This window comes from Marmota flaviventris, chromosome 10 (genome assembly GCF_047511675.1).
Source record: "Marmota flaviventris isolate mMarFla1 chromosome 10, mMarFla1.hap1, whole genome shotgun sequence".
In the NCBI taxonomy this organism is placed as follows: domain Eukaryota; kingdom Metazoa; phylum Chordata; class Mammalia; order Rodentia; family Sciuridae; genus Marmota; species Marmota flaviventris.
In genome coordinates this window covers 56,650,747-56,722,835 of record NC_092507.1, presented here as the reverse complement: position 1 = coordinate 56,722,835, position 72,089 = coordinate 56,650,747, and positions in this window count along the sequence as shown.

The following is a 72,089-nucleotide window of genomic DNA, read 5'->3' as shown; positions in this document are numbered from 1 at the left end:
AACTACCTGAGTGAGCTTCTAGGTAGTTGGCTAAATGAGCTTTCCCACAGTGTCCAGGGAACTCAGCCCAGCTGTCACTTCCATTTCAACTTTGTGTTACTCTGAGCAGGAAGCCACTCACGTTTGTGTCAGACACCTGAACTACAAAATAGTCAGCTAATAAATAGGTGGTGGTTCAAGCCTCCAATTTTATATTAAATTGTTATACAGCTACATAAAAATAATGCAGAGTTTCTTTTTATAATACATGATTCTTTATCTATTAAATTCTCAAGTCTGTTTTTAAAAGAAAAGAAAGAAAAATGAGAAAATGAGAGAGGGAGAAATGAAGGTAAGAAATGAAAAGAACAAAAAAACAAAGAAGAGAGGAGAACATTTAACTTCCAGAATAGTGGCTCTCAACCTTAGCTATAAACTATCATCTTATGGACAACTTTAAAAACCTCTAGAGCCTGGGTCTTACCTCTGGTAATTCTGACTTAATTACTCTAGGTATGGCTTGGGCATGAGGCTATTTAAAGTCTCCCCAGGAAGGTGCCAAAAAGATTGAGAAATGTTGCTCTGGTGACTCTTTCATGAGTTGTCGTCCAGGGAACTGTAGCTCTTTCAGTACTTCTGTAGATGAAGGACCCAGAGGAGATTAGCTGGTTCCTCAAGGTCAATTTCTTGATTCCTAGCTTTTCCTATTCTACAGTTAGCTCTTTCCAGGATGTTACTACACCTCACTGCAGGATACAGTAATTCTCTCCATTCACATGATCCTTAGTTTAGATTTAAATAATAATTCCTAGGTATTTTAATAACTTCTCATCTTCTTTCATATTGTAGCCTTCTTGAACCATGATGATAACATAGGATTTTTCTCTGCTGGGTTCCTAACTATAATCTATAGAAGTAGCATCAGTAATTTTCTGGCTAGAAAGGGTGAATGTCATTTTCTGACTACTGTCCTTACCTATCACCAATAGTGAAAAACTTTACTCAGGTTTTTTTTTTTAATAAATTAATTTACTTGCTAATCCTTGAGGAAGCACCATATAATAGAAAGCAGACCACACTGGGATTGTAGACTCTAATTCCAGCTATACCTCTTATTAACTGTAGGATATTTGCAAAATAATTAAACACTATTAATGATAGTTCATCATTATGAAGATGAAGGAGTCTATATTTAGCTTACAGAATTGATATTAGATTCACAATATGATTACATGAAGATTTGTTTATTACAACAGCTTAGATGCAGAATCATCCCTAGGTCTTTGCAAAGAATTGGTTCCTGAATCCTCATGGATATCCAAATGCAAGGATGCTTGAATCTCTTATATACAATGTAGTAATATTTGCATATCACCTACATATATCCTTCCGGAGCTTTCAATCACCTTATATTACTTCTAATATCTAATGCAATGTAAATATTTTCTAAATAGATGTTATTCATACTGTTTAGAAAAAGGTGACAAGAAAAGGTCTGTACATGTTCAATACAGATGTGACTTTTTTCTGAATATTTTCAACCTGTGGTAGATTGAATCTGCAAGTGCAAGACCTGCAAATGTGAAGGGCTGACTTATAAGTGTGTGTGTGTGTGTGTGTGTGTGTGTGTGTACACACAACACACACATATATTCAGTTTCAACAAATTCCCTGGAATATTTGTTATCTTTCTGGCACTTCAATGGTAATTTTTTTTTCAAAAAATAAGTGAAATATTTCAGCAAATGCTTTTCTTGGTAGGGACAAGAAGAATAGATGAGTAGATGCTCTTTGGCTTGCCAATAAAACCAGGATGTGTAGTTTAGGTTGTGAAGAATTAACTTGGGATACCATGAACTTGTAAAAAGCAAAGCCTCTTAAATATTACCCTTGAGACCTAGAGAATATAATGCTAATATCATGCAACAGGGAATCCTTCATTCTTATCAGGAAAACTAGCAAGGGAAGGTACCAGCGGTTGGAAACCAGTGTTCCTAGGGCATCCACATCCAGTAGTTGCTGAGGCACAGGTAAAAAAGCCTGGTCTGTTTGGCCCAGTTATTAGGTGACCGTGCCAAACAGATGCTCTGGTCTAAAGTGGATATGGGCCTGGGTAAGGTATTAAGTCAGACCACAGTCTTGCTTTTAGACCAAAGCATCTCAGGGACAGCTAGGCTGCTCAGCTTCATTCCTTCATTCAATCCTGCTCCTTGCATCAGGGTTAGCCTTGAGAATCTCCCCATCTGAACATACTATACAATAAACTACATCTCAGAGCCTTCTTCCTAGAGAATCCAACCTTTATCATTTGAGGAAAAGGGGTAGGATTTGGAGGAAGGGAACACAACATAAAGTCAAAACTCTAAAACCTAGTTCTTGGATTTGGTGTCTAAATTTGTGAAATTTCTAATGGATCTATTGCTTTTTAGTATGCATTGGGAATTTTTGCAGTTCATCCCCATAAAATTTTTATAAATGTTACTATTATTATCCCCAATCTGGAGATAAGAAAACAGATTTATAAAAGCAACTTTTATTCACACTCATGAGTGAATCCTGGTGTGTCAGAGTCTGAAGGTTGAGCTATCATACAATACATGTTTCTGTTCTGTTTTTTTGTTAGAGGGAAATAGAAGCAGCATTCTTCCCAAGGTGAGAGACTAGGGGCTTGGAAAATCTTCCCTAATTCAAGTAAGTAAAGCCCTGCCTGGAAACCTGTTATCTCTTTTACAAAAGAAATTGTTGTTTAGCCACAGGGGACTTTGGTAATCACTGATGCTCAGAGCTCCTGAGATTAGGTAGGACTCTCTTCACTGCAGGCTCTGGGAAGGGAGGGCTCCGTTAGTCATGAAGAGGTGATATTTGACAAGGATCCAGGATCTGTGAATTATTTGACAAGCCATATGCTGCTAATTTTGATTCCAAAATAAAATATGTCAAAGGTGCACTCCAGGCAAATGCACATGTCTTATTACCCTGTGGGACACTGGTCTTGCTCGCCATATGGAAGCTTCAGAATTACAGAACCATGCCAGTTTGAGGAATGAGAATGACTTTGACTTCCAGTGGGCAGGTAGATATGAGTGGCCCAGATCAAAAGCAAGATGGTAGTCTGCCTTAGTACCTTACCCAGGCCCATAGCCAAGTCTTGGCTTTCTAAATTTTACCACTCCAGTCATGAAAAAAGACCATGGAAGACAGACCCAAAGAAACCTACAACCCAGACCAGCTGGCCAACCCCCTACCTTTCCCGCACACCTTAGCCTAACAGTGTAAACTGGGCTCGATTCATTTTTTTCTATATTGGCTACATAGTTGGAAGGAACTGTTTCATCATATTTCCATGTGAATCAAGGGGAGGTAACAGAAAGAAACAATTCATGGAGATGAGATTCTGCCACCTCCAAAAAGAGATCCCCACAGCACAGAAAATGTTTAACCCCTCTGTTTGGCACAGCGACCTGAGAATGAAGAAATGAAAAGAAAAAAATGGAATTTCTCTCATTGGCATCCCTGCTTAGGAGAGAAGAAAGAGTGGTGCTCCAATAGGATCTGGAATATGGTACCCCACAGGTGACAGAGACATAAGACATACATCTGGGAAGTGATTAGAAACAGACAACCTTACATTTAGCAAAAAAAGGAGGTCTGAGTTGACTTCAGGGCTGTCTGTGTTTCTACCTTCATAGAGCTGTATTCCTCTTCCTTCTCTCTACCTCCTTCCTTCTCCCTCTTCCTTTATTCTCACCCCCTTACTCTCTTCTTTCCTCACTTTCTTCTCTTCCTTTTCTTCTTTCTTGCCTTAACCCAGTTCTTTCCTTCCAAAAGTATAACTTAATATATCTGAGGAGGAATATTTTGTAGAAGATAACACTGGAGTTAGAGTAAGAAGAAAACTTGGTGCGCGTATTGAACGTGAGGGCCAGGATAAATAACATTCTGGCTTGCCTCAGTTTCCTTATCTGAAAAATGCAGGATAATTTTGGCAGCTACCTCCATAGGTTTCTTGGAGCATTGAATAAGAGAATACACGTAATTTTGTATAGTTCCTGGTTGAGAAAAAAAATCATTTCAGGTTAATATCTATTACTTTTATTTTGAATACTGAAAGTGGCAGCAGTGGTCTTATTCTGTCACTGGACTAGGTATTGATGATAGTGGACTGGTTCTAATATGCCAATAATGCAAGAGGGAAACATATAAACCGCCACATGAGGTTTCTTTCTTGGTCTTCTCAGGTCTCAGACAACATCACTGCCTCCCTGGGAAAAATTAGTTATTTTATGATTCAGCAATGATTCTTAACCTTGTAAGTCAGCAAAACCCATAGTGCTTTAAAACCCCCTTCCTTGGGTCTGTGATTGCTTACCCCTCCCTCCTGGGAATCTGATTCCATAGTGGATGGAGACATTGTTATTTTTAACAATCTCCACAAGAGTTTACAATGCAGACTTATAAATGCACTGCCAGGCGTTGACCAAACCAGTGTGGGTAATGACTAAATGTCTTTGGAGGCAAATCTTCTTTGAGAAGTAGTTTTCTTTCTGTTGCTCTATCTGTAAGTTCTTTGGCCAGGAGGTATTGCAATACCATGGGCTTTGATACCAAAAGATGGGGATTTTTTTTTCCAGCTCTTAAACCTACTCATTTGTTTCCTGTGCATCTGTGAAATACCAATAAGAATAGAATGTATATCATAAGATCTTTATAAAGAACAAACAGTTATGCAAAGTGACCCTAGAAAGGTAGGCAGAGTTTTATACATCTAGGGTATTTCAGACTAGGAATGCATTTGGATTTTATATTTTTGGTCATTTTTATTATTTCTATTCTCAGAAAACTATGCATGAAAAATCAGGGACTCTAGCTGAAGGAAGGGTGTTATGGTTTAGGTATGAGGGCTCACCAACAGCTCATGCGTAAGACAATGCAAGAAAGCTTAGAGGTGAAATGGTTGGATTATGAGAGCCTTAATCTAATCAGTGCAGTAATCTCCTGGTAAGAATTAACTGGGTGGTAACTGTAGGCAGGGTGCGGCTGGAGAAAGTGGGTCTATGAGTCCTGCCCTTGGGTTTTATATTTTGCCCCTAGGAAGTGGAACACACTCTCTCTCTCTGCTTCCTGGTGAAGTACCCAGCTGCTTTTCCTGGGCCACACACTTCCACTATGATGTTCTGCCTCATCTCAGGCCCTGAGGAATTCAGTCAGCTGTTTATGAACTGAGACCTCTGAAATTGTGAGCTCCCAAATAAACTTTTCCTCCTTAAAATTGTTCTTGTCAGGTCTTTTGGTCACAGCAGTTAAAAAAAAAAATTTAAAAAACCTGATTAAAACATAGAATTAAACATGTTTTCACCAAAGGAGTAAAGTGGCATTTACAGTAATGAAATAATTCCCTCCAACTCTTTGACAAGATACAGAAGTGAATATTGTACTTTAAAAATTCCCAGGTACATGTCTTTAAAATCTGTTGACTGTAGGAATAACTTAAATATGAAAGTAGGGCATAGCAGCTCTCACCTAGCCTACAATATATTACCCCCTCCAATACCCCTACACATACTGCCAACCACCTTTGTTTGGCACATTCCCATGGTAACTGCCATGCTATTTAACTCACGGATTGTATGGTTAATTTAGTGATATAACATTTTCCATGTGGGTTAAACTAGGCAAAAAACGTTCAATAGCTTAGTCATGAAGGATAAAATTTCATGGAATTTTCAATAGTTTCCCTCAACCATGTTGCTTCATAATTTTAAAATAGATTTATTGCTGAAAATCAAGAGTTTAGCTCAGAATGGTACTTGAAATGTACTTGTCTCCTAAGGGATTTTTTTTTTTTCCAAAACAGCAGTCTAGCTGTAGGCACATTTTCACCTCTTACAGAGGAGTGATGGGATACAGCCAGAGGCCTGGAAGAAGTGTCAGGATTGCAAATGTGGAGCTGAATCCAATGCTAATGAAATATGGATGTGGAAGAATTTGAAAGCATTTACCAAATGATGCTAATAAGACTAGGTATTTCAAATTCACCTGGGATAGCTTTGAAAAAGTAGAGATTTCCAAAGGCTCATCTCTGCCCATTACAAAGATTCTGATTCCTTTGGCCAGGGGAGAGGTTTGAAAATCTATATCATTTTTAAAGCTTCCTGGGTTATTCTAGTCTTCTTTGCTTTCATAATCACCTCCTTTTAGCAGTGCATACCATGATATGGTCTCCAAACTATTTGCATAGGATCAATCAGAGAAATTCCTGAAACTTCAGATTCTGTGGTCCTATTTCTGTCCTAATAGAGCACAAAGAAGGATTATATCATCTAAGACATGAATTTTTGAGAAATATTCCCTGAGTCAGTCTTATAAAATGGAGAAATTTTGCTATATAGCTGAATTAATCAAATACTATTTTTAGAAGAAAGCAGTAGAAACCCTGAAAAATTAGATGACTTGGCCAAAGACACACGGTTATTCAGTGACAGTATGTATTCCTTCTTGAATATTATGGGAAGGTGAATCACCTGTACTCAGAAACGTTTGATGAGCTTGTATATAACTGATTGCAGTTAGCTGTGGGAATTAGGAAGGAACCAACTAGATGGAAATCTGCTGGACAAGGAATATTTTTTTTAATTTTTTAAATTGATTTTTAAAAAATAAACGACAAGGGAATGCATTACAATTCTTATTATATCGAGAGAGCACAATTTTTCATATCTCTGGTTGTAGACATAGTATATTCACACCAATTCGTGTCTTCAAACCTGTACTTTGGATAATAGTGGTCACCACATTCCACCATTATTAATTACCCCATGCCCCCTCCCTTGCCCTCCAACCCCTCTACCCTACCTAGAGTTCGTCTATTCCTCCCATGCTCCCCCTCCCTACCCCACCATGAATCAGCCTCCTTATATTAAAGAAAACATTTGGCATTTGGTTTTTTGGGATTGGGTAACTTCACATAGCATTATCTTCTCTAACTCTATCTATTTACCAGAAAATTCCATGATTTTATTCTCTTTTATTGCTGGGTAACATTCCATTGTGTATATATTCCCACATTTTTTTTTATCCATTCATCTATTGAAGAGCAATATGTTGATCCCATGGTTTAACTATTGTGAATTGTGCTGCTATAAACATTGATGTGGCTGTGTCCCTGTAGTAAGCTGTACCTTGCTCTTGGACAGGCAGAATTAATATTATCAAAATGATCATACTTCCAAAAACACTATACAGATTTAATGTAATTCTGGTCAAAATTCCAAAGATATTCCTCATAGAAATAGAAAAAGCAATCATGAAATTTATCTGGAAGAATAAGAGACCCAGAATAGCTAAAGCAATCCTAACCCAGAAGAGTGAAGCAGGTGGCATCACTATAAGAGACCTTAAACTATTCTACAGAGCAATAGTAACAAAACAGCATAGTATTGGCACCAAAACAGACTGGTAGACCAATGGTACAGAATAGAGGATACAGAGACTAACCCACAAAACTACAATTATCTTATATTAGACAAAGGTGCCAAGAACATGCACATGAGAAAAGATGTAGGCTCTCTATTCACCTCACAGATTGTTTGTTTTGCTGAAAAGAAGCTTTTTAATTTGAGTCCATCCCATTTATTGATTCTTGATTTTAATTCTTGTGCCACAGGAGTCTTATTAAGAAAGTTGGGGCCTAATCCCACATAATGGAGATAAGGGCCCACTTTTTCTTCTATTAGATGCAGGGTCTCTGGTTGTATTCCTAAGTCCTTGATCTATTTTGAGTTGAGTTTTGTGCATGGTGAGAGATAGGGGTTTAATTTCATTTTGTTGCATATGGAGTTCCAGTTTTCCTAGCACAATTTGTTGAAGAGGCTATCTTTTCTCATATGCATGTTCTTGGCACCTTTGTCTAATATAGGACAATTGTAGTTTTGTGGGTTAATCTCTGTGTCCTCTATTCTGTACCATTGGTCTACCAGTCTGTTTTGGTGCCAATAACATGCTGTTTTTGTTTAGGCACAACATCATGAGATGGACATAAACTCAAGTCAGTGTGAAATTAACTATAGTTGTAAATCTGAAAAGTAATTTTTGTAGTACGAATAAGTATGCCCCAAATTCACATTTTGAAATCCTATCCTACAAGGTGACAAGGTGGCTGTATTAAAACATGGGAGGTGATCAGGTCTTCCAAGAAGAACATTGATGATTGGAATTAGTGCCCTATAGAAGAGGTACAAGAGAATCCATCACCTTCCCACCACATTGAGAGTACAGAAGGTGTCATTTCTATGAGCCAAATCCACCAGAGCCTTAACCTTGAAATCCCAGTCTGCAGAACTGTGATGAATCCATATGGTCCTTAAGCTCATCATTTCATGGTAGTTTGTTATAGCAAAAGTGGAACAAGATAGTTATCCTAAAGGATTACTGATGATAAAGATGATCAGTGAGAGCTGGGTCAGGCCTAGAAGGCTTCTTTGAGGAAGTAAAACTTGAGCTCAGTTTTTGGATAAGCCCCAAAATAAGAATAATAGCATATTCTACGTGTGGGGAGTGCCTGAACAAACTGATATAGACCACAATAGAAATCAGGATGAAAATTTGAGGTAACTTTAACGCTTTCACAATTATTCACCCAAGAGTATTTGTTCATCTTCTTTCTTTCCTCACCTGTAAAATGAAAGCATTGACTGATATCATGTAAGAATATGTGTAACAAAAAGCTAAGTCCCTTCATGAGACATCAATAAGTGATGGACCTACCCTCCTCTTCTTCAAGATGAAGAAGGCAGTCACACATAATGCAAACTGTTCTTATTTTTTCCTCAGGAATAAGATGACCTACTATGATCATTATCACTCTTCCCAAATGTCCTTGAAAAGGTCAGAGGAAACTATTACATTTTTTTTTATAATGTGACTATGTGTCAGGGTTTCTAAATCAGCATCTTCAAAACTTAGATTTGGCTTCTTAAGCAATTCCTTCAAGACTGAAATGTAAATGCTAAGGTGTTGCCAAAACAGTACAGTACTAAAAAATGTTTACAGGATGTACATGTGAAACACACACACACACACACACACACACACACACACACACACAAAGAGACATGTATCACTTAATGACAGAGGTACAGTCTGAAAAACCTGACCTTAGGCTATGTGTCCTTTTGTCACTTTGCCAATAGCACAGAGTGCACTTACACAAACCTGTATGGTCTAGTCCAATCATTCAATATTATCTCTGATACAACCAAAAAATACAAAAACACAGTAAACACAAGGTGCTGAAGCTGTTGCTGGGGTCAGCATGCTCTTGTACAGTAAACTTACTTTTTTTTAATATCGTTATTTTATTTTTATGTGGTGCTGAGGATTGAACCTAGTGCCTCACACATGCTAGATGAGCAGTCTACCACTGAGCCACAACCCCAGCCCCAATATCTGTGTAAAAGGAGTGTACTCTAAAATAACAAAGTACAATATAGTAAATGCATATATAATAATATAATATAATAATATATTAATATAATAATAGTTCTTTATTATCATGAGTAAGTATTATGTATTATACATAACTTTACATACTATATTTTCATACAGTTGAAAGTATCACCACAAACATGTAAGTAATGTATTGCTTAATGTCAACTTTGTTACAAACTTAGGGACCACTCTCATATATGTGATCCTCCATTGACTATAGAATTATTATGCAGCACATATTTGTATGTATTGTACTTGAAGCTTAGGGAAGTCAAATGCCATGATTAAGAATGCATTGCCAGAATATGTTTGAATATGTATATAAATTTTATATGTAATTAAATATAATTGAATATATTTTATTAAATCGAAATATATTATATTAAACATATTTAATTATTAAAATGCATTTATTTGAAGTTACATTAAATGATGTTTTGCTATGGATATAGAAAACTTCTGGATCTTTGACATTTTTTTGTGCCTACAGGATTCTCTCAACTACCTCACATATTTGTTTGGTTTAGATTTTACTACCAATTTCCTCACTAGTAAGAAGAGACTGAGATCTACAAATCAGTAACAAGTCAGATATTGGCATGGCCTCACGGGGCATCTGGTGGGATCAAATCACTTTAGACTCCCGAAGCAGCAGATGTAATGAAAAGTGCAAGGGCTCTGTCATCAGATAGAACTTGGCTTGAAACGAAGTTTGGCTAAAGGTTCTTGCAGTGTAACATCGTTGATGGTACTTATGTTAGTAAGCTTTCCATTACTGTAACAAATTATCTGAGATAATCAACTTACAAAGAGAAAAAGTTTATTTTGGCTCATGGGTTTGAAGTTTCCTTTCCTGGTCACTTGACCCTGTTGCCTTTGGGTTTGTGGTGAGGAGGGACATCATGGCAGGGAGTACATGGTAGAGCAAGCTGCTCACCATATGATGGTCAAGGAAGAATATAGACAGGAAGAGGCAGAGGCCCCAATATCCCTTTCAAGGCATGCCCCCAAATAACTGGAAAGACTCCAATTAGGCTTAATGGTTTCACCACCTTCCTGTAGTGCCATTGACTGGGAATAAGCCTTTGGGGGACACTTATTCACACCATAGCAATATTCACCTCCCTAAGCTCCGATGCAATATGTGTAAGAAAAGGGAGACCATGCGTGTGCTATAAGGTTTGTTACACAAATAAGTCCCATTCAACACAATTCTACAGTGGTGCTCAATAAATCAGACAAAGAGATGTAGAAAAGGGGAAGAGATAGAAGAGACAGAGAAAGAGAAAGAACAAGGCACTATGGGGACCTTCAGGAATGTGAAAGACAGCAGAGATTAAGAAGACTGTAGACACTAGCATTGCATCCAACAGCTCATGGCAGTTAGACAAGGCTAGTCCAGCCTAAGAGACAACAGATCTCAAGATGCTTTTCCCAGAGCCCCAGTACTGTAGTGCTTTATCTAGGCCACCGTCTTCCAACACCATGGTAACATGTATCACGAAACAGATGGGGAAAGAGGTTGTTGATGCTTATCCAGAGGGGTGGGAGTGTCGTCTCCTTAGCTACTCCACGATCCATAGCATCAACAATGATGTCCCAGCTGGAGACTTAAAGGTCCCAAACTAGTTTAGCTTCATGCATCAACAGGGAAATGCATCTTTCTCCCATGCTACATTCTTGTTCATGAAATGCTATCACTGGGCCACAGGAAAATATGTGTTAGCTAAGGTAATTCTAAGAGATAAGGGGAACTGAGGGACAAAGAAAAAGGGGTCAGCAGTGGTGGTTGGTGGTGGGGGTCGGTAATAAGAAATTCATCTACGGCTTTTCACAGCTATTCTGTTTCAGGAGATAATATTAGCCAATGTGTGTGAGGCTGAGGACTTGAATTCAAACATTTGCTGTCTCTTTATATTTCAATTCAGTGAGCATAGTTAAACTAATATTTAAGTATCATCATTTGTCCTCTGAAACTTAAGTTCATTAATATTCGTCAAGGTAAGAATTAAGAAGAATAAAAGTTGCGTAGTTCCTGGAACAGCTGAAGCAAATTCTCTACATTCCTCTCTTCCCTTTCTAATACCTCAGACTGGAAACTTGGGCCTAGAAGGCTGAATTCATTCCCCAGCAATTTGAGTCATTCTTAGCAAAATAGCATCCTGCCTTTCATTCAAAAGGTATGGATAAAACATTAAAGCCTTCTAATTAGAAAATAGTAAATTCTAATAAATTATGAACAATATTTTTATAGAACTTAATTATAAAATTTAGCTTTTACCTTATAAAACATTTTTCTTTTTTTTTTCTTTCTGGAGTCTCTCCGAAAGCAACTTGCCCTCATCAGAGGCCACGGGAGGACATGCCCATGGAACCAAAGAGCAGATCACTGTGGACTTTTGGAGTTGTTTCTTCAAGCAAAGATAGATTTTTCATATCATTCTCTTTCAAGGGTTGCAGGAGAGCATTACCTAGAAAAGTCATAGACATGGTTTTCTTTAAAGGATCTATTTTTAAGCTATAGATACTCAGTGCAGGGATCTCAGCATCCTGGTCTCCAGCATGAAGCCTCAGGTGCACCCACAGAGCAGCGCCTGCTGCTCCTTCCTCCACTACCCCCAGACTCCTCACATCCCACAAGGCATCTCGAGGGGGGGACATACATGGTAGGATGGAAGAAGGTAGATTTCCATTCAGAACAGCCCCCTCAGATGATGAATTTGTACCCTGAAGAGTGAGCATTGCTCTCCTCTGTTGCTCAGAGCTGAGTAACGCATAGGAGCTGGCAGGCTGCAAGAACGCTCTGGATGGTGTGGGCTGCATCGTAGACAAACCCGCTCAAGTCCTGATGATTGAGCATGGAAATTTATGTATTACCTTTCAGCATGCCCACTTATCTGCCTAAGAGAATTTCCTTTTGAAAGCATACAAATAGAGTTAATAGAGTCGGGGACAGAGTCTGTTCTTTAAGCATTGAGCTCTCTTTTATCCTGATGATACAGTTTCCTCTTCTTGAAAAAGCTACATTTAAGTGGTGGAATTTCAGGTAAATCCTTGGAATGAAGTTACTGCTAAAGCCATTCAGGTAACCTGACTATAATAATTACAGAAATTTCCTTCTTGTTATGAGAGGGGAAAATGAAAGGACAAACTAATTGAAAAGCATCTTACTTCTGATCTTAAGTTTAAGTCTTGCTTTCTCAGCTTGCTTGCTGACTTGAGGTCAGTCACTTAACCTCTCTGGGCCTGATTCCCAGTCCATAAAATAAAGACCTTAAAGGGTTGATTGGTAAGGTCTTTTCCTGATGAGAGATTTCACAACACTATACTTGCTTACATCCCCTCACCCCTACTATTTCTCCAGCATCTTACAGGAGCAATAACAGTGCCTTACTCTGTCATTCTGCTTCACTGCATTATGTTATTTCTTTCTTACAATATATTTATTAACTAGATAGGATTAGAATGAATACATAGCAGATGAAAAATGTGGAGTTTTAGACATACTAAGCAATTTGTTCCATGTCATATGACCAGAAAGAGACAAGCTTAGCTCTGAACCTGTCCATTTATCTTCAAGACCTGTGCCCTTAGTTTCTATGCTATACCATCTGGATTTTCAATAGTCAGTTCATGATGTCTTTCTCTGGACCCTCTTTGTAATGGACTGGCTCAACTGTGTAGATGTGGTTCTGTGGGCTAAAAAAAAGAAATGATACCAAGAACAGATACAACTCACCTGTTGTGAACAAGCCTTCAAAGGATCTATCAGGAGTATAATGAGTCCCCAGACTGAAAATGTGGCAAAAGCATGAAATTTTTATCATCCATCTATCTGTCTGTCTGTCCATCCACCTCTCTATATCCCCTTAGCACAGAGGTATCTGCAATATCTGCAGGACTAAGTTATGATCATTGATTTTTGATTTAGAGAATATTCTATTTTCAGTATATTGGCTAGGCAGGTAGTCTGTAAATTAATTCATTTAGCAAATGAATTAATGTTTGAATTCCCAGAATAGACTCAAATCCAACCATCTGAGAAAAAAACAGCTTGACTTTTGTGAAAAGAGCCACATTTTTTTTTTTAAGTCAAAGGCTCTTCCATGTAAAAACAACTCCAGAAATATTTAAGGTTCCAAAGTTTTAAAAAATATTTTTGAAAACAAAACAGATTTTTCTTCACAAGTCAGAGGAGATATACAGATTAAATTTGGGTTAATCGTGATAATTTTCAGTGGAGGAATAAAGACTTCCCTGGATGAAATCAAGGTCTTAATATTCATATGGTAGATGATTTACAATGTCTCCAATTCTGCTATATTATATATTGTCCTCTGATCTTATCAGTTTTTTCCCAATGCAATGGGCAGCTTATCACTTTTTTAGCCAGAAATATAAAGTGAGGCCTCCAAAGTAAGTTAGTGAATTATTTCACAGATACAACTATTTTGACACCATTGAATTCCTTTTAAATATCTTTTTTGTTGTTGTGTCTTTTGTTTTCTACTGCCCTGTACATTATACAATGTTTATAGACTAGCTATCTTATTAGCAATTGAATTTCTCAATATTAAAATACGTATTCTAGAAAATACTTCTAAACCCACTAAATGAGTAAGAATGACCTCTGTTTTTCATAACGTGAGGATACTGTGACAATCTAGAAGCTGTCTAAGGACAGAGATTTTTGCTAATTTGTTTTTTTGATGCTTTTTTTTTTTTTTTTTGGTACCAGGGACTGAACTCAGGGGCACTCGACCACTGAGCCACATCTGCAGCCCTATTTTGTATTTTATTTTGAGACGAGGTCTCTCGGAGTTGCTTAGTGCCTTGCTTTTGCTGAAGCTGGCTTTGAACTCTTTGATCCTCCTGTCTCAGCTTCCCAAGCAGCAGGGATTACAGGCATGTACCACCACACTTGGCCTTGATGTTTCATAGGTACCTAGAAGGGTGCCTGGCACATAGTAGGCTCTCAAAAAGTTGTCAGTAGAAAGTTGAATAAATAATTATTATCAGAAAGTAGGCTTTTATGCAGAATTATGAAAGCAGAGATGTACTATATTTAGAAGTCATTCATGCCCAATAAGTGGAGACTGACTTATTTGGAAGTGTCTTGCTGTATAAAAATAAAGACCTTCCCAACATCTTGAGATTCTGCTGTCATCAAATCCAAATGACCATGTCACCCAGGTACTAATTATTAAATCCTAGAATAGCAGACAATTTGTTCCAATCTTATATTCTCTCTGCCAATACAGAGTAACTGGCAGTTTCTCTCCATAGAATACTATATTGGGGTCATTTAAATAACAGAACTTATAACTTATTTCTACCAGCTTAAGAAAGGCAGGGGATTTTATTGTGCAGTTCCAGAAGCCACTTAGAGCAAGGAAAGACAGCACGTATAACCAGGCATCAGCAGGGTCTGGAATCAGAGGCTGTCTCTAGAAACAGGTGGAAGTTCAGTTTCTCTGCATTTGCTTTCTCTCTCAGTCAAATGGGTCCAGTGCCTGTCACAGGACCAAGCACATAATGGATGTGCTGCAAATATTTTTGAATGGGCAAATGAATGGGTCATCTCTGCTTTTCAAAGTGTATTTGGGAGAAATGGCTGCATCAAATGGCTTGTCAGTACCACCCGCTCACTAGCATAACTTTGCTTCAGCTTTACAATTCTTAGCAAAAGAATCTGGTAGACTGTAGGCTGACAATGGATTAACTTCTGGGGAAGAGGTCTAGCTCTTGTCTAATTGGTTGTTTTTAGGTAACTTAGGTTACATCGTCCTATCCCTTTAACAGGGGCAGGGACAGACTCACAGAAAAGGGGGTGTTTCCTGAGCAGATGTTCTAAGAGGCATCTGTTACAATGATGGTCTAATGTTTACTAAACTAACTTTAAAAATCCTTATCCACAGGCCATTCTGCAATGTGACTTTACTAGTTTTCCCATCAAGGATGAGAGTCCATTTTCTGCACCTTGAATCCAGGCTGGATCTGTGACTTTCTCTGAATAACAGAGGGTGAGGGAAGAGATGCTGTAAATGTTCTGCTGCCCCACTGTGTGAAGCATCCCAGGTTTGCCTGTTGGATACAGGTGAGAGTAACCACCACTAGATGTGAGAGCAAGGCTGTGTTGAATTTCTTGGCTCTGATGATATTTTAAACCTCTAGGTTTTGGGGTGGTTTATTATGCAGAAATAAATAACTGATGCAAATTTCCATAGATGTTAGTAACTTTTATTGTTCTTCAACTATCCAAGAAGAGATTAAAAGTTAAATCTTAAATTGGTACCATAGATTATCAATTGAATACTTACTGAAGTGAACCTGATTAAAAAAAAAAATTGGAAAGAATTGAAATTTTTCCTGGCACTTCAATAGAAAGAGACTTAGTTTTGTCTTTTGGTTCCTATGCTTATTGACCATCCTGATACAGGAGTTTCCTGGACTTTAGGTCTAATTATCAGATGCATGGGGGCAATAACATGTGCATTTCAGAAAGAACTATGAATATCATCTCTTCAACATGCACAACCATTTTTGTTTGGGAGTCCTCTGAAAATTAAATGAGGTAATTCACACAACATCTACTTAAAAGGTACAGTATAGTGTAGGTTTCCACTGTAACAGGTAGGTACTATGAAGTCAGAGGGGAAGTTTGGGGGGCACAATGCGAAGAGCTTTCACAATAGGAAAGTACACTCCTATGTGTCATTCTGTCCCTACATGTCACCCCAGAAGATAAATCTGCTTTACCACCCTGTCACAGGTGTGCTCTATCTACAGAAGTGGCATCTGGCTCTTGTAGAGACAAATAACCCCAGACACCATTTAGTGTAGCATTCTTTTGAGCTCTGTCTTGGAAAACTTTACCCTTAATCAACTCTTTGAAAATGTGGTTTAGTGATCAAATTTGGGAAATGCTATCAAGTATATCATGTCTGAGAGATTAGGAATTTTATTTTCTTAAATAATGACCTTGAGAAACCATGCAATAAATACACAGAAAAACAATAATGGCAAACTTTGTCTAAACAGGCATTTTCCTTTTGTTTGTTTTAAACACGAAGTGATTTTCACCATGTAATACCTTCTAACACATAGCACAACTTGGGAGGCACTGTGAAAAGACCAGAGAATGGATGATACCCAATCTTGTTATAGAGGAGGACACTGAGCTCTCAGGGGTGCAGGGACTTAGATTCCAAACTTGAAAAGTTGATTCTACCCTATGTCTCAGGTCATGAACTCACCAGCCCCTTATTTGCCTTCTCTGGTAAATTCTTTCTCAGAAACTCCTTTGTGGAGGGGTGTCCTGCACCCTATTCCCCTATGTGTAACCATCCTCTTAGAACACATAAGGGCTGTGGAATCCCTTCACCATCCTGATCCACAGTGGAGAACCATCACAATCGGACGAACAATTCCATTGCCAAGTGCAAAGCAATGGCTCAGTTGGCTCCATCTATCTCTGTTAAAAACCTAAGCATGCTGCCATGGCTTATTTATTACAAACAGGGCACAAAGGAAAACCGCAGGCCTTCCTCACAGTCTGGATATTTGCATAAATCCTGAATCTCCCAGCAGAGATGTTTTCTTTGGCCCAGCTGGGTTTTGCTGAACTGTCAGACATGACAAGTGTGTTTAACCCACTAGGGAAAAAGTAGAGATACACCTTAGGGAAGAGGGGCGTTTAGGGTATATTTGAGATATTTGAGAAACAGGACTGCCTTATGGTTAAGATCATGGGCTCTGCAGTTAAACGCACCTGGTTTTGAGTGCTAGTTCTAACACCTGCTTGGGCAAGTTATCTATCATTTCTCACCTCTGTTTCCTCATCTGTGAAATGGAGATTATTAAAAGGTGTAACTTACGTAGTCAGTGCAATTATTGAGTAAAGCTTTATAAATATGACTCAGGAAATGATAGCTATTGTTATTAGTAGTAACATTATTTTTGCAAGGCATTTCTAATTTCCTCATTCATTCATTCAATAAATATCTGAGTCCTTTCTACATGCCTGGTGCCGTGTTAGGTCCTGAAGTTGAGCTCTAACATCTACAGACACAGGATTTGGAGACAAAAGCAATGCATACCTTTCTGTTCAAAGAGCTCATTTTGTAATAAAGATAGAAAATCAAGTTGGCAGTGACCTTCATTGATTGCAGGTGCTCTGATAAAGAGGGGCTAAAGAGAGATACTCACAGGGCTGCACACAGGGTGTGGGAGGGCTTCATGGAGGTGTAACTCTGCAACTGAGCAATGGAGAAGCAAATGATTTCAGTGTATAGTGGAAGTTGCCTCACTGAAAGCATTTCATACCTGGTAGCTTTGTAGAAAAAGACTAGGAATTAGGCAAGTGAGAATGGATGGAAGCCATACCAGGTAGATAGCAAGTTTGGGGAAGGCATGAAGTCAAAGAAAGCAAGACTAAAGGTGCAAGAGGCTCTTTATAGTCAAGGAAAAGCAGGGGTGAGACTGGCCAGATCAGGATCTCAGTTAGACAGACTTTCCTCCCATGCAGAAAGACTTGGCTTTAATAGAAAAGGTGATGGGGATTATTAAAGGATTTTAAGCAAGGGCAGGAATGTATATAGTTTCACATTTTAGAAAATTGTTTTGGCAGGAGTGTGGAGCTTAGATGGTGAAGTGGAGAGCAGGGAAATGAGACTGGGTCATGCCTAGCTGGGGTAAATGCTCCTCCAAGAAGCCTGTTCCATATCTAGACCATACTAAATCAGCAGTGTGACACATCCTCCAACACCTAATATCACAGTCATTTATGAACATTACTCTGATCTCCCACTGTACTCCAAGCATGGGGGAGGATTAACTGTCACCAAGGCATTCTCTCTCCTTCACAATGCCTTACCTGGGACAATTTTCCCTAAAATGTTTGAGTGACTTAAAGGATACACAGTCACACAGACATCTTTCACCTTAGAAAATCTCTTCAACCAGAGGTCTAGTCCCTTCAGAGTCAACCAAAGTCTCTAAGGATCATCCTATAAATAAATAAGACTGGAATAACGCTTCCAGATAAAAATACAGAATACCTAAATTTTAATTTCTGACAAACAATAAATGATTTTAGTTAGATATCATGCAAGTTTTGAGAGTTTCTCTACTAACTCATGTTATTTTTACATCAGTAAATAAATGCACACCACACATACCTGTATACACATGAATTTTATGGCTGTTACAGAAGCTTGGAGGACCAGGCATAGAAAAAATAGCCCAAAATCAGTTAAAAAAAAAGCAGTAGGAAAGTGACCACCAAACCTCCTTGGAACTTGAACCTGAGTTCTGATCTTCTCTCCTTAGGGAGGCTGTTTTTGAACACCAATAATCCCTGCCCCACTCAGGTCTCTAACACAAGCTCCATGGATAGTGCAATTGCAACCTGTGTTCCTGATTCAGGTGGCTCCCCCTGCTCCTGGCAGAGGTGAAGTCAGTCAGGCAGGGCTGCTGTCTACTCACTACCTGTATCTTCTCACCTTTCCTAGAGTCTCAACCCTACCTTCTAATATGGATTCCTGTCATATGAGGTGTCAATATATATCATCATAGTAAATCTCACTGCAGCCTGATAATTATAATTTATCCTATTTGTATATGAGGAAACTAAGGCTCTCAGAAATTAAGTTGCCCCAAATCACAGAGCAAGTACTAGGGATTGAATCCAGAGGCACTTTATCACTGAACCACATGCATTCTTTATTTTGATACAGGGTCTCCTTAAGTTATTTAGGACCTTGCTAAATTGCTGAGGCTGGCTTCGAACTTCCAATCCTCCTGCCTCAGTCTCCCAAGTTGCTGGGTTTACAGATGCACACCACCATGCCTGCTTTAGATCCCAAGTCTTTCTAATTTCAAAGTCCAAACCCCTTTTTATTGTGCCTAACTCATCTTTGGCTGGGTAAACGTCCCCAAATTATGCAAACAACTCACCCTGACAAAGCTGCCACCAGCATGACCTTGTATATTGCCCATAACTAGGACTCCAATCTCTATGTACTGCCCACCAAGTAGAACCATACTGGGCTTGAGGCTGGCTCCTTTCCCCAGTTTCTAATTGAAGCAAAATCTGATTTGATATCCTTGCTTTGCAGTAGTCAACCCTGTAGCTGAACAGGTATCCTTTACCTCCAGTGCTTCTGTTTCCAATTTTTATGGTGACAGTTACCTTCCACTAAGCTCTTAGCATATCTCATAGGTGGGCTTGCTAGAATGGTGTATTTAGAAATAAAAGTGTGTGAGTGTGTGTTTTCATATATTTACTGTTGGGAATTGAACCCAATACCTTATGCATGCTAGGGAAGTCCTCCACTGCTGAACTAAATTGCTAGCCCTAAAAAGGTATATTCGTAACTCTGAACTGGGCTGGAGTCCAGGAGCTGGGGCTGGTTCCTGGCATTATGTCCTAAAGCCAACACAAAAAATGACAGAAGTCAGATCCCTGAAAGGCATTGGTCTGAGAAAATGAAGAGTCAATCTGAGGGAAGGCTCTGACATGGTCAGGTAGGACAAAGATGAGGAAATGAGTTAAACGTAGCAGAACTGTGTTGAGTTGCAGGCTGAGCCTGCACGTGAAGCAAGGTAGACAAGACACAGGGAGACATTTCTTGTGGCACTGGTTCTATCTTATAGGAAACATTTCGTCTTGCCCATTGGTGAGAAGAAAACCACGTACAAATTTTAACTCCTTTTGTTTTTGAAATAGATGCCAGAAAATAGAAAGTGGCAAAGGCCATAGAGGAAGGATTCCTTTGAGACTAAGACCAATTTAACTCCAGGAGGAGGCAGAGATGCAGGAGCGTGCACATGGATCTTGTTTCATGCAGTCCAGGGCTCGGTGGCTCTTGATGCTGTGATCTCCAATGGCATCAGCATTTCACTGAGCAGCCATAGCGCCGGCCTGCTGCCATCTCCCCAAAGAACAGGTGGGTTCTTTGAAGGGACAGACACAATGTACTATTAGTACTGTTCCAGTGAAACATAGAAATTATGCCATGAAAACTTAATTGCCACTTTATTCACTAATCAGCATTAACATAGATAATATTTAAAGCTACAACAGATTGTTAGCAGCAGCCAGGAGTGAGGCAGCAGCAACTTCTAGAAAGCAATAAAATTCAGACCTAGTATACTGAGAATGACTGAGTCAACCTCATGCAGTGTGGGTGTGAAAGGGTTATACAGTTGTGTTTGGCCCATTGAGAGGCATGTTGACACCACCAGCTCCTTTGACTTCCCTTCCCCAGTATCCCTGAGGTGTATTTAGTTGAATTAAACTAAGTCAATTCAGTTCCATCCATGATTAATAAACATGAGGTGGTCAGAACTGTTTCAAAGAACACATAGCACGTGTCATCAAGGAGTTTGTAGAATGTTACTAAGTATCAAAAAATACAAGGATGGTTATAGTCAGACCAATCGTATTTTAGGAAAGAGAATGAGCCTAGTTTGATTCCTGGCTCTAAATTTTTTAGTGTTTTGGCCTTGGTAAGTTACCTAATTTCTCTGAGCTTGACTTTTCTCATCTTTGGAACAAGGATAACATTATGGTCCCAGCAAGGATATTGGAGTATTAAGTATAATAGTATTTGACCTCCTACAGTGCTTGGCATGGACTATGCCTTTGTTAACTGGTTTAACCAAAGGAAGACAAAACAAACAAAAATCAGTGACAAAATAAAAGCAAAAATAAAATACTGAGCATGTTTAGAAAACATATAATTGACACTGTATTACAAAGACAGGAGAGGCTTAATGGAAGAGATATATGCAATGTAACCTGGAAGGACAAGGAGTCATTTGATAGGTAAGAGATTTCTGTTTTTTTTTTTTTTTTTTTTTAAAGAGTGGGAGAGAGAGAGGAAATTTTAATATTTATTTTTTAGTATTTGGCGGACACAACATCTTTGTATGTGGGTGCTGAGGATCGAACCTGGGCCGCGCGCTTGCCAGGCCAGCGCGCTACCACTTGAGCCACATCCCCAGCCCCAGGTAAGAGATTTCGAAAATTATCATAGGTGTTCAAAAAGTTGCTGATGAATGGTGGAGGATTATACTTCAGGCAGCAGAAACTAGTGACAGAGACACAAAGAGTGGCGATGTGGAATCTGTTACAGAAATAGCAGGATTAATTTGTCTGGAGAGTAAAGAATTGAAGACAAAAGTAAAGGAAGTTAGAAAAGCCATTGGGCACATGCAGTATTGAGCATGAATACCAAACTGAATTGCTGGTTAATGAGTGTCATAGGCAGCATGGGAAACATTGGAAATTTCCAAGCAAAGAAGAAACACATTTGGAGGAGTCAGTGGTGTGGAGAAGAAATTTATGTGAGGGAAAACAAAAGCCAAGCATGCTAGTGCAGTTTATGTCCAGTTTGAGCAGGCGATAATGAGGACCACAGGTGATAACAGGTAAAAGTAAGCAAATGTGAGAGATACTGCAGAATACAACCCATGAGAATTGGTAAGCAGTTGGATGTGGGGATAAAGGTATGTGCTATTTAAAAGTACTTGGGTGCCTTGAATGGTGAGCAGAAGAAAACAGCAGGTAACCCAATTGCCAGAAAGTGGTGAGGGAATTACGCCATTAGGGAAAGACAGAGCAGATTGTTATGGAGGGATTAGGAACCAAGCCAGAAAGAGTCCCACTGGCCTTTACAATTTAGCACTTTTGTAGCCAGTTCAGACTCCATCCTGGGTGGTTTGTTTGCAGAGAGACTGGCTATGCCTTCCTGGAAATTTGTGGTGTCACCTGCAAATATGGATTTGAAGAACTTGATTTGTATAGACTGTGCTTTCTAAGGACAGAGGGGCCCTCCAGTTGAAAGGCCCATTGTGGCCTTTAAACTGGAATGAGCAATTAGTGAATAGAAAATGGATATGAAAACTTTTATTTTTAATATAGAAAAATAATTCAAGAAATCCCAGGGCTGGGGATGTGGCTCAGTGGTTAAGTGCCCGTGGGTTCAATCCCCGGTACAAACAAATGATGATGATAATAATAATAATAATAAAGAGAAAATATATTAATATTTAATATTTGGAATGAGACTTGGTTCTTAAGTACAATTTGTAGGACAGTAAAAGGTGCTGGCAGAGCAGGACTTTATCACTGGGAAGGTTAGCAGTGGTGTCTATTCAAGGGCTTGCTTCTGGGTTATTGCCATAGGTCTTCATTTATACAAAGTAGATACACAGAGTACATTATATGATATTAAACAAACTAACCCCCCACATAAGGCACTTATGAATTATAACAATCCCCTCTGAGGAAATGCACAAATAATTTAATAGTATCTAGCTAGGAATATGGTACAATTAAGAGTTCTCCTATCCTTGATATACAAAAGTAGAGATTGACAATCAAATCAGATGTGACAAGTTAGTTAATAGTACTAAAATTATTTTTAAAACTATTTTAATTATTTTCATCCACTCTAACTAGTTATTAATGTTTTCCTATCTGTATATTGTGCAGAGTATACTTAGATGGTTTGTGTCTGCTCATTTTTATATATGCGCAAAGGATACAATATGTTTGTTTCTATACTAATTTTATTTAAATAGGTATAGTCCAAAGGTTTGGAGATCACAGCTATCAGTGATCTTCTGACCCTTAAGGCTTTGTAGTTTTATACAATTAATGAGATTGAATTTTTTTGAGAGAAATTTTGTTGGGGGAATAATGGAGGTACATAAAAGACCTGGTGTGCAGTGAAAAAAGGAAAAGGAGTGTATTATTAATAACAGGAGGAAAGAGGACAGAGAGAGGAACGGGGAGCATTGAAATCAATCAAAGCCGTCTTAAGTTTATCCATAATGCCTAAGTGGCATGGAAGAAACCACAAATTTGTCCTATGCTAAGGGGACATGATCTGATAGTACCCAGGGGTGGGAAGGAATTTCTTTCATAGGTGCCATTTCATACAGGACCTAACGCTTTTTTTCTCCTCCCACCACTCAGAAACTGTTGCGATGGGCACATTTTTAGAATATTTAAAAATAAATTCCTGTTAGTGGTAAAACACATAAGCTAGAGAAATGCTGGGCAAGTGTGTGCTTCAAGCTACACAGCCCAAGGCTGCTGTGTATAAAAATACTTTATGTCTTCCATTGGGCTAAATGGGGCTTTAGCAACTGGTAATTTTTGCATGTCATAGTCACTGCTAATTGTTGAATTACAACATCTGTCAAAAATGGGAATATTTTTCTCAGAAGCAGGAAAAATTAGCTCTTCTCCAAGACAGTACAAAGCACATCATTGACAATCCGATGCTAATATTTTCTTATTCTGACCATGATCTACAACTGGGAAACCTATTAGGTGACTTCCTGACCCCCTTTACTTAAAAAGCAGTCAGGGCTTTTGCAGACTCTTTGGATATCCCCAAGAAAATGGCAACTACAACGTTGTCTAGCAAAAGGTCAAAAACTGGTCAATGTATGATTTAACAAGTTGCCTCCCTCCAACCAGGGATGTAAAAACTGTTCTAGTGAATTCTATATACAGCTTGACTCCAGTGAGTCAGAAGCTATTTGTGTCCACAGCTTTGAACAAATCTTATGCCTTCTCTGGGTTCTATCTTCCATAAAACAAAGAGATGGGACCAAACAATGGTTTTCAAACTTTGAAATCTTTAGATCACTAATGCTTCCTCATGGCTCTTAGATGAGGTGCCTCATCTCTAAAGTGCCTGAATAAAATGGGCCAGCCCTTTTCCTCCACCTCAATAATTTTAGTTCTTCTTGTATCTACTTAGTGGTCCATTTAGGAGAGAGAATGATTTGACATCAAAAATATTGGGAAGTTCCTGCAGATATCCACTGTGATGGATCAGACAGGCCCATGTAAAGTGGAGCCAACATCTTACGTCACACATTTTGACTAGACAAGAGGATGGCATCTCCAGACTCATTAGCCTATTACAGTCCTAAACCCAGATCTGCCAAGCCCCTCAGCCTTTTAACTTCCTCCATTCTCCCTGCTACAAATCCCTTCCCTTCTCCTCCTCCCTGACTATGTTGTCTTTTTTCTTCAAGGCCACTGCTAAATTGCACATGTCATAAAGCTAGTCTTGACTCCGTATCTGGTCTCTTTCACATCTGAGGGCTTAATCCACTAAACTTCTGTATTCATCATTTGCCCCCAGGCTACTTTAGATTATTGTCTACAAATCATGTTTCTCTCCCAAGAATGTAAACTTCTCCAAGGGAGTGGCCAGTGTCATTCATTTTCACATCCCCACATAGCCTAGCATAATGTTTGATGATGCATGGCAAACTTTGTGGGATTTTGGTGTTCGAGTGACTTAATCATTTGATTGCAAAATCAGACTTACAGGATGCAAGCAGAGATCAAATCTCTGATACTTTGTGAGATCCAAAATTTAACCATACTCTTTCAGCATTAACATACCCAAATTATCCATTCCATCCAGAAAAGCATTTATTGCTCTTGGGTTCACTATGGACTTTTTTTTTTCTTTGTTGCTATAGTCAGTCAGTCACCAGATATCGTCAATGTGAAATTCCCCTACATGATATTTGTGGAGTTAATTCTCTCCTGTTTATTCACAATACTACTACTCTAGTGAGGCCTTATCATCAAGCTGGAATTACTATATTATCCTCCTAACTTGACTTTCCTTCTCCAGCTGGTTCCCCTCAAATTTATCACTCATGCTGCCTCCAGATTGATCATTTTACACTGGAAATATGAACATGTCATCCCTCTTTATAAAACCATTCATTTATTCTCCATCACCTACAAATACAGATCAAGAACATTAGTAAGGAATTTGTCTCAGTCTGTTGAGTGGCTTAACAAAAATACCATAAATTAGGTGACTTATAAACAACATAAATTTATTTCTCACACTTCTGGAGAATGCAAGTTCTGAGATCAAAGTGCTGGCAGATTTGGTGTCTGGCAATAGCGCACTAGTTCACAGACAATGCCTTCTCACTGGGTCCTCACCTGTTGGAAGGGCCAAGAGGATTCCCTCAGGTCTTCTTTACAAGAGTACTAATGACATTTCCAAGGCTCCACCTTCTGATACCATCACTTTGAGGTTAGACTTTCAACACATCAGTGGTCGGGGTATACAAACATTCATGCCATAGCAGCATGAAGCACCCTACATAACTTGACCCTTGTCTAATTTTCAAGTCTCTCTGTTTGATTGTCCCTGACACACATTTTACATTTAGTAACACTAAACTATTCTACTTTCCACTACAAACTATGCTGTTGGATGACTTTTCCATTTTGCTCATTCTGTTGCCTCTGTCTGGCATCCCCTGACCCTCTTACCCCATCATGCCCGGTCAATGCTTCTTCCTCTTTAAGGGACAGTTTTAGACTTGATTTCTCCAAGTAGCATTTTCTTAACTGCATGATTTGGTGAGATAGATGGAGTCTCAGCTACCATTATATTTTGAACATAAATCTAACTAAGCATTTGTTGAACAAAATCAATACAAACACAAAGATGAAAATAAAATACAAAAGGAAATATGAATGACACAGAACTATATATGTAAAATATACAAGTAAATAAAAATGTAAAGTAGTTGATTGTCATGTTTTCATGGTGATTCATGGGTGGCAGAACACATCCACATCCATCATCTCCTTTGAGCCTCAAAATTATTTTGTGACATAGCGAAGAGCAAGAACCATTTTTTGAGATGGTCCTAAATGATAAGAGATCAAATGACTTTCCAAAAATTACAAAATACATGGCATATAGGAGTTCACAATTGGTGCAGTGAACATCCTGGTGTGTATACACACAAAGTGCTCAGGGATTGTCAGCTGCTGTTATCATCTCCACCCAGGTCTACATGTTCCATAACCACACCATACATGCATGATGGTAGTAATGTGATTCCTGATCAGCTTGCTAGCTGGTACCACAGAGGAATATTCTAGGCCTCCACAGAACAGCATCATGGCCCAGAAATGTCTCAAAACCAAACCCACCATAAGAAGCAAGTGTGGAAGATGATGGTTCTAGGGCCATACACTCCTATCCCACTTCCTGAGGCAACATCTGATCTTCTTATCAATATATTATTGTTAATCATTGAGCTTGTTATTCTATACCTGCCTTCTTTTTTTCCTCTCTTTTCACATTTTAAAAAATAATTGGCTTTGAATTATGCCTGGAAATGAGAAATCCAGAGGGTGTGTTTATAGCATATGGCTTTGCACTAGGTGTGTGTGTGTTCTTGAAAAGTAATGTGAATCAAATTCTGGTAGCACAAATACCATTTTAAATGCCTGAAAGAAGCTCCATGTTTAAAGGACTCCTCTGGGAAATTATCAAGTGAAAATTCATTCCCTTCTTCCCAATCTGTCAGTATATTTGGATTTTCAAATAAATTTCTTAATTGGTGTGTTCTAAATATACATGCTCAAAAATAAATATTTATAGATTTGCCTACCATGTATCAAGCATTTGTTGGTGCTGAGCATATTAGCACCTCATGGGGTTCACATTTTACTGGGAAAGAAACAGTAAACCATAATTATACAGGTAGCCAATCAATTAATTATGAGATACAGGTAGCCAATCAATTAATTATGAGTGTGTGTTACCAAAGAAAGCACCAGGTGCTCCTGCAGTTTGTAATGGGGAGACCTAGCCTACTTATAGCTATCAGAGGAGGCAAGAAGTTGTGGCACAGAAGAGGGGTGGTCTGGTGAAATTGGAGAAGTGGTGAGATTTGAGGTTGGCAGTGTTAACTAGGAGTCAGGTCTTGGCTTGAGATAGATCTATAATGAAATGTTATCCAGACTTTTGAAGTCAAATCTTCCACACAAGAAGAGGCAATCCTTGACACGTAGCTGTGTCTCCCGCTCTTCCCTCTTCCATTTGCAATGCCTGACTAATGCAATTCTGGGAAAAGGTCCAATGCAAATCTTACCCTCCCAGATAGTTCTCTTACCAAATATTTAGCCAAAGACCAGTATTCTTTGAAAGTGGCCCATCAGTTGCTCTTCATCTCCTCCAATATTTAGATTAAAATCCATTCTTTGGAATGCAGGCTAAAAAATCTGATCCAAATTAATAAGTTTATTTCTTGAGAGTCTGCTTCTTTTTAAGGGAAACTTCCTGGATCCTGTAGTATATTTTCGGTTCAAAGTTCATATTTTTCTAACTAAATATCAGACCTTATAAACTACATGAGATTTTTGAATTCATAAGTTTGTCAAATTTTATTAGACAAAGGGAAAGTGAAAGTAGGCTTTCCTAGGTATGACAGATACTGTCTGTGGCTTACTCAGCATCTCCTTCACCTCACCCCACCTTCTGTTTTTGACTGATTGAATCCAATTTGTTTCAGGTATCTGGTTGACATTACTCTATCTCATATAGTTCAGCTTTTCTTAAGCTAGCCCCAATGATTACCCTTGGTAACTATATTGCCCATGGCAGTTGGTTGATCTACAGGAAGAGGTCCAATTCTGGCCAGTGGTATGTAAAAGGGTACTCTGCTAGGAGAGAATTCTATTATGAATACAAACCACAAGAATCCTGAAAAGCAGACTTTTTTTTTTAATTCTCTTTTCCTTCTTCCTTCTTAGAACTGGAGTTGGATGTTGTTGAAGTCATCTTGTGATCATGAGATTAAAAACACTAGGATGAAGGATAATGTTCTAAGAAACATCGAAAGAAAAGGGAGTTTGAGTATCTGTTGTTATTACTGATTAGCTGATCCCATGCCAACAACTATCATTCTGGGATTTTTTTTTTCTTTCAGAAAAATAGAACCCCGTTTTCTGTGATCTGAATGTGTCAAAGTAAAATTTTGAAGTCCTACTCCCCAGTGTGAAAGTGTAAGGAGGAGAAGCCTTTTGAAAGGTGATTAGGTCATGAGGGTAGGAACTTCATAAATGGGATCAGTGCTCTTACAAAAGAGGCCCAAAATAGACTTCACTGTCCTTTCAACCTGTGGAAAAAAGAGCAAGAAGGTACCATCTATGAACTAGGAAATGGGCCTCACCAAACGCTGAAGCTACCAAGGCCTTGATCCTAGACTTCTAGGGTCTTCAGAACTATGAGAAATTAATTTATATCATTGGTAAGGTATATAGTCTGTGATACTTTGTTATAGTAGCCAAATAGATTAAGACATTGCTCTATTAAGCCATTTGGGTTCTTGCTGCTGAGAACATTTTAAAATATTTTCAACCATCTGCTAGGGACTTTACATGTTACTAGATCTTTTCAACATTTGATCCTCACCATAACCGCTTGACATAAATATTATCATCTTTATTTCATAGATGGAAATTTGCATCTCAGAGAAATTGTCCAAGTTCACGTGAATACAAAATGATGATGGGAACATTTGCACCCCATTCTGTGAGTTAAAAATCTAAACCCTTTCCATTACACGATTCTGCATTATGGAAGTACAACTTCAAACTGCATTTAACATGCAGTTAAAAATAACATTTTTCAGGAACCATTAAATTATATGGAACCCAAATTACACTGAAAATAGTACATGATGTCATTAATATGACAGAGAAAAAGATCTTATTTTTACAGAAACATAAATTGATAAAAAGAAACAGCAGTGGTATATGCCTATAATCCCAGTGACTCAGTAGGCTGAGGCAGGAGGATTGCAAAGCCAGATTCAACAACTTAGTGAGACTCTCAGGAATTTAGCAAGACTCTGTCTCAAAATTTAAAAAAAGGCCAGGGGGAGGGTTGTGGGGTTGGAGGGTGGGCAGGGCAGAGTTGCAGATGTATGGGAATGTAGTTCAGTGTTAGAGTGCCCCTGGGTTCAATCCCCAGTACTGCAATTAAATTAACTAATTAAAATAAGACCTTTCACAATGTGCTAGCCAGAGGTCAAGTGTGCCTCTGTGACCACCTGGGGATGACAAGGACTCTAATATGCTTGATTTATTCAACATGTTTTCCTCTCCCTGCCCTATGCTAGTACTTTATATGTGTTATAGCTTGTGACGATTTTAACAGCTTTCTGAGTGGTTATTATAATGACACAAACTTTGTTGATGACAAAACTAAAGTTTAGTAATTTTAAAATAATTTTCCTAAGGTTACACAAATTGGTATGGGGGTATTGTGATTAAAGCATCCTGAATGCATGGTCTCATCCTCTCTCTGTGGTTTCCATGGTCTAAATCAGCCTTCTTCCCCCAAGCTTACTCCAACAATCCTGGCAATACTGCTACTTCCCCAAATGCATCATAGCACTCACCAGTGTTGGTGGTAGCAGGAAGCAAAATAAACATGCATAGGTATTACGTGATTTAGTGGAAAAAAACATAGGATTGGAATCGGAAAGATGAGCCCTCATGCTGTCACTAAGTGACAATGCAACTTTTATTTATAATGAACTTCAATTCCGCCCCCCATCTATAGTCAAGGGATAATAATGCCACAATGCAAATTGTTTTGAAGATCTAAAAAAATAATCAATTAAGCTATTCTTTCTTCTCAGAGTCACTGCACATGCTATAACAACTGGACCATCGCAGTAGCACCAAAATGCTGAATGCCACTGGGCTTTGTGTGTTGAGCTGTTATAACAATATCATAGACTGGGCAACTTACAAAGAGCAGAACATATTTTTCACAGTTCTGGAGCCTGAGGATTCCAAAAAAACAAGGTGCCTGACTGGTCAGGCTCAGTGAGGACCTTTTCCTAGATTACAAATTGTCACATTTTTGCTGGGTCTTCACATTGGGTCTGTTTTATAAAGGCAGTAATCCTACTCACAAGATTTCTGCTTGTATAAACTAATCAACTCTCCACAGTTTCCACCTCTTAGTATCACATTGGTGATTTCATTTTAACATAGGAATTTGAGGGAGACAAAAATATTCTAATCATAATCATCTATTACCATCCCACAAATTTCACCTCATCCTTACATGCAAAATATATTCATCTCATCCCAAAGTTCTTAATTTGATCCAGTGTCAACTCAGAAGTCTAAAGACCAGATGATTATATAAATGCCATCTAAATCAGGTATGGATGAGACACAAAGTTAAATTCATTAGGAAACAAATTCCTCTTCATCTGTGAGCCTGCTATGTTTTGGATGAGTCCCTCTTCCCACAAGTCCCTGTGCTAAGTGCTTAGTCTTCAGGTTTGTACAGTTAGAAGGTGGTCAAAATTTTAAGAGGTGAGATGTAGTGGAAGGTTTTTAGATCATTAGTGGTGTGTCTTCTAAGAAGATTCTGAAAGGTAGTCTCTTACTTTCTTTCACACCCTGGCTTAAAGTTGAGTGCTTTATTCTATCCCTCACCACAGGTTCAAAAGTAATGAGACCTATTAATCATGGAATGAAACCTCCACAACTGAAACAAAATAAACCTTTCCTCTTTTTAAGCTTATTATCTCTTCATATTTTACTACAGTAACAGAAAGCTGACTAATACAGTACCTACAAAATTGTATAACTTATTCAAAATGCAGTGTTAGGATAAGCAAAGGATGGACATTACCATTCCAAAGGACAGAAAAGAAGAAAGGGGTTATAGGTAACTGGTAAGTTAAAAAACAAAATCCAACTCTTATGAGCTAATCATTTCCCATAAGGTACCACCTCCTAATACCACATGTTGTGACTAGTTTTTAATATAGGAATTTGGGGAGAATATAAACATTCAGACCACAGAACCTTTCTCAAATATTTGTAGAACAAGCAACATTGGCAAGATTGAAATTAGTTTATATTTTTTCCTAAGCATAGTTTTATAAACTATACTCTTAAGTTTTTGCTGTCAAAACCCCCAGAGGATTAGTGAATACTTAGTTTGAACATATTTTGTGTAGGAAATGAGATTCATAAGGCAAATAAAAACAACAGCAGCAAATGACAAGTGAATGCCAAGTTTATGCTGCCCCAAAAGTTGTTCATGTTTGTGTGAATTGTAGATTGGCCCTGGTGGAATACACCAAATAGGGTCACACATGGGTTCCTTGATGGCTTAAAGCTGTGGTTTTAAAAGGCCCAACAATGGGCTGGGGATGTGGCTCAAGCGGTAGCGCGCTTGCCTGGCATGCGTGTGGCCCGGGTTCGATTCTCAGCACCACATACAAACAAAGATGTTGTGTCCGCCAAATACTAAAAAATAAATGTTGAAATTCTCTCTCTCTATCTCTCTCTCACACTCTCTCTTTAAAAAAAAATAAAATAAAAGGCCCAACAGTGAGTTGACTGTAAAGAATCACCTGGGAACTTATTAAAAATAGAAATACCAGGTGTTCTGCTAGAAATTTTGATTTGATAGTTCCAAATACAGACATTTTATTTTTAACAAGCGTTTTATATGAATTAGTACCCAAACATATTTTGAAAAGAATGACTTAAATAATGACATGACTTTTATTTTGCCCTCGCTTCATTTTTTTTTCTGGTGAGTGCATTAATATATAAATATTTCTCTATATAATTGTTTTATCTTTCCCCACTTTCTCTTGAAGCACACCAGAAAGGCTCGTGTAAGAAAAGCAAATAGCATTACATGAATGAAAACATTTACAAAATATCAGGGGATCAATAAGACAAATACCAACTGGGCCAGCAAATTTACTAATTACCCAATGTTCCCAATGAACAAATGACCTCTGGACACAGTATCCTGCAGAAAAAGACTACACGTTTCTTACCTTCCCAAAGCCCTTAGGAATAATTGTGTGTAACCTTTTCACTAGAAGACAGCTGTGTTTATCTTTCATTTGGGTTTTCTCCACGAAAACATTATTTCAGAATCACTGCTACACAAAGGAAATTCCACTCGGGCAACCAGAAGGAGCAGGAGCTGACTGGAAACCACAGAGAAGCTCCATTTCAGCAAAGCCCATCAAAATAGTCAAATCCTTGATTCCTCCTTCTATACTAGCTCCAGTCCATTTGACTGTGGAATCATTTCTGGAAATGAATTACCTCAAGGAGCTCTGTTGGATGAAACATAAAACAAATGCATAGTGACTATGATTGAAGCAGTGATGGGTAGGCACCAAGCCTGTCTCTCTCCCTCAAGATACCACCACAGGTACGCAACTTAAGAATTATTCCCATGACTTGGCAGAACGAAAACAACTCTGGTGGGCCCTATCAACCTATCCTGTCTTCATTTTCCTCCTACCAAATGAAACCATGTCTAACCACACTGTCCCTGGCATCTATCATTATTCCATTTGTGAGACAGTCTTTTTTTTTTTTTTTACAGTACCTTTATTTATTTATTTATTTATTTTATTATTATTATTAGTTGTTCAAAACATTACAAAGCTCTTAAGCACTCTGTCACTGAGCTATATCCCCAGCCTATTTATGTCCTATTTTGAGACAGGGTCTTGCTAAGTTCCCAGGCTGTCTTTGAACTTACAATCCTTCTGCCTCATCCTTCTGAGTCTCTGGAATTACAGGTATACATTACAATGCCTGCTCACTCATGATTCAGTCTTTTATTTTTCCTTCCTTTTTTTTTAATTTATTTTTTTTATTGGTTGTTCAAAACATTATAAAGCTATTGACATATCATATTTCATACAATAGATTCAAGTTGGTTATGAACTCCCAATTTTACCCCAAATACAGATTGCAGAATCACATCGGTTACACATCCACATTTTTACATAATGCCCTATTAGTAACTGTTGTATTCTGCTACCTTTACTATCCTCTACTATCCCCCCTCCCTCCCCTCCCATCTTCTCTCACTACCCCATCCACTGTAATTCATTTCTCTCCTTGTTTATTTTCCCATTCCCCTTACAACCTCTTATATGTAATTTTGTATAACAATGAGGGTCTCCCTCCATTACCATGCAATTTCCCTTTCTCTCCCTTTCCATCCCACCTCATGTATCTGTTTAATGTTAATCTTTTCTTCCTGCTCTTCCTCCCTGCTCTGTTCTTAATTGGTGCATTTTAGTTTTACATAATGATGGGATTTGTCATTTCATATTTGTACACACACAAAATATAATAATATAATTTGGACAATATCACTCCCTAGCATTTTCCCCCTCCCTTCCTGTCTCCCACTCCTTGGTCCCTTTTCTCTACTTATCTCCCTTTGATTTTCGTGAGGTCCATCCCCACCTTTCTTTAACTTTTTCCTCTCCAGCTTCTGTGTATAAGAGAAAACACAGGACCCTTAACCTTCTGAGTTCAACTTATTTTGCTTAACATGATAAACTCCTATTCCATCCATTTTCCTGCAAATGCCATAATTTCATTATTCTCTGTGGCTGAATACAACTCCATTGTGTATATACACCACATTTTCTTTATCCATTCATTTGTTGATGGATACCTAGCTTGTTTCATACTTCAGCTATTGTGACTTGTGCTCCTATAAACATAAGTATGCATGCATCACTGTAGTAACATGAATTTAATTCTTCAGGATAAATACAGAGAAGTGGTACAGCTGAGTGATATGGTATTTTCATGACTAGCTTTTTGAGGACACTTCCATACTGATTTCTATCTTAGTTATATTAAATTTACTGTCCCAGCGACAGTGTAAAAGTGGTCTTTTTTCTCCACATCCTCTCCAGCATTTATTATTATTTACATTCTTGATGACTGCCATTCTGACTGGTGTGAGATAAAATCTCAGTGTAGTTTCGATTTGCATTTTCCTAATTGGTAATGAACTTGAACATTTTTTTTCTGTGTTTGTTGTTCATTTGTATTTCTTCTTTTGAGAAGGGTCTGTTAATTCATTTGCCCATTTATTAATTGGATTATTTGATTTTTTGTTGTAAATTTTATGAGTCTTTATATATTCTAGACATTAATCCTGTCAGAAGAGTAGCTAGCAAAGATTTACTCCTATTCTGTAGGTTGCCTCTTCACATTCCTAATTGTTTCTTTTTCTGTGCAAAATATTTTAAATTTGATGTTTTCCCATTTATTAACTCTTGGCATTATTTCCTGGGCTTTAGGGGTCCTATTAAAGAAGTCATTGCTTGTGCATTAAACCTGTGTTTTCTTCTAGGTGTTGCATAGTTTTGGTTCTCATTCCTACAACTTTAATCCATTTTTGTGTTTTTTGTACAGTGTGAGAGACAGTGTCTAGTTTCATTTTTCTATGCATGGATAAACAGTTGTCCCAGCAACATGTGTTAAAAAGGCTGTTTTTTCTTCAATTTATATTTTCCCTGATTCATTCTTAAGCAAGGATCCATCTATATTTCCTATTTTTCAACTTCCCTTCTCATGCTCTCAAGTCTTGATAGCAACATTTTGGAGAGGTATTAATTGATCATATCAAAAATTCTCATCATTATAGTTTCCCATACTGCCATATTTTTTATATATATAGAAACTTTTTTTTCTTTAATTGTGTTACTGGGGATCAAATCTAGGGTGTCAAAATGCTAGGAGAGTGCTCCACCACTGAATCACATCCTGGGCCCCCTTTTAAACTTTTTTTTTCTTTTGTTATATTTTTTTCTATAGCTTTATTGAGATAAAACTGAAGCACAATAAAATTTACATAATTGAAATATGCAATTTGATCAATTTTGACATGTATGTAACCAATTCAATCACTATAAAAAGCATTTCCATTATTGTTTAATTCAAAATTATTCCCACTGTGTTTCCTGCATGATTTATTACATCAGAAAGCAATCACCTTAAGATATATAGAACCCCACCTCCACATGTCAACTACTTTAAGATTAAATGGCACACTTAAAAATATATTGGAGGTCAAGGAAGAAAGCACAAGAAAAGTAAATAAAAAGTGCTTTGAACTAAGTGATAATAAAAGCTTAAAATATCAGGATCTCTGGGATGAAACAGTACTCAGATGAACATTTATAACTTAAAGTACTTGTATCAGAAAGAAGCTAAAATAATAATCGAATTATTTTCAAATTATGTAGTAGGAAGGACAAAATAAGAGTAGGAGCAGAAATATATGAAATAGAGAAGAAACAATATAACTAAAACTTGATGAAATCAAACAAGTCTAATCGATATAAAAGCAATAACACAAAAATTAATATCCATGGAAAGGGAGTTATGAAACTAACCCTCCAGATGCTAAAATTATATTAAGGTAATATTACAATTGCATGCCAACATACGTGATCCCTTATACACCATGGTTTATGTTAGAGAAGGATCTGTGTGCTTCTGAGAAGAAAGTGTATTCAGTCATTCAGGGATGAAATATTCTATATATGTCTGTTGTCTAAATTATCAACTGTATTTTTTACTATTGTAGCTTCTTTGTTTAGTTTTTGTTTGGAAGAGCTATCCAGTCATGACAGAGGCATGTTAAAGTTACCCAATATCATTGTGTTGGGGTCTATTTGATTCTTGAAATTGAGAAGGGTTTGTTTGGTGTATGTAGAAGCTCCATTGTTTGGGGCATAAATATTTACAATTGCCATGTCTTGGTGATGTATAATTTCCTTAGGGAGTATGAAATGCCCTTCTTTGTCCCTTCTGATTTACTTTGGCTTAAAGTTTGTTTTATCTGATATGAGGATATCCTTGTTTACAAGATCCATGTGAGTGATGTGTTTTTTCCCATCCTTTCACCTTCAGTCTGTGGATGTCTTTGCCTATGAAGTATCTTCAAGACAGCACATTGTTGAGTCTTGTTTGTTAATCCAGTCTGTCAGTGCATGTCTTTTGCTTGATGAGTTTAGGCCATTAATGTTCAAGGTTATTATTGAGATATGATTTGTATTCCCAGTCATTTGGGTTTATTCCTAGTTTTTAATTAGTTTCTCCTTTGATTGACTATTCCTTTAATGTAGTTCCTCTCTTTGCGGGTTTTCACTTTTTTTTTTTTCCATTTTATCTTCATGGAATATTTTGTTGAGAATGTCTATAGTACAAGCTTTCTAGTTGCAAATTATTTTAACTTTTATTTATCATGGAATGTTTTTATTTCATCTTCAAATATGAAGCTTAGTTTGGCAGAATATAGGATTCTTGGTTGGCATCCATTTTCTTTCAGAGCTTGATATATGTTATTCCAGGACCCCCTACCTTTGAGGGTTGAGAAATCAGCTAAGATCCATATTGATTTCCCCCATACATAACCTTATATTTTTTCTCTCCACCTTTAAAATTTTATCTTTATTCTGTATGTTAGCCATTTTCATTATAATGTGCCTTGGTGTGGGTCTGTTGTAATTTTGTACATTTGGGGTCCTGTAAGCATCTTGTCTTTGATTTTCCATTTAATTTGGGGGGGTTTGTGAAATTTTTCTCATGTTGTTTCATTAAAAAGATTGTGCAGTCCTTTGATTTATATCTCCATGCTTTTATCAATCCTGATAAATCTTAAATTTGGTCTTTTCATGTTATCCCATAGTTCCTGGAAGTTCTGTTCATGGTTTCTTAACATCTTCTCTTCATTATCAACTCTAATTTTCAAGGTTATATATTTTATCTTAATTGCCTGAGGTTCTGTCTTGCAAGTGATCTAGTCTGTTAGTGATGCTTTCTATTGAATTTTTAATTTGGTTTATTATTTCCTTTATTTTGAGGATTTTTCCTTGTTTGTTTTGTTGTTGTTGTTGTTGTTTTTCAGAATCTCTTCCTCTTTATAAAAGTGATCTTTCACTTCCTGTATTTTCTCTCTGATTTCACTTCTTGTACTGTCCTTTACACTTTGAAGATAAGTTTAACTATGTACATTCTTAACTCTTTCTCTGACATTTCTTCCATTGTGTTGTCAATAGACTCTGTTACTGGAGTATCTTGGTTTGTTTGGGGCAAATTGTTCCCTTGCTTTCTCATGTTTTTTGTGTATCTACCCATTTAGTAGTATGGATATGAGGCAGTAGAGTTTCTATCCTGTGAACTTATACTGTTCCTGAAGATTTCCAGTACCTCACTGTTTAGGGGGAGACAAATAATAAAAACAACCAATGCAAACAATATACAGCATTAAACCAAAGAGTTCCTATTATGAGTTCTACAACATTAATTATCACAATAATCAGAAATGATATAATCATTTATTGCCTACAATAAAAGCAGCAAGTTTGCAAAATGATTAATAATTTCAAATGGTGTTCAGAGAGAGAACAGACATGATACAGGATAGGATGACTATGAGGGAAGAGGAGAGAAGAAGTAAAATATTAAAAGAAGAGTAAAAGAGAGAACAAGAGAGATTGGCTGTTAGCAGAAGAAAAGAGAGAATCTAGGGAAACAGGTATGAGAAAAAAATATGTATATACAGTAAAAAAATTAAAAATTAAAAACAAAAATAAAAGAATACAAAACTAAAATATGCTAATCAAATATACTAGTTGACAAAAAATCTATTAAAAATTAACTGTCTTCAAAAATGCTAGAAACGAGAAAAAAACCAAATATAATTATGTATAAATGTCCATGTACCATTAAGGTCACAATTAAACAGAAAAAAAAGAATTTAAAAAAATCTTGATGAAAAGTTAAAGAATTCTTTCCATTGGAGTTCAAAAGATTCTCAGTTTCTTTTCTGAGCACTTTTGGCTGGGGTTATCTGGAGTGTGATACTCCACCCTCTGGATTTCTGGAGTGAGAGAGGTAAGCCTGTAGGTGGAATTACTGGAGGAAGGTTTAGGCTTAGGTGGGCTCCAGGCCCCTCACTGAATGCAATTTGGCTGGAGATTTTAAAACAACCTATCTCCAGCACCCAGTACTTGCTAGTCCACACTGGAAGACTATCCCAGGGATCTCCCTTGGGTTCCATTCTTGTGGTTGGGGACCCAATTTTTGGTCCCTTACATCTATACCTTCATACCCCACATTTCCTGGTCTCTGGTTCAGTCTCCATACAATCTCTCCAGCTGCCACCCTTCCAAGTTCCCAGCCAGATATGTTTCTCCTAGCAGGTTCTGCAAGCAGTTGGATTGGAGGGGGAGGAATAGAGCCTAAAGGGTTTCCATGATCAGTTGTCCCTTGTGTAAACGTCTCTCCACACTTGATTTTCTCCTGGTCACTTAAACACACTCTGTGTTGTGCAGAGTGTTTACTGGAAATGTACTTCAGGCCAAACTCATATTTGTCAGGAATCATCCCCTTTAGCTGCTGAGCCTTCCTTTGTCCCCTGCATGCTGCCTGGAGAGATGGCAGCTTCTTTCCCTGCACAGGGATATTGTGCAGCATGCCGTTCAGGTTGTCCTTGATCTCTAAATGCTCCATACCCAGACAAGCTTCGGGCCTCCCAAAAATGCAGGTTCCTTTAATTCCACTATGTTCACAGAGGGACGGCTCTGGCTGGTGCTCCTGGCCAAGCCCAGGCAGTGGCTGTGCGGCTGGGGATTTCTTTCTTATTTTATTATATCCAACTGCTTGAGTCCCTGATCTGCTTTGAATGCCCAGTATTAAATTCCAGTTAAGTCCCCCTGCCTTTTGTTTGTTTGCTTGTTCACCCACCTTGCTGAGAAGCTGCCTGTCTGCTTTGTTGGTGTCACTCCACAGAGCAGCCAAGAGTGAGACTTCCTCTATTCTGCCATCTTGAAAACCTTCTGCTTATGCTCTTAAGACAGCTTTTATCCTGAGCCTTAGTACCCCTTTCTTTATTGATTAACCCAACCTTTGCCACACTGCAAAGGCTCTGCTTTAACCAGTTGTTAAATCAATGGACCTTACAGTGTGGTCCCCAGAGCAGTAGCATCCACGTCATATGCCAATTCTCAGGCTCCACCCCAGATCTGCTGTGTCAGAAGCTCTAGGGATGGGCTCAGAACTCTGTGACTGGAAGTACTACTCTGAATCCCTCTCAACATTTGTTTGTCATATCTCACACAGAAGAGATACTCCCTCAGTTGACCTTGTTGCTATGCTTAGCAGAACAGATTCAAGTTTACTGTTCAAATGTTTTTCTTCCTTCCTGTACTTCACTTCCTGTACAGGACAGTAGTGACCAATTCATTTTCATCCTCATATTCCCAGATGCTAGTTGGGAATATGTCACATATTGTTGTCAACAATATGTGACAACAATATTGTCACATATTGTTGTTCAACAAATATGTTGGAATACATTTAAAAACAGGGTTATGGTCATTAAACGTCACTATTCTCAGGTCTATCTCCTCTATTATGATAAGGAGGTCAATCAGTAATTGACCTTTCTACTACTTTTTCAAGACTGTAGTAACAGTCAAAGTCAGTAATAAAAAGGATATTTAAAACATTCTGATAAGTTAAAATTACCACATAAGTAGAGCTGTCATTATTCTTCTCTACCATACTGTGAAAAGAAAGACAAAACACCATTTTTTTAGAATTGAAAAAGCAACTGAATAAAATTCAGTGTCATTTAGATTGGACTTCTACCCTTTTTTGTTTTTGAAGTACTATTTTCAGTCCCCTAATTATTTGAGAAAAATGTGACCAAAGAAAGGAAGGAAGGAAGGAAGGAAGAGAAGAAAGCTTGAAGTACAATATTTTATCTTCATAGTGAACCATCATGTAAATGCTTGGTGAAAATTGGGCAACAATCTAGTCTTCCAGATCAATTTGAGCCTGAGGGTAAGAAAGGGAGAGGATACTTAGTAGACAGAGAGAGACTCTGGAATTTTCTGCTGGATTGCAGGGAGAGAAAGGACTTCCACAATATGACCTACTGCTGTTTCCAGAGCAAGGATATCAAAGTGTTGCTCGGGCAGTTCTCCACAAATCTCCTCTCAATAGTACTGCTGTTGGTAGCACCTCTGGTGAAATGAGAGGATGCGCTGCTTTCTCTTTTTCAATTCAGTTCTCTAAGTATTGATTGAGCTCCTAAGATGTGCTCAGTCAAGTTTGACCTGACTTGAAGCAGGAGAAGCTGATTGCCTACATACTGTGCTTCAAATAGAAAAGGGAAGATTTCTGGGCCGTAAACCGCTATCTCCCCGTTCCCCTTTCCCACTACACCACCCAAAGCTCTGGTTTGTTTCCCCAGGTGTCATGCAGCATTCTCCAAGATGTATTTTAGAAACACTCATCCCACAGATGCTTCATGAAAATCCAGTTCTGTGGCCCCTTTGGAAAAATACTGCAGGCTGTATCCCCTCATGGAGATTCTTAATATTTGTTAATAAGAAGACTCTTAAGAGTGCCTACATTAATGGAATCTTTCCAGCTTTTTGTTTGTTTGTTTGTTTGTTTGTTTAAGAAAAGTTTTACTAATGTGTTAATATTTCAGCAAAGTTATTGCAACTTTAATATAGCTTTTCAGTCTGATTTGGCCATATACCTCTTCTTTTCCCTTTAAGTTTTGGCTTCCCCTTATTTTTAAGTAATACTCCATTATATGCACTTCAATTAGTTGGGTACAAGAAAGTTCAGTTCTGCACCCAAGCAGAACAGAATCTGCTTCTCAGCTCAGCCATCAATGTGGAACATTGGAAGTTACTCCCCTGTCAAGTCTCAACAGCCTCATCTATAAAAGCAGATAATATCAGCTGGTCCACAGAGCTGTAAAATAGACACAGTAACTGGCAAAGCACTGGATACTGAACAGGAATATGAAAAGGAACAGTTCTTTTCCCATTCTTTGTCCCACCAGCAGTGGTTTTACTCATTAGAGATGCATTTGAGTTAAAAGACATCCATTTCAAATATTCAAATAATTCTGTTATGGGCAAAAGGGCACCCTTATTGGAACAACCCCTGCTGCCCCATCCAGTGAGAAATATTTTCCTTTACCTATATGAACACTTTAAGGACAAACTAAAATGCTACTTTTATGAAGCTTCAGCATCCCAAGTCCAAAGTCATTGTTTTCTTTCTTGAATTCTCTCAGCATTCCACAAATTGGATACTTAATCTGTTTAAATTTTATAGTTCTCACTACAAATGCAGCATCTCCTACATTAGATTATGAGATTATCAAGTAAGAATTGACACATTATCTGTGTCTTACACATAATCTGCATGGTACTTGGAACAGCAACAAAGAACATTTAATAAATGATTACAGGCTTACTTAGGACTACTTTAATTGAATTGCTTTCCTCCAATATTAAGTAACAGGGCCTTCTATCAGGGGGAGAAGGAGACTATTAAAACATTAGCCAATCTTGGGATCAGGATAGGTTCAAAACCACTCAGAATAAGTTGTTTGAAGAAAAAGTAGACAATATAACCTACCAGATATCTGAGATGCATGAAGGAGTATATCTGGGATGTGAAAGAAGAACAAAGAAGGTAGCATGTGAGAGCAGTAGAGCACAAGTTACCTATTAGAACCCTTGTCCAGAAGGGAATCTCAAGCCCAGTACTCTGTTGGTGACTTTGGACATAAGGCTCAGTCTCAGCCCTTGAAGAGCTTACATTTAAGTAGGAGACAAGATTTCATAAAAACAATAATAAGAGCTGTGAAGGGTTTCAGATAGACATGAACATATGCTCTGGTATCAGACCACCTGGGTTCCAATCCACATTCTGCCATAACCTCACTGTGCAATGCTGAGTAGGTAATTTAGTCTTGCTGTTTCAATTTCCTGAATATAATTATGCTCTCTTATTGCATTCCTGCTGCTATAACAAAATACTTTAGTAACTTATAAATGATAGAAATGTATTTTTCAAAGTTCTAGAGGCTGGAAGGGCCAAGATCAAGATACCAGCAGATTTGGCATCTGGTGAGGGCTTGTTCTCTATTTCATGGCAGGAGGGCAAAATAGAGACAAACACTGCCTCAAGTCCTCCAATGAAGATATTTGTCATATTAGTAAGAGTGAGGCCCTCAAGGCTTGATTGTCTCCAAAAGGCTCCACCTCTTAATATTATCATCTTGTGGTTTAAGTTCCAACGTAGGAATTTTGGGAGGACACATATATTTAAATCAGAGTTCATACCTACATTATATCTTTGTTATGAACATTGAATTAGCTGATCCATATTCCATGCTTAGAAAAATGCTTCCATATGGTAAGGATTCTGTGGACATTAGGTATCACTGTGTTTATATTTCTTTGTAATTAATTGCATATTTACTAGTGTAAATATGTCTCACCTGCCAATAAATTTAATTGTGTAAAAATTATGAAAATAACTTAATCTCAATGGTCTGAGACCTATTCTCTGACTAGTTGGAAATGTTAGATTTTCCAGAATCTCTCTCTCCCTAATATCCCTACCAGTAATCCCTAGGTATAAAGAGGGACGTGATTCTGAACAGTCAAGGTTGGCACTTGTGACCCCTCTACTCACTCCTGACAAGTGGGTGCTGTCCTTTTGCAGATCTTGTCTGTACTGCAGACCTCTGGTGATCTTCTTGATCAGCAAGCAGCACATCTATCCTGTTTTTGGAAAGTAGCAACTCCTTTGGCTAAGTTCTCAATGGCAGAACTGTTGAGCACCCAATTATGGTATTTATCTCCTTCACAGAACACCTAGACGCCAAGTGGAGCATTTCAGAGACCATCAACTTTACACAGTTGCCTCTAGACCTTGAAGTTCAGGGGTCATAGGAGGGAGAGATTATGGGGAGTCAAGAGCAACCCAGTTATTTTTCCTCATGTTATTTTTCACTATCGTCTCTCCCTCAATATGCCTGAGTCCTACTAAATATTCAGTGAGGTAATCTATAAACCATGCTTAGAAATTATGCTCAACAAGATTCATGTTGTATCTTTCAGGTCGTAGGGCCCAATGTAAGCCAAAAAAATGAATGTTTTTTTCAGTTTCTGCAAATATTCTATGACTATTGGGAGGCTGGTCTTCCCAGAGTACACCAATGACTCTAAAGGGGAAATGGTCTACTTACAAATCTAGCTATTAAGAATTTAAACTGATCCGTATACTACAGACTTTCTGTGAACCTCTCACTATAAGATGAATTCCTCAAAGCACACATAATGTCTACTGAGTTTATGACTTAATATCTAGCACCTTCCACAATGCCTTACATGCTGTAGGTAAGTGAATAATAAGTATATGTGAAGGAAGGATGTAAACAAAAAAATGGAAGAAGGAGACAAAATCTGTTTGGTCAGATTTGCCAAGAAATTCTTTTTGGGAGATGCAAGAATTAGGTCTGAAAAAATGATTATTTTTAAACATACAGATTTTTAAAATTTGTTTGTTTAATTAATTAATTTTGGTGTTTTGTCTATGTCTTTGTATATCCAAAGAGTAAAAAGAATTATGTTCTTGAGATGAACAAGTCTTTCATTGACATCTGTGCTTGTAGACAATTCAGTTCTAGAGTTATCTCCCTGTGGTTTATAGCATATTAAGCTGTTCGACGCTATTTATATCAACAATTCTTCTATAGCCTCAGATGCAATTGTGAATTCAGAGATAGAGCAAAGATTGACTAAGAACCAATTTTAGTTCACAAAATGCAAACTTTGAGGATCCATTCTTTCAAAATGGATTCTTTCTTACACTAATTGAGCATTAGTGTAATACAAACACTAAAACAGATACTGAAATACGTGAATGAAAAGATAAAAGGTCAGGGGCTAGGGCTGTGGCTCAGTGGTGAGGCCCTTGGGTTAGATCTCAAGCGTTTTACACACACACACACACATGAATATTTGTATTTATATATGTATGTATATATGTATGTATGTATATATATATAAATTAATAATCACATATATAAAAAGGTCTTTCTTCAAGAAGCTTTGTTATATGAAACTTGAAAACAAAAATGCTTATTTAAAGGGGGCATGGAATAGTGAAACAGAAACACAGGAAAATGAATTCTAATGCATTAGGGAGGTTAAAGAATTTGGCCAAAATGTCACACTCAGTAAGCAGTAAAATCAGGTCCCAAGATCTGATCACATTGGCTCCTGTTCCATGTTGGTAACTACCAGGGATTTTGTTCTCAGTGACCTGCAACAAGGGTTGTTACAATCGAATAAGGTCAAAGATGAGAAAACCTGTGAGAACATACCTCAGAACTTGACACTGAAGAGGAGTACTGTTGCAGTATGCCATCTTTTAATCTGCAACACCCCCATTCCATATTCTTATGATACTCACAGGATAGTCATTGTTGTATTTATTTTCTGCTACATCAAGCATGGCATTTAGAGCAAAAGAAAAAGAAATAGAAAAAAAAAGAAAGAATACATGAGGATTAAAAGTGTGACAATGGAAATAAACCTATGAGACATTTTGTAGATGGGTTGGAAGATGAAGTTGAGAAAATGCTCAATAAAAAAGATCAAAACTTCCCAGTGGCTTGGGAAGCAATTTTCAAGAATTCAGGACACTTATTTCCAGTTCAGTAGTGGTTACCCAAATGACCTACGTATCTTTTAGAACATCTGGCACAAAATGAAGGTTCTAGATGCTTACATAGAGAAAGAAACAGGGATCAGATATATGTATTCAAAAATTATTTAGTAGATTTCTAGATAGCAGCACTATGGATTAGAATACAATGTAGCTTTCAAAATTCTGAGAGAAAAAAATACTAATCTCCAATCTGCAATTTTAAACAGAATAGGCTTTTCAATTCAGGTTGAGTTACTGAGAGATATATATTAGCTAACTTTTGTTACATAACTAACTGCAAACTTAGTGTCTTAGCACAGACCTATTATCTTTCAGTTTGTGTATGTTAGAAGTCAGGCATAGCTTATCTTGGTCCTCTGCTCAGCTGCAGTCATGGTCTTGTTCAAGACTGGATTCCTGTATGGAGGCTGGATTGTTGAGGATCCACTTCCAATCTTCCTTTTTTTTCAAAAGCATTTTGCTCCCCTTAGGATGTCAGGTTGAGGACCTCAGTTTTAGGTGTGCTATTGGAGAGAGTCTTCCTTCAGTTCATTGTCACATGGTTCTATGAAACAGCTGCTCACAATTTGCATCACTTTTTCTTTAAAGCCAACAAAATAGAAAAGCTTCTACTAAGTCAGATATCATAATTTGATGTAGTGTTATTACAGAAATGGAAATCTGTCCTTCTTGTTGCATTCTATTAGATAAGGTGAGAAGGCATGGATTCCAGGAAGTGGAGATCATGGGGCCATATTTGATTCTCTTTTCCATTGTTCACCTTCTGACCTTTAGTGATCTATGTCCCTTCCCTATGCAAAATATATTCACCCTCTCCCAAAGTCTCTAAATGTCTCTTTCTGTTACAGTATTTATTCAATGTTCAGAATTTTATCATATAACTTTAATCCAGGCATCGGTGAGCATCAGATCTAGGCATTAGATCTTCTTCATGCATTGATATGCAAAATTGAAGAGACAAGAAGTTCCCTATACATTCAATCTACAACGGAGAGCAAGAATAACAGCTATAAATATTTCCATTAAAAAGGTGGAGGGGGGCTGGGGATGTGGCTTAGTGGTAAAGTAAAGTGCTTGCCTGGAAAGCATGAGGCCCTGGTTTCAAATCCCCAAGCACCAAAAAAAAAAAAAAAAAAAAAAGGAGCTGGGGTTGTGGCTCACTGGTAGTGGGCTTGCCTAGCATGCATGAAGCACTGGGTTTGAGTCTCAGAACCACATACAAATAAATAAAATAAAGGTCCATCAACTACTAATATATACATATATTTATATATTATATATGTAATATATATATAAAAGGTAGATATATATATGTGTGTGTATATATATATATATATATATATATATATATATATATATATGGTGGAGGGAGTCTGTAGCAAATGGGAAGTACACAGGAATCACTGATGTGCGGCAATTCTAAAATTCAGCTGAGCAAATATCCGGAGTTACTAGATTAGCTTTCAAGATATTGGAATAAGGAGAAGAAAGATAAGTAGAGTAGAGGAAAAGAGACCAAGGGAAAGGAAGAAGAGAAGGAAAGGGAAAATACTAGGAAATGATATCGGCCAAATAATATTCTTATGTCACAAGCATGTACAAATATGTAACAATGAATCCCACCATTGTGTATAACTATGATGCACCAAAAAAATTATGGGGGAAAAAGATCTTAGAATTTCTTCACTGCCTCTGGGTACATGGTTTTACCCCCTGTCATAAAAAGCAACCTGTGCTTGCTGCTAAGTAGTCATACCAACCTGATTCCTGCAGGTAGAATTTTGTGGGCTGACAGTCTCCTTGTGCTTTACACTCTGAGTGAAGCTTTCAGTTCAAGCTGGTAGGGCTTTTGCTGAAATAACTTTCTCAGAAACTTCGTACATATACCATGTCTCATTCCTTTAGGCAAAAATCCCCATTTTTTAATCTTTTTTAAAAGAGAAGTTCTCCACCTTGTGTTCATTGTGACATGGCTGAGAGACACTACCCTTAATCATCCTAGAGGCTCTGTGGTTGGCTTGAGAGATTCCAGGAGACATTTTCTTAATCTCTTTCAAGGGCTCCTTCTGTGACTGAACATTACTTTGATCCTTTGATCTTTCTGAAGTTTTAACAAAAGATTGTACAGTCATTCCCTTGGATTTTTCTCTAGGCCACACTTTTCTGACAGGGCTCACAAGTTACCTCCTAATGTTGGTGTCTTTTGCCATCTGGAGAGGCTCTGAGATTTTCCAAAATCTTCCATTTCTGATTTCTTTCTATTTAGCTATTGTCCCTAAATGTAAGTCTTTCCTTTCACATTTTACCATAAGCATCAAGAAGAAACTAGGTCAAAACTTCAGTGCTTTACTAGGAAATCTTCTCAGTTAAGTAAGTTTATCACTTACATGTTCTGCTTCCCTCGAATCTGCAGGTAACAATTTCCCTAAGCTTTCTTCTATTACATAATAGGGATGCTCCTTTATCCAGTTTCCAAAAACATGTTACCCATTACCTATGAGTTCTCACCACCAGTCTCACCAGCAGTAACTTTAAAGTTCAAATTTCTACTAATAGTCTATCAATAGTTCTCTTTAACTCTCGAATTTCTCTCAGCCTTTACTCACTGTCCAATTCCCACAACTTCGAGTATTTTAACAACACTCTATTTCCAGGTACCAAAACCCATGTACATTTTATATTACTGTGTAATAATATTGCCACAAACTAAGTTGCTTACAACTGCATGCTTGTACTACCTTGTATGATCTTTGGGTCTGGAGTCTGGGTAGGACTGGATTGGTTATCTGAAAGGCAGTGGCCAGAATGACATTTTCATCTGAAGACTTGACTAGGGAAGGATCTGCTTTCAAATTTGCATGTTTGCTGGCAGCATTCAGATCCTACAGAATGTCAGAATAAGGGCCTCAGCCCCTTACCAATGTGATCCTCTCCATTGTATAGCTCATGATAAGGTAGCTTCTTTTCAGTCAGTAAGGAAGAAAGCCTTCCAGCAAGACCAACATTACAATCTTTTTAAAAAAAAAAAATTATTTGATCTTTTTAGCTATACATGGCAGTGGAGAATATATTGACATATATACATACATGGAGTATAACTTATTCTAATTAGGATCCCATTCTTGTGGTTGTACATGATGTGAAATACACTGATGGTGCATTCACATATGAACATAGGAAAGTTATGTCCGATTCATTCTACTGGCAACCTATTAGCATTAGGAAAAGCATATCCCCAATCCAATAACAAGTGTACTGTAAGACTTGTTATTAGTCTGTTTGTAAATTGCTTAACAAAATACCCAAGGCTAGAAAATACATAGAGATAAAAAGAGATTTATTAAGTCCACATTTTTGGAGGTTGAAAATCCAACAGCAGGAGGCCCCATCAATTTGGCTTCTGGTGAGGGGTCCCTCAGCTGCAACACATCATGGCAGATGGCATCCTGGTGGAACACATGTGAGAAGGAGAGATCACATGGTGAAACAGAAAGCCAGAGAGCAGGGAGAAACTAGTCTTGCTTGTTTCCATGAGAACTAACTCAGAAGCTTCACAAAAACTACCTTAATACGAATGATAGGTGCAGTTAAAATTCCAGAGTCCAAAGTGAGAGACCATATTAGTAGAATTTACAAAAGAAAGCAGCTTAAAGATGATTTTTTAGACTTGCCGTGTCTTACCCTATTTAAAAAACCCAAAACATAAGCAATAGAGTTGAGTAGATCATAGACTTATTTGTGATGATGTCTTGACACCTATTTGTCACAATATATCTAGCTTTCCTAGCCCATACCATTGCAACTTGTCAATTTGAGAAATCAAACAAGGCCCTAATCTCTTTGACATACCAATTGAGCATGAACCAGGAGAGATTATAATGGCCTGGAACAAAGTCAGATCAAACCTATCCAACCAAGCAACAGCAACAGCAGTTCTAATTAAAGGCCATTTGGAGAGAAGAGTTATGGCTGTCTGAGAAGCATAGGAGTTATGAGAGTGTAGTGACAGGTCTGTGGGCTATCAGGATCAGCAGAGATTATACCTTAACAGAACCACATGAGTTCCTGCTTCTGACCCAAATCCACATTGGAAGGCTGTGCACTGCAATAACCTGCTGCCTTTAATAATGCTATTTCTTCTGCTGCTTTTAACTCACCAGGTACAGTACCATTGCAGAGAAGCAGAGAGAACAAGAAGCTGAAAATATCCTTTTAGAACATCAGCACTGATCAGGACAGATATTTTTAGTAAGCGATTGTCTGTCAAATCTGAATCATGTGGCATGCCACTTTAATGATCTGAGAGAGTTTGCAAGTCCCTGAAAAGTGACAGCTGCAAATGAGAATTTAGGAGGTTCCACCAGGCAAGCAGAACATTGATCAAATCTATTGGCAGGAGCCATAATCAAAGCAAAGTGTCGGTGGAGATGTTGAGCTTAAAATCCTCCTACAGGTGATGAAGTACTTTCTGGCCAGGCATTTTCAGTGTTAATGTTTAAGAGCTGTTGCTATCTGAGTCTGGTTACTGTCTTCAAAAGCTGTCATGCTTTCACTGTTTACTACATTTAAAATATTTTTCTTCCTTATAAATATGTGATGGGATAACATTTCAAAAATAGATAAAATGTGAATCGCGGCACATTATGTTCTCAGTGAAATTTTAAATGGAAGTTCTTGGTTCATCTGTGCTCATCTGTCATTGACAGACTGCAGTAAGAAGAATTAAAGGAGGTGTACATTCTCGCTTGTCCTGCTCCATGCCACAGGCCACACTGCCCATGTGACTAGTTATCTGTAAATCTGAAACCTTATAACAAGATCTTTGGCCTTTTCTTCATGTTTTCTATATCTGGAGGAGCATCTATGGAAAAATCTGCCCAAGACTGGTTCTTTTTGGGAAGAATACAGTTGAATGGATCCTTCAAGAAGGCTGCTTGAAGGAATGAATAGTTTTGAGTATAGAATTCTGTGCTACATCTCAGTTGCCCCAAAAGGCATTAAAATGAAGCTAGAATCATAACAACACATTCAAATGAATGTTCATCCTTTCATGCATTCTTTTTCAATACAATGACTATTGGTTTTTTGCTTCGGTTTTTATTATCTTAAATCTGTTCACAACTGTGTCAATTGCTTTCAAATTTCTGACCAGCTTTCTTTTCCTCATGTCAGATAGTTTCTTGCCTTTCAGGGTTACAAACAGTTCTTCCTAGAATTCTGGTTTTCAAGCTACCCTTTTGTAACCCACTTTGCTCACTCCTCTTTGGAATCCAATCTCCACTGGAACCCCACTACCCTGTAACTCTGATAAATATCTTAGTACTATATCACGAATACATGCTTATCTGCTCACAACCATATCAATATGGTGTACTTGCTCATAATGGAATGAATACCATATAATATTTTAATAATAAAATAATTCATGAATTGAAAGTATGCAATTGTTTTCTTGAACCAATAGGGATGGCAATCCATCTTACTATTTGCCAGAAGACCTGGTAATATCTGAAATATTAGGTAAGCACTTTTAAACAAGAACTTACACTAAGAAGTATAGCAGAAAGTCTAAGGAGCATGTTTGTCCATGCTCAGTATGCAGACTGCATTTAGACCTTGAGAATTCCTCACCACCCCCAGACTGCAAAGTTAGACACATGACCTGCAAATACACTTTCTTACTTAAAATTTTGAAATCTACTTTCTTTCCCAGAGTTCTAGTACAACTGCTATTTTTTTCCTATCTGCCAGAGTTCTAAGTAAGAAAATGTTTGCTGGGGTACTAAATCTACTCCTGTCCTACAAAAGCCCATATACTGACTTTTCTTTGGGGACAGGAAATCCCCTCTGATCTTAACACTTTGCCTTTGTCTCAGCACTGATATTTTCTATCGCAAAGAAGAACGCTCTGATGCAATGTTTGGAGGCAGAAATTTTGCTACGGAATCACAATAGTCATCTTGTAACCAAGACATTAGTGCAACATACATCCCTGATCCTTTTCCCAATCCAGAATGTATCTCTGAGCCTTGAACCAACTTTGAGCCGTACCCCAACCTTAATTTTTCTTGAGGCTCAACATTTCCTTAAGTGTTATCCATTACTCCATCCACAGTCCTTCCGTTTTCTCCCTGTAATTGATTCCATGAAAACATGGAACTGCATTTTACTTCATGAATCCATTGACTTCTTGTCCTGGTATATTTTTCTCATCCTATCTCTAAAGTTCCAGCAGCTATAGAATATTGTCATTCCATCAGAAAATAGGAGATCTCAATTTCTTTTCCTAAATTCTCCATGAAAAGGCATCTCTGCCTGCCTCTTAGCTACGCTTTCTCTATACACCCTATTACCATCCTGGGCTTTTCTCATTACAGCCAATCAGAATGACAGGGATGACTTTTCCCTAAAAGCAACTGCCATCTCTACATCCACCTTAGTTCAACTATGGTTTTGAAGATCGACTTGAAAATCAGAATTTGATATGAGACGTTCTAAGAACCTAATGATTATACAAATGATTTGAGAAAGATAATAAGAGGAAGAAGAAAGGAAAAGCCCTTAATTAGAAAGAAACTAGCCCAGCTACCGAAGCAGTAAGGGAAAACTCCACTGCTCTGATACATGTCTATTTAATGCTGTAAATCATCCTATAACTCCTCAACTACTCTTCAATTTGTTACCCAACTATGCCAAGTGATTAAGTTTTCTAAGGATGCATTTCTCCATGGTTGTAAATATGCTATAGCCCTGACCAGAATTCTCTAGTTTTGCTTTCATTGCATATTTCCTTTGATGCTGACATTTTGATCAGCCACCACATCTTTAAATATTCAGTCACTGGTTATTTACTTTTGATGCCAACTTAATTCCTCATTCCCAAACACATGGCATATCCCTTCCCAGTGCCTCTTGGCCTACTCTATGGACATGGCTCACTCACTCACTCACTTACCTCTAGAGCGAGAGCTTCCTGAGGTCGCAGATGTTATCATTGCGTCCCAGCTTCCAGAACAATATAGCGCAGGGAACATGGGCTCAATAAATAGACTCCAGGGAATATTTTCAGTAGCCATCAGCCATCAGTATGTAAACCTCCTTCACTTTTTTTTTTCCTCTTTTAGCAAGATGCTTGTGAGCATATTTTAAAGGTATTGTCTTGGTCAGCTTGGGCTGCTAGGACACAATACTATAGCATAGGTGGCTAATCAACAACAGAAATTTATTTTTCATAGTTCTGAAAGCTGGGCATCAGAGATCAAAGTACCATGGTGGTCAGGTTCTAGGGAAGCCTCTTTCCGGGTTTCAGATAGCTGACATTTCCTGGAATCCTCACAAGCAGCTCTCTGGTCTCTTTTAATAAGACAACTAATCTCAGTCATGAGGTCTCCATCCTCATGAACTAATTATCTCCTAAAGGCCCACAACCAGACACCATCACATTGGGCATTGAGATTTTACCATGTGAATTTTGGGAGGGCGCAGGTGTCCAATCTGTAACAGGTAGGATTTCTAATTTCATAAAAATTTGGACATTTGAGAAGAGGAATTAATCAGGGCAATAGTAGAAGTCCTGAGTCAAGCATCGATTCAGTTAGGAAGAGGTAAAAGGAGGATCCTGTGGGTAAGTATGCTTCTTTCCTATCTGGCTATAGGAGATTCTCTTGTTCACTATGTTCTCTCTGATTTCTACTCCCTCTTCCCATTTGTCTCTCTCCTTTAACAGTAGCATTGTCTCTTCAATGCTTTTAGGTCTATCTCTGAAAGCTTTGGGGCTTTATCATGTCAGTCATGTTAGCAGAAAAATAAGACAACCAATTAGTTTCTTTTAAGATGAGAATATTGACAGACATTTGGACCCCAATCTGTCAGGAGCCTTGACGTTTATGTTAGTGGGTTTTGGGGACTGCTTTTGATTCAACATGTTAATTTTGAAAAGACTAAGATCTTCTAGAAACATGGCATTCAAAAAATTGCTCCAATGGCCAAATAAAGATAGAATAAGCATCAGCATAAGTAAAAGATCTTTGCCCTAGGGGGAAAAGTAGGATAACTGCAGCTGGAAGGGGAAAATTCCCAATACAAATTCAAATTTGTTCACTCTCGTTTATGGAACAAGACAGCACTATAGGGGACCTTGCGTCCTCATAGCAGGGCCACAGCTGCCACCTCCAGCAAAGCCTAGGAAGTCTTTGTTCTTTGTTATCATTTTTTTTTAAAAAAGCCCATAAAAACCTAGTGTCCATCTCAAGCAAAAATTGCAATTGGTTCAAACAAAAATCATATGATTTTATTATTTATGAAATTGGTTTTACAAATAAGAATTTTCATATTGCAGAGAGGAGTTCTTTTGTTTGGCAGAGACACAAGAGACTCAGAGGGAGCTGAATGGATAGATGAGGATACTGTTCCATGTAGGTCACAAAGGTACCATTGTCTCAACTGGGGACATTGCCCTCAACTGCTCCCATGGTATTTGCAAACTACCAGTGACAGATTTTAAATGGACTGGGTTATAGATGCAGAATTACTGGACATTCTGCTCATTGTGATAGGTCATGCAGGGTGATTTAAAAGGATGTTTCCATGACGGCAAATTTTTTTCTTGAAAAATAGGTACCTTGTAGTGATTGTTTTTTTTTTTTTTTTTTTTTACCTCAGGGATGAAAAGGAGTCAATGTAGTGAGATGTGGGGAAGAAAAAGCAGCCCACAGAGGCTTGTTTTCTTTAAAGAAACAGGAACAGTTCAAAGTTTCTAAGCAATTTCTAGACTTCAAATTACGTGAAAGAATGTCAGCTTGTAGTACTTGCACCCAATTCATACACTCAATTTATAAAATTACAAAATGAGGTAAAACTTTAGAGCAGAAGACATTTTAAAAAATTAATCCCCAAACCCTAATTTTACATATGTAAACTGAGATTCCATGAGGTAACTTTTCCAAGGAAGTGATAAGAACGTTTCAGGCTAAATGACCACATTTATTTTTTTTGCACTATGATATTCAGTTGTAGATAATTATGTTACTTCTTAATACCAGATAAGACAATTAAATGTATTTCAAATATAATAGCTATATTGAGATAAGAATCAAAGCTCTGATGGTAGTTGAAGGAAACAGCACACATAACACACTTATAAAACAATCCTACACATTTAAGTTCTTTATTTAGTGAACTGTGAGTGAAATATTTTGACCTCTGTATTTATTTTTTGTGATTTGTTTTCTAACTTGTTCATAAATAGATTGTTTTTTGTTGTAGTTGTTTTTTTTTTTTTTTTTTTTTTTTTGACTTGTTCACAAATAGAATGCTGTCCTTGGGGAGCATCCATCAAAAACAAACAAACAAACAAACAACAACAACAAAAATAATGACCAACACATAGGACCAGGCATTTTGAATTTTTATCTCTTCAGATCACTATCATCAATTATTACTGAGGATGACTGAGCATGTGCTATGGCTGATCCCTCAGTTTTCATCCTCGACTTACCTGTCAATGTTTCCATCAGGGGAGGGTGTTTCAGTTGTTGTATTAGACACTGTGCATCAGCTCTGGCTTGTGTCCTCACTCCCTTTTATATACTCAGTAATTACAAGTGGGAAAACAACTTAAACCTGGCTCTCTTGCAAATGAGGTTATGTATGCAGCTGTGTTTCTGTCAACAAGATGCACTTGTTGAAGATTTGGGAGGTAAAAAGGATGTGGGGCCATTTTCCCAACGTTTCAACAGATGTTGGTGTTTGAGAAGGCTGGACTCCTTGCTCCAGTGTCTCATCACCAGCTCTATGATGTGAGGTGGTCGTGATTGTGACTGTTGTAGCAGCAGAACTCTGATGTCTGGTTTGCAGCTACAGAAGTTGGATGTTGAGATCAATAGTCTAATAGGATAACTGACTTCTCCTTCATGGCCCTTCAAATTATTTGTAAGTACCTAATTTCTTGCATCAAATCCTTTATGCACTAACCCCTAATACAGTAACCATTTCAAAGAGAAATCCTTCAGAAAAATCTTCTAAAATCCCTTTCCTCCCTCCCTTCCTCCCTTCATTCCTTTCTTTCTTCCTTCCTTCCTTTCCTTATCTTCCCTTCCCTCTCCCCACCCCCCCCCTCTTTCTCTCCTCCTCCTCCTCCTCCTCCTCCTCCACCTAGTCCTCTTCTTCTTCCTTTCTCTCTTTCTCTTTCCCTAAAAATAAAGCAGGAGATGGAAAATGGAGAGAAGGAGGCATTGTTTTAGGAGCCTGGCGTCTGGACAGGGTGTGCAGATTGGGACTGAAAAAAATAGTCAACTTGTAGCCTGAAGTTAGGAAGTAATTTCTAGTTATTTATTACCTGCTGATTTTTAGGATAAAGATTCAGCTCCTTAATCATGACCCATGACTTGTGTCTTCTTTCGTAGCTCTCTGTTTTGTAGCCACATTGGCTTTGTTTCATATCTTTGAAACATCATGCTTTCTCCCACTTCAAGAAATTAGGGAATGCCCTTCTCTTTCACTGAAATACATGTCCTACCTGTTACTCTCCTCTCTCCCACTCCAGCTTCTCTATAAAGCCTCCATTCTCTACACTGATGCTCTTTGCAATTTTGTTTCCCTCTTTCTCTCTCTCTTTCCTAATTTCATCTAAATTTTCACTTCCTCAAGGAAATCATCCCCCCAGGAGACCAGATGAGTCTTCAGTTTCACATTTCATAGCACAGTTTGTAAGGTACTTGACTACTCCCTGGGATCCCATCAGAACCAAGCCCAATGAGGACAAGAAATAAGTATGTTGAGAGGTGAATTATTAGCAACCACAGAACAGGCTTTGATGCAAAAGACTCTCGGATGCCATTTGTGGGAGTGTAAATTTGTAAATTTTCCTTAGGGAACAATTTAGAAGAATTTGTTAAAAAGCCAAACACTTGTTTACTTTAATCATGCCAGTCTACTTGTATGAAGATATCCACAAATGGATTCAGATGTGTGCAGAGCACATGCTCCAGTAGGTTCACTATAGAGTGTTTTGATGGTAAAATCTTGGGAAAAAATATATGGCTATCAATAGAAGATTAAATCCATAGTGGGTGATATACCTACTCAATAGACTCAATCAATGCATTAAAAGCAAACCAATTCTGAAATTCATGGTTAAATGAGAAAAACAAGTTGCAGAACACTTCCTCTTGTAAAATGTATAATACAAATGTATATATGGTTTGTGTTTAAGCACGCTATTTCTGGGAAACTGATTAAGAAATTGGTCAGATTGCCAGGTGTCATGACACATACCTATAATTCCAGAGACTTGGGAGGCTGAGGCAAGAGGATTGCAGATTTTGAGAATAGCCTCAGCAATTCAGTGAGATCCTGTCTCAAAATTAAAACAAACAAACAAAAAAATTAAACACTTGGGGATATAGCTTAGGTAAGTAAGTCTTTTGAAAATTTGCTTTCTTCCTCCTTTCCATTCTTCCTTCTTATCCTTCAATAAAATTTTTAAAAAGTAAGCAGGAGGAATTGGTTACATTTTTCTTAGCTACTTTGATCCCCCCCACCTGTTATTGTCAGCTTGGTTCAAAAGTGGCCCACTGAGGAGCATTTCTTGGCTTTCCCCTTTGTAGTGATCCAGCATTAAGAGGTTAACACAAACTCCCCTCTTCTCCACCTCATCCATCCTTCTTCTTTGGCAGAACTTCATAATTTAAAAGAAATGAGGTAGAGAGAGCCTGTACCCAAACTTGCTAGATAGAGGATTATTTTAACACACCAAATTTCCACTGAAAACAGAACACCTAGGGTCCCATGCAAGTAGCACTGTGGCACTGGGTTTGCAGTGTAGTTTTTCCACTTTGACCAGATTTACAACCAGACTGGCTTCTTTTCAAGAGTGTATATTAGTCTCTTGCAGATTTATTGTTAAGTTTTAAAACCTGGCACAGATTTCTTCACAATTTTTAAAATTAGATTACCAGCAAAGCCGTCCTTCGCCATTACCTGTCATTCACTGTCTTTGTAAAAATAATTGGCCTTATAAATAATTCAGATCTGTCTGTTATTTTCATGAATGAATGAGAGATCTCCACAAAGCCTATTTGTATTATTTATTTTTCAAAAAGCTGGAATGATTGCTTGGATAAGGCATAGGGGAAAGAAAAACTTCCTCATTGGATTAATTTAATGCAAAGATCCAGAACAGAAAAGAATGATAAAAGCTGTTTCCTGCTTGATTATTTTTCTTTTCATGCTGCTTGTTTCTCAATAATTAAAAAAACAAAGCATTTGAATTTGCTCTTTCCTTTTTAATGACACACAGTCTAAAGATTTTTTTTCTCTTTTCTTTCCCTTTATTCTCTCCATTTAGTCATGAAAGAACTCCCAGCCTTAAAACACAGACACATTTTATTTTAATAAGACATGATTTAAATTCACTTTCAGAATTTCTTACTTCTGCAAGAAGTCTTCTTCACATACATAATTGACATTGAGTGTATCTTTTGCTGAGTTCTAATCTTCTAACATCCTTTATGATAGAATAATAAAATACAACCCTTAACCCATTATGTCCTGGAGTCCCATATGTAAGATACCTGTAAAACACAGAAGGTAGAGAAATAAATACACTACTTACAATAACTCTGTTGCTCAATTTAAGTGTTTATCCATGTACTATATAAAGGACACTGAGACATAATGAGCTTAATCATTCCCTGTAGTTTTTTTTAAAAATTATTTTGTGTCTAGAGAGGTGGCATATTATTGGCATAACAGATTACCTCAAACTTAGTGACATAAACCATATAAATTTATATTACCTATAAGCCAAATGTTTGACTTGGGTCTTAGAGAGTGTATTAGTCTGGATTTCTACAGAGAAACACATAAAGATTAACAACAGTGTGAGCTGAAATTAAGGTGTCAGTAGGGCTGTGCTTCTTGCAAGAAACTGTTTCCCAGTTTCTACAAACTGTCCACATTCCTTGATTTGTGGCTTTTCCCCAGTTTTAAAGCCAGCAAAAGTGAAGTCCTATATTACTTCATTATGATCTATATTTCTTTTTGGGGGGAATTTGGGGGATTGAACTTAGGAGCACTCAACCACTGACCCACATCCCTAGCCCTATTTTGTATTTTATTTAAAGATAGTGTCTCACTGAATTGCTTAGGGCCTCGATTTTGCTGAGGCTGGCTTTGAACTCTCAATCCTCCTGCCTCAGCCTCCCAAGCCACGGGGATTACAGGCATGGGCCACCACGCCTGGCATCATTATGATCTATATTTCTTCCCTCATCCACTTTTAAAGGCCTCAGCAATTCCATTTGAAAATTTAATTCCCCTTTGCCAATAAGGTAACATATCCACAGGTATAGAGAATCAGGGTGTGTACATTTGGGGGACTTTATTCTGTCTCCCACAGGAGGTATTGTATCATGAAAAATGCATGGGCTTTAAGCTCAGATGAGTTTACACCAGTATCCCAGTGTAGCCCCTTACTAAATGCATGATTTCAACCAGATAATTTTTTTCAGTCTTAGTTTTCCATTTGAAAAAATGAATTTAATCATTCCTAAATTGTAGTATTTCGTATGAGGATTAGAAGTAATATAAAATGCCAGGATTTTGCTGCAAGGTAAGTCCAGAGTGTCTGTGATCATTCTTATAAAATTTATCATGTGTTATTTTCTTTAAACTTCATCTTTTTTCCAGATTATGTATTAATCAGATGGTAAACATTTATTAAATTAACAGATTGTCAGATGTAGAGAGGAGTAAGACAGAGGTGGTAAAGAGAAATAGAAACCTATGAAATTGCCTTTCATGGGGTCATGGGGTTACATGGTGAGAGTGATGCTAGATGGAAAAAATCACCAAATTAGAAAGTGCTGCTTCCTAGAAATCTAAGCAGAAATAACAAAAACAAAGCCAATTATCAATTTGGGGGGGACTCAGTTTAATAAAATGTGCCACTTCTGGCTTCACCCAATACCTCTTTAATTAAAGACATTTGGAAAGAATTCATATACTTTTATGAAATGAACCTATACAAGTTATCTCTCTAAAAAATATAGCCTATGACAAAATAAATGATATTTTGATAATCACATTGTATTATGCTTTATGTTCCAAGAAAATAGGGGCCAAGCATGTCCTGTTCAGCACAAATTTCCTGAGATCTTGAAGCTCAGCACTCACCATACAACAGACACTCAAAAAATATTGGTTGCATGCAATGAAAAGATGTAGGCATGAGTCCTATATATTTTTCTGGGTTTGTCTGGACTAAATGTCTGTGAAGTAAGGTGATATCATTCAGCTGTTCAGTACATTGGCCTCTAAAGGACTTGTGCTAATATCCTGGGTCCAAATTAATAAAAACTTCATTATCAATAATACCTACTATGTGCTGACACAGTGAACATTTACTGATGAACTCTGATTAAATCTTACAGGTTTATGTGGCAGGTATTTCCACACTTGAAAGCTTGGTCACCTGTGGGTCACCTGAGAAGTAATTTAATGTATCCAAGGCCATCTACCCCTTTAATGGCAAAGCTAAGGTTAGCCCCAGCTTTTTTTTGATTCAAAAGATCTTGCTGTTTGACTCCATTCTCCTGTCTCACATGAAAAATCTTTTTTGATCACTTGTGTAGTATGTCAGACTTCTCATAAGTGCTAGGAATATAAAAATGAAAATGTAACTATAGCCTGTACTCTCAAAAGCACAAGCATAATATGATGTGATGACAGCTATATTAGCAGAATAAACAAGTACTGTGGGAAGTACAGAGAGACAGCAATTACTTAGCATTCGAGGAGTTAGGGAAATTTCCTCATCCAAATCTCTACATGTACCATTCCCTGTCTCAGAACACTCTTCCTTTTCCTATTGCAGACCCAGCTTTGGATTTCAGTATAAACATTAGTCCTCTAGTCATTCCTGGACATGCAAGATTAATCTAAGTATTTGTAATCAATATTCCTAAAGAGTTCTACTTTACCTGTAATTATTGCTCAAATATATTGAGTATGCAGCAGACCTAAATCTACAGACTTGACTGAGATAATTTGATCACCAAAACCATAGTAGAGAGAAGAATACTGAAGTTAAAAGTTAGTCATTTCTCATAGGTGCATAGTTGGTATGGAATGATACTCGCATTTAAACCTAGAGAGCTTTTCATCTATCATACCTGTTTGCAAAATTCATCTAGATTTAAATTGTAGACACAGTTCACACTACTACATGGTTTAAATGCGTATCTTTTCTTCCAGAATAAAGGTGGGGAAAAAACCCTGAGTACATGAATACATCTTATTTTGATTGTCATTGTATTTTTAGTGCCGAAACATGTACCAAACAAGTGGTTATAAGTCATCTAGGCCTTGAAGGATTGGAAAGAATTTGCTAGGGTTTGGATAGGAAGAGATTTTTAACTCTTTGGAATCAATGAAGAATTAACTGGTGTTAGAACATCTAGCAGTAAGGAAACCAATAGGAAGACTATTTACAATCACCCAGGTGATACAAAAACTAGAAGAGAGGTAAGCAAACAATGTTTTTTTGTAGAATGTCAGATAGCAAATATCTTAGGCTTTGCAACTACTCAGTTCTGCCACTGTAATATTAGAACAGCCACCAGCAATAGATAAGCAAATGGATATAGCTCCATTCCAATAAGCTTCACTAGGGCTGAAAATGTAGCTCAATGGTAGAGTACTTGCCTGGCAGGTGGAAGACTCTGGGTTCAATCCCCAGTACCACAAAAAGAAAAGAATAATGCATCCAATAAAGCTTTATTAACAAAATCAGTTGGTACATAGCTGACAGGTGCTTATTATCCAAACCCCTAAAATAGCATACACTAGTTAATGCAGTATAATATTAACTCTGTGTGTTGCACATGAAGCATTTCAACTGAAAGTATGGCAGGACTTGTTGACTGACTGACTAAACATATGAGAAAATGGAGTTGAAGATAATTTTGATTTCCCTGTCATTGTGAAAGGAAAGAAGATAAATTTGATTAAAAGTGAAGAACAATGACATAATTCAACACCCAAGAAACAAGTGAGTTTCACACAGAAAACAGCATCCAATAATATAAAGCCCAGAGTAAGAATGAAAACCAATATATAAATGGATAGCTTTCCAAGGAAGTCTTATAAGTCTGTTACACAACTGTGCTATTACTCATCCTGGTCCTTACACTTGGCTACTTAATTCTGCAGTCATTTTTTTAAATGATTCATAGTTTCTCTCAGTGCTTATCAGAGGGATGCAAGCTGAACTGTTCAAGCAATGATAAGTTAGTTGAGTAGTCCAGTTCACAATTTAATCCTCTGGCAAAAAAATTGTTCAAGGAGCTACCTTTTGAGGTCTTTTGGGAACTTAGTGCTTAGAGGAAAAAACTTCCTTTGAATTTTAAAGTAACTTAAAAATGAAGGAGGCATGTAATGTGTATAGATGAGATCTGGTCTGTGACTGGCATCTTGGAAAAAGGCAATCTATATATTGAAAACTATCCATCAGATGAATGCCTACTGTTGCATTCAAAGGTATCTTTAGAAAGAAAAGGAAAGGTGAGTCTGGGTGAATACTCACTATTTTAAATTTAATAGCTACATCCTTTTCCATTGCATAAAGTGTCTTCAAAAAAAATTTTTTTTGCCATGAAACCTCATTCAACAATAGGAATTGGGTAGACTTTAAGGATAATATTAATGAAAAGTATATGCTACAGTTATTTTCAAGCTAATAGCCTCTATCAACATCCAGGTCCCAGAGAAACGCATTTTCTTCTCTGAATTTTAAAAAGCATTTGAAGGAAACCAGAAATTTAAGAAGCTTGATCAAACAACTTCCCTTTTTGCAAGATATAGTGATAGTTTCTAAGCAAATAGAAATAGGTCTTATTAAAGTGAAGGAAGAGGGTTTGCCAATAAGTGCATCATCAGAATTTATAAACTGTCTTGGGAAGGAAGAAGTGGAACGTCAGAATCTAGCTGCTTGTCATCAGTTTTCTATCCTTGCAAAAACATGAGTCATCCTTTCACATAACTCACAAGAACTTCGGGTTGCAAGAAATTCTGAAACCCCAGAAATTTCCATAGGTAAGTAGGGGCAGAACATCAAGGCTACAGGACCAAACTGGGCTGTAGAGCTGTATTCTTCTCAGACAGGAGTCCAACTCCTGCCCAAGAGATAGAACAGAGTAGACTCTTGGGAGAACTCGGCCAAGATCTAGAAGAAAGGGGATCAGAAGAGAGATTTGGCAAAGTCCAGATCCTGTGTCAATCAGGATGTAGGCAACAGCTAGGTATGGCTGAAGAAGGCCTAGAGCTCCAATCAGACTGCAAAGTCGACAGTCAATACCACAAGTATGGGCAAAAAGTGACTGGAACCTACTCTAAACACACCAGATTCTGATGCAATGGCAGATAAATTTATAGCCCTGGACACTCACCCTTTACCCTAGTAGCTAGAGCTGATGTTGTAACTAATGTTGGATCAGTTGCGATCTCTGAAGGGGCTGGAAAAGGTAAAAGCTAACACTCTCTTCTTCATTTCCACTCTTGAGGAGATTGTCCAGTATCTCTCTAGAGTAAGATAATAGCTATCAAATATTGTTCTTACTGTATATTGCTTTGGGCACATTTTATATGCTATACAATCCTCATAACTGCAGAATACTGATCATTATATCCATTTTTTTTTTCTTTAGGAGAGTGAAGTGAAGAGAAAGTTAAGTGGTTCAAAATCAGTATGTGACTGTGACCCTAGTAAAATGGATCCTCCATAATAAACCACTGAATTAGCTCCATAGGGTGAGGGGAAGAAAGAAGAAATGTTTTTGGAGAGGTTGAAAGGGCTTATTAAAAGAAGGAGACATTTAGTGTGAAAGGCAGAGTTAACCTCCAGCATTGGTCAGAATAGGATGCAGAACCAGTAGTTGGAGAGGTTACCATGACGGGTGTCTCTAAGAGGAAAAATAATTTAGCTAGAAAGAAAGCTGAGCCTTGGGATTGGGAGAAACTGAACTGAGCACTAAGTAGAAAGATAAAGGAGGGGTAGTAAATGGCCAACAGGTCTTGCATGAATAAATCAAGGAAGAAGAAGTGGAGCAAGAATATTTGGATGAAACAGGAAACTAAGAGCACTGAATGAAATATGGGGTATTTTCTTTTTTGCAAAGATGTTATTAGTAGGCTACTTATTTTACATAATGCACTTAATGTTCACTTAAAATGTTACAGTAGGCAGCACTGTTTTGAGGGTACATGTGAATTCACTTGATATGAAAAGGCAATAAGGGTATTCAAGGTACAAAGAATAATGTGCAAATGTGTCCAGATAAATGTAATATAACATGATTAGGGAACAGTGAGTGTTTTGAGACAGCTTGAATAAAGTACATTTGTGGACATGGAACTTCAGAAGGGATTTGGAAGTTGGGCATCAACTGCACCATGTTAATAGGACTTTATGATACACTATGGGACTTAAATGTATTGCACATATGCTTTGACTCAGGGAATGCTACTCTGGCTAGTGTTTTAGAGGGGTTGCTGTTACCAAATTGTGAGATCAGGTAAAACACAAGAGAAAGGAGAGTTAGGATTGTGTTTCAAAGTCCCAGGCAAGCTAGGAGTGAGTGAAGAGGAAGAAACAGTAGTACTTCACTTACAGAATCTATTTAAATGCGATCATTTTATTTTCTAGAGTTGTTTTCATTAATCATAACAACTATACTGTTAGGCAGGATTAACATCAGTGCGCAAAGTTGCACCCTTACCATGCCAAGTACCAAATCTTTGGGAGGTAATCAATCATGTTGGTTAAAAGCTTTTAACACTTACAAGTGAGACCTTGAAATGAATCCCCTTATGCCTTAGTTTTCTCAGCTATAAAATTAGAATGCCTTATGTTGTGAAGACTAAATAAGACATTATATACAAAGTATTTGGAATAATTCCTTGCATACAGTAAGCAACCTGTAAGTATTATTTATTATCATCATGTTTTAAACTCCATAGTGTCTTTTATTCCTCTATTTGTGCCATGTTGAAGATGAGGAAATAAAACTCAAAGAGAGGGTATACAGAGCTTGTCAATGATGCAAACCTAGGCTCTTCTGACTGCTGAGCTTGCAAAGGAGAGAAGAGATGTAAGGTTTCCAGCACAATGTCCTATTTCATAATGATATGTGAGGAGCTGTGGTGAGGTGAGTGACATAGTCTAAGACATTCATTAATGGCAACTCTGAAAGGAGCTTCTTCAGCCAAACAGAGAGCTTCCTCCTCACCTAATTCATTGCACTGCGACTTGGAAGCCTTTTACGGCAATTCCATCTTCCCTGACATTTAATTTGCAATCCCAGGAAACCAGAAACTTTCACATATGCAGTTGCCTAGGCTTCCAAAGCAAGGAACACTCCCTTAACTAGGCAACAGTTATTTCCAGCAGAAGCTTCAGTTAGGTAGCGTGGCAACATGCAGTGGGAGTTCAGCTCTGCTTGCAATGATTCAGCCAGTTTTCTCTGCCCAGAGCTTCTTGGGGTTGATAGGACCATGTGAACAGGAAAATCAAGCATGTAGGTTGACCACAAGTGTGAAAAAGCAGAACCCCATACCTCATTAAAACTATTGTTAGTCCAGTGGTATTGTCTACGTGATATTTCTCATAATAAGAGAGCTGGTCTTTGCCAGTTAATTTTATTTACTCTGTCATAGAGGTAAGGCTCTGAGAGATTTGGTAATTTGTCCAAGGTCACATAGCTACTGTGTGATTTTCCTATGTCTCTGTAACAAATTGCCATAATATTAGTGTCTAAAAAATAACATTAATTAATTTTCTTACAGTTCTCAAAGCCAGAAGTCCAAAATGGGTCTCAATGTGCTAAAAAATCAAGGAGTGGGTGTGGTTTCATTTCTTTCTGGGAGTTCTCGGGAAATGTCTGTTTCCTTGCCTCGTTCCCCTTCCAGAGGCCATCCACATAGTCTGAATCATGGCTCTTTGTTTCATCTTTGAATTCAGCAAACTACCCTGCAACCTCTGTACTCATGGTTACATCTCCTCTGTCTCTATCTCTTCTGCCCCCTTCTTCAGCTTATAAGGACCCTATGATTATGCAGATTTTTAGATTTTACCTGGATGATACACTATAATCACCTTATTTTAATGTCAGTTGATTAGCAATAATTTCATTTGCTAACTCAATTCCCCTTTTTCAAATATTCACAGGTTTTGTTTTTAGGATACAAATATCTTTGAAGGGCCATTATTCTGCCTACCACAGCTAATAAGAGGGCAAAGCTAGTAATGGAAACCAAATACATCTCATACTAAAGGATGCGCTCTTAATCATTCCATAATAACAAGCTATTACAAAAGTACCAGGTCTTCATTTTTTAAAAAGAAATAACTGATAAATGTTTTTTGTGCTTTCAACCAGGTTCAATCTCTAAATAATTTCATAATTAAAACTTTGTCTTATTATCCTGACCCAGACACCATTAGATTCTACTGAATGCCACAGTAACAGAGTGAAATAGGTAGCATAAAGGCTGTGCTTATCCCCATTTTAGGGTTAGGATCAGAGAAAATAAGTGTCCTGAGCAGAGTCTCACTTAGCAAAGGTCAGAGCTCTCATAAACTCTGGGATTTCTGACCTGGAGTTGTGGATATTCCTATACCAGGTGAAATAGAATGAACTACAGTTTCAGAAAGTTGTTTATGGCTGGACTGAGTTTGCAGTTCCTCCATATTCTGGATGTGTGCCAGAAAGTCTCTCAACCTCTGAGTCTTTGTTTCTTCATTTGTAAATGGAAAATGAGAACACCCAGCCCAAAACCTTGTTAGGACAAATATCAATAATGATATAAGGAGCAAGCCCGGTACTCAACAGGTACATAATAACATTACCTATTTATTGTATGGGTTATGACTGGTTTCATATCCTCTCTACAGATTGAGTGTTATAGTCCAGGGAGTTTTGGTAAATGTGTTCCCAGAACCAGCTTCCTAGGTATTTAAGAGGGACAGGATTCTCATTCAGTGACAAGGCTCTACCCCTGCAGAGATGAACAGCTTCCTTTTAAGACTTCCCAGGATTCATATGGAGGTGGAATTTGACTGGGATACAGATAATCAGCAAGAGCCTTCAAAGCTCACCTAGAATCTCCAGGGACTTTCATTTTCTTGGTAGTATCTTTGTTGGGCTTTTGTTTTTGATGGATTTCTGCTTACTAATTTGTTTCTTAGGGAATTCTCCCAAGTCCAGAACTACAGTATGTAAATGAAATGGCTTTATCTGGAGACCTTTTGCTTTAGAGCTTGCTCTGGTCCCTGAAGAAAGGACTCTCCAACAGGTCTAATGAGTACAAAGATGCTCATTAAAGCAAAAAGAAAGTAGCAAGACTGTGTGAGTGTATGACCAAAGTCACATACAGAGACTGCTTCCCAACTTTCCAGGCCAACAGTTAAACCTCTACCCATCAAAATCCTATATATCCTTGCTCCCTCAGTCTCAGAAGCTCTCCATACCTTCCTCTGTAACTGATGTTCTTTCCTCCGCCCAGCACATTATTCCTCCACTTTCATTTTAGGCCTTGTATTAAAGATTGATCTATGTCTCTGTCTTTACTTTAGGGTCCTCCATGGATTCATTTGTAGTTTCTGAGATCTCAAGAGCTGACACAGAAAACTTCATTAAATGTCCCAGGGGGTTAACCCTTAGAAATATCCATCTTAAAGATAGTGATTATGTCAAGAGTCACATGCTAAGAAGCATGTTTTCCATTCAGCATTCATTCAAGAGTGTTTACAAAGTGCTGAGAACAGGGTCCTGTGAGAGATGAAACACACGAGCATTCTTTGTATGCAAGGACCAGCACTGTGAGGGAGAAGGAGACAGACAAGCAGGTTCCTACAAAACACTGCCTGAAGTGTATGGGGGTCACAGAGGTACCAAGAAAGGCATGTGTCCTGGATAAAGGGATCTCCTAGGGAAAACTTTGTTTGGGTCCTAGTTTTGGTTTCTTCATTTGTAAATTATTTTGAATAAATCAGAGGATGCTATTAGGTTATATCTAGCCCACTGATATGAGATCTACCACATTGGCCCACATGGTGGCTTTTATTTATTTATTTTATTTGTTTTTGTTTTCTTGAACAAGCATCAGACATATTGGCAACACGAGCCTTTTTACCTCCTGGCAATGATAGGGTGAGCGGAAACATGGACACCCCTTATATCTGCACATGCTCTCCAGTCACCCAGGGCCCCTTCACTTGCTGTGGTCTCTTACATGGAGGCCAAGTATCAGGTGTTATTTCTCATGAGGCAGTAGGTCACCTCCTTCCCTCAGTTTTAGGATTAGCTGGTATTTAATGTACCTCTTAATTTGAATAATATAGCTTTTGCTTGTTACTTAATTCTGTGAATGACTCACTATACCAACCTCAGTGCTAGGAGTTTGGGAATAGGGAGATAACTAAGAGCTAGCTCTTGCCTTTTAGACAACTAAGGAGAGACCAATTATAACAAACCATTGAAATAATGTCTTAAGTGTTAAGAAGCAGAGAGGCATGAGACAAAGAAGAGGCAAAGTTCTTTGAGAAACAGGTTTTATAGCAGGGCCTCACCAGGAAAACTGGGAGTGGGTAGAGCTTTGTCAGCACCTTGTACATTTTTGGGTACAGGTGTAGGTTCAAAATAGTTGCTGAATAGAATGGAACTAAACTGAATTCTAAGATGATGAAGCTGCATGTGCAAAGACAGAGAGGTGAGCGATAATGATTTTCTATTCTAGGAGCTGAAATTATTTAAGCAGGGTTGTGGCATAGAATTAACATTGGGAAGAAGAGAGATATGTGGTTGGATAGGCAGATAAAAAAATTCCAATAATATGGGGCTTGTACATAATGTTGATAAGGTTTAATTTATTTGGAAAATAATAGGTTATCATGGAAGAGGATTAAGCAAAGAAGCACATGAAGATATTTGCAAGAGGTTTTGAAAAAATCATGCTATCTGAGCAGTGAGTGGTCAACTGTAGGGACTCATACCATAGGTATATGAGTTGCAAAAACCATAGTTAGAGAATATGTATACATTTCTGTGTTGCAAACAAGATAAATTTAAAGTCAAATTCAATTAATCAATAAACTTATTGGCCCATCTAATCGAAATCAAGTGGGCTTTGAATATGGCTTAGCACAATTTTCCCAGATCCTGTTCTTTTCTCTTTCCTGGATTTTACTTCATCCTCTGGCTTCTCTTATGATAATCAGTGGATCCAGGTTGTAAGTCATCTCTTCAGTTTCCCCCAAATTATTTCCTTGTATCTCACTGGCAAAATAGATCATGCATCTTGATCTAATATGTCATCCACAAAAATGTGGAAACCTACTTTCATGAAGTAATTTACTGGGATAAGGAGTACAAAGTTGCCAGTAGATCAATCAGACTTACCTACCCCTGACATTGGATATTGCCCATGTCTTCAGAGGAGGAGTGTACTTAAAGAGGAAGTTATCTAGAGCTATCTTGGATAGTAAGTATATTAGCCACTTTCCATTATTGTGACAAAATATCTTAAGATAAGCAATTTAAAAAGAGGAAAGATTTATTTTGGCTTATGATTTTGGAGAGTTCAGTCTATGGTCACTTGCATAATACATCATAGAGTACATGTGTGATGGGGACAGCCTGATTACCTCATAGAAGCTAAGAAGCAAAGAGAGAGATAGAAAAGGCTGGAGTCCCAATATCTCCTCCAAAGTCATGTCTCCAGTGACCTAACTTCCTCCAATGAAGCCCCATCTCTGAAAGGCCCCACTGCTTCTGATAGCACTGCAGTCTAGGAACCATACCTTTAATTACATGAGCCTCCACAGGACATTCTAGATCAAAACTATAGCAGCTGGAAATAACATGAATAAAAGAAATGTCAGAAAAGAAGTAAAGGAGAGGACAGAGAGATGGTAAAGAAATAGGAGAATTAGGACTTGGCCATTGATTGAATGTAGGAGGTGAAGGAAGCAAAGGAATTGAGAGGGTATTCTCAATTTTTGAACATGAAGAACAGATTCCCTAAGAATGAGCATAATTTGAAAAAAAGAATATGACTTGTTCTTTGAAAATGCTGAGTCAGTCCTGACTCTTAGCTCTTCGAGTGATGGATAGGAATCAGTTGGATGGTTGAGTTTGGATCACAAGAAAGAGGTCAGGATTAGAACCCTGATGGGGTCATATTGAGAGTCTCTTGGGTTAGGACTATGTGAGAAAAGTCACTTATGTGCCTGTTACAATAAAATTGTTCTTTAGAGACATGATCTTTACAACTGAGGGCAACTCTCACCTCAGGGATTAAAAAAAAAGATTCTACTAATTTCTGAGAGCAACTTCTTCAACCTCAAAACCAGGGAGTTCTAACAGAGTGCCTGAGAGAGTTGATGAACAGCTTCATCACCTCCTCTTAGTGCTCCTTCAAGTGAGCTAAAATGCATTATAGCTGCCACTGGTATCTGCCCTCTGGGAGTTTGCAATGTCAGACAAGTGTTCTGTCTATTTAGGACATGAACTGTGTCTGAAAATAAGCCCCTCATGCAAGAGAAGCAATGCATTCCTAGCATCCAGATATATAAGAAGGCTGGCTCAAACTTGACTCACACTTGACAATACGTGGCTTGCTCTGTCAGGATATTAAGTACGACAGAGGTAACGCATCACTGTAGATTAATGAAGTCGCAAGAATCATTTAGAAAGCAATTGAGTGTCTAATTTTAATTAGAGGTTTGATTGCTCCTATTGAAATGAAACAAGAGAAATTCACTTCCCTCACCCCCTGGATGTTTTTTCCCATTGGAACAACAATTAGAGTGTCAATCTTTAGTTCATTAGAGGGTCTTTTCTAAGTTTATACATCAAATGAATTCCCAAGAAAAGAGTATTTTAGGCAGGAACTATACTTCAGCATGATTTCAATCAGGAAAACTCCTAGAACCAAAAGACAAGCTAGAAAATGCCCTATTCTGAAGATGATCCAATGCAATAAAAGGAACGTAGATGACATTAATCCTCCTCCCAGGAAAGATGATAAGATCTTCCAAGAAATAAGATATGATTATATGCGAGCCACTGACAGTTTGGGATGCTTTCATCAGATTGGTGAGGAGACAAGTAAGGGCCTCAAAATGAAAGATACTCATTTTTTTAAAAAAGGCAACTTTAAAATGTATGTCATAAAGAAATGTAAATATATATATAAATTGTCTATTAGTACATGTTTTTAGAAAGACCAGAGACCAGAAGGATCAATTGTCTAAAGTTATCCTCACATGGAAACAGAGGAAGAGAGAAAAAGAGGAGGAGTAGGAAGTACAGAAACAGAAAAAAAAAAAAAACAGAAATAAAAAATATTATGTTGCAAATACATGCTTTGCTCAAAGTGGTGTGCACTGGAATAACAGTTGTTCTCTCTGGGCCCCATATGGCCTATATTGTCCATGTCCAGTTAATTCACATTTTTCTCTGATTTTATAGTGTCATAAAAACATTCATATTTGAAATTTGGTTTCCCAGATATCCCAGAACATGTTAAGTATGAAAAAGTTACATAGCATGGTTTATTGCTTAAATATAAACATACTATTTATACAAATATAAGCATACTGTTCTAAGAATTTTCCACAAATTATCATGTTTAAAGGAATCTTGGATAATGGTGATTCTGATCACTAAAATGTATTTTCCATTTTATATTAATAAGAATAAAATGTGTTTAAGCACATGCCTTCTTGAGTTTATTTGCCCTGAGCTACTCTCAATGAGTGGAATGGTAAAACCAAAGATTATAATGAGATATTAGTTCTAAATGAATATCAAATGTGTTCTCAGGGACATAAAAACTCAGTTGTCCATCTTACGCTTTGTAACCACTTATTGCCACAAAAAAAGTGCATTATATATTTTAAAATGTCATCACGAGGCAATCCTTCAAATACTAACTGAAATTCTTTGCTGGTATTTTAATGTTTTTTTGCAAAGAAAATAAATGGGTTGACTCACTTAATTTATATAACGCAAAAAAAAAGTAGTATATTTTGCAGACACTACTACTGCCGGTTGCCTAACCAAATTACCCTCTCTCTTCTGTTACTAAAAGAAATTCATCTGTTTGGAACAACAGTGTTCCCAGCTAACAGTAAAATAAAATAAAATACAATCCCAGCCTTCCTTGAAATTAGTTTCTGTGTCACACAGTTCTGGCCAAGGAGAGGAATGAATGAAAACATGCTAGAGTTTTTTTTTTATTATTATTTCTTTTTTACTTTTTATTTATTTCTATATTTTTATCAAAATTTTAAGTCAGGTATACACAATGTGACTTTTCATTACAGTCACCAACTGCACAGATTCACAGCAATTCACTCTGAATAGAATTAGAGGGATCCGCTCAGGGCCAGTGCAGCGCACAATCTCCAAGGGCATCAAAATCTACTGAAATAGTATATTCTGCCGTCTTCAACACTTCAGCTCTGGAACAGAGCTATAACAATCAAAGTCCATGGAGCTAAACTGTTGTTTTGCTGTGTGCATAAATCTGCAAAGTTTCATGGTTCTTTTGAAGAATTAATTGGGTTGATGTTTAAGAGAGAAGATCTATTGAATTGTCATTGAAGCCACCCTGTCAATATTCTTAAATTCCTCATCAAAGACATGCATTTAAATATTTTTCTTGAGATGGATGTCCCTCGATTCACATTATTTGGCCCCTTCTCTATCTCCAGGGGTGCTGTAAACTTCAAAAATAGCACCAAAATATATATACACAATAGAATTTTATTCAGCCATAAAGAAAAATAAAATTAGGGCATTTGCAGCTAACTGGATGGAACTAGAGACTATTATGTTAAGTGAAATAAGTCAAACTCTGAAAGTCAGTGGTTGTATGTTTTCTCTCATATGCAGAGGCTAGATTCTCGAAAGGACAAAAAGATAGGAGCAGATCCCATGAAAATCAAAGAGAGGTTGGGAAAGAGAGAGAAAATGCTGGGGAGTGATATTGACCAAATTATATTGTTATACTGTATGCACGTATGAATATGTAGCAACAAATTCCATCATTCTGTACAACTTTAATGCACCAATAAAAAATGTGTGTGTGTGGCGGGGGGGATGGCACCAGGGACAGATGGTTTGAAAGTCAATTTAGAGGGAACATTTACAGAAAAGATAAATCCCATAGTGTTATCACAATTCTAGGCCATAGATGAGCATCAAAAGATGTTCAATTCATTTCACATGACTGCATTGCATTAAAACATACTTTCTCTCCTATGGTTTTCCTCATTGCAGTTGATGCTTATTCCATTTTATTTGCTCAG